The 69,744-nt window shown below is 51.3% G+C and overlaps 1 protein-coding gene across 1 annotated transcript; it reads left to right on the forward strand.

The window, feature by feature from the left end:
• Positions 1-14,213: 14,213 nt before the first annotated feature.
• LOC122690746 (proto-oncogene tyrosine-protein kinase receptor Ret-like) lies at positions 14,214-48,536 on the forward strand. Its single transcript, XM_043897668.1, is given in 20 exon segments — positions 14,214-14,364; positions 21,341-21,604; positions 23,409-23,696; positions 26,060-26,301; positions 27,591-27,786; positions 29,066-29,265; positions 31,392-31,650; positions 32,365-32,490; positions 34,010-34,120; positions 34,936-35,058; positions 36,003-36,268; positions 38,750-38,897; positions 40,318-40,425; positions 41,623-41,837; positions 41,920-42,042; positions 44,162-44,232; positions 45,503-45,640; positions 46,688-46,766; positions 46,768-46,791; positions 48,265-48,536. Coding segments are annotated over 20 exon segments (3,297 nt in total). The 5' UTR covers positions 14,214-14,228; the 3' UTR covers positions 48,445-48,536.
• The last annotated feature ends 21,208 nt before the right edge of the window (positions 48,537-69,744 follow it).

The following is a 69,744-nucleotide window of genomic DNA, read 5'->3' on the forward strand; positions in this document are numbered from 1 at the left end:
CGGTGCGTTTCTCCTCCAGCTCTGATATCCTCTCTCAGGTGAGAGCGGAGGGGATCTGATCTTTTTAAAACAGTTGCTTTTCCTTGTGAGTTTTTGCCACCCTACTTCTTAAAAATCCCCCAAGCCTGTGGTTTTTAGGGAGGCTGCCCTCGAGGGCCCGCTCAGGCTGGCCCAGCGCCACCGGCCCTGGCTCCAGTCCCACCCACTTCTTTAGAGTCCCCTGTTGCTGCCCCACAGGGGTACCTGAAGGTGCAGCCTTTGGCACCGTTTGACGGTTCGGGGCCAACATGCACCAAGCGCTTTTACCATCCTGGAGTGGAGTAGGGCTGTGTGTTGTCAGCATCAGTGCTGGGAGGATTCGAAGTGGCTTTGCAGAGGCTGGTCACTGCCCCCACCTCCAAAACTCTCAACAGATGAATGAACCCCAAGGCTGTGGAATCTGCTTCTTACCCCCTGCCCCCCGTGGCCACGAATTTTAGTTTCTCTCAAATTGTCCCTGATTTCTTTTTCTTAAATACTTATGTGTATGTACTAAATTTCCCTCTGAGAGTAGCCCCCACCACCCTTCCCCACCTTTCCCTTCAGCCTTTGGGAATACAAGAGGCAGTGAGTGGTTCCCTGCTTCTGGCCCTGGGTCCTGCACAGACGGTGGGTTCACAGGCCTGCCCAAGGTTTCATTTGTATGACTGGATCCTAAACTCAAGAGTCAGATACTTACACTAGGATGGGCCCCCAGCCCATCACAGGAAAGGCAGGGGAGAAATCCTTCCCATGCCCCGGGGAAGAATGGGGGAAGCATTGGGAGTCTGGGGTCAGGGTGCTGTGAGGCGGAAACAGACAGAAGAAGGATGAAGACTCCGCAGAAGTAAACACAGACAAGGCCTTCAGAAGATCTCTTGTAACTCTGCGTTGCAACTTTGTAGTAATGGGCGGGTGATCAGGTGAGAGGCCGAAGCCAGGGTGGACTTGGTGGCCTCAGAACCTAGAAGAGGACTTCCCATGCCTCTCCTGTGCTTAGCCAAGGTGTCCAGCTGAGGCTAGGAGGACTGGACTGGGAGCGGGGCTGCTAGCATGGACCTGTGACACTTGGTAGGAATGCAAGTGGCTTTTTCACAGCCTGGACTTAAGGAGTTGGGTGGTGGGAGAAAGGCCCTCCAATCCAGGGAAAGCAGGTCTCCTGCCCCACCCACTCTTCCAACAGGATGAGTAAGAAACTGATTGACGACACTGAGAGTGGAGAGGTGGCCCCGCGGTACTCAGGAGGAGACAGCTGGGCGTTTGGAGAGGCCTGCGGGCACACTACTCAGAGTGGCAGTTCTGGAGCTCTCTCAGTGTGGCGCTCCAGACTGCCGCAAGTGAGCCAGGGCCACTGCTCCGGGACTCACCCAGGCTGGGAGTAGCCCGGCCTCAGGGCGGCCCCTTGTGGATGCAGCCCTTCAGTGGCCGTGCCTCTTACCTGGGGTATGGGCTGGGTCTCTAGGGGATGAAAGCCCTCCCTGCTGGCCTAGACCTACCTCCCCCAGACCGGAAGCTCTCTTCTGTGCTGGATGACTGATGAGAGGCAGGGTAGGGAGGCAACCAGATGGAGCGGCAGTGGCCTGGACCCCAGTGTTGGGGAAGGAAAGCACTGCCTCAGGGCTGGCAGGGATGGGCTAGAGGGCTCAGGGGTGCTCAGACCAAGGTCATAGGACATCACCAGACCCCTAGTGTGTGCCCCTCTCCATGTGTACACACTCTCATTGTGTAAGAATTCACACGCCTTCAGAAAAAGGCGCCATCCCAGACACAGACTCCCAGAGTAGGGCAGTACTCCTCACCCACACTCTGGTATCTGTGTGAGGGCACACATGGGCACACACACACACTCTTGAATCCATGCTCACACACTCTCATGCTCACTCTTGGTGATCACCGAGACACCACTGCCCTTTCTCAAGGATATGTGATCATGAGGCCTGTGGACACACTCACACCCATGCTCGGCCCCTCACACTACACCCTTATCTGGGAAACCCAGCCCCCCTCCCTGCTACTCCCACACATTGCGACCCCTGCGTGTATACACAGGGACACCTGCTCCTCCCTATTCACACTCAGGGGGCACAGCCTGTCCACCTGGGGCATCCTGGACCCATCTAGAAGTTGTTCTCAGAAGAGTGTGTGGCGTTTTACTGCTCCAGTGCAGGTACAGATGTCCCCGTGGCATGGATGAAGAGACTGATTCCCAGCTTCCAGGGCTCTCCCTGAATGTCTCAGGCTGACTGCTCACCCAGCACCTTCTCCCTGCTCTTCCTCATGAGGCCTCGCACCTCCCATCTTCCTGGCCTGGCTTCTGGGTTCCTGTTTTGCTCAGTACCTCTGCCCACAAGGAGAGACCTGCCCCCTGTGCCTGCACGCCCCTGGGGCCTCTCACTCCCAGTACTGGCCATGACTTCCAGCCTGCTCTCCAGGCTGTGGGCCCTGCCCCTCTGCAGTTGGACCTGGGTGTGCCACTTTTGCTGGGACCAGCAGGTGCCAGCACAGCCCCTCAGCCAGGAAGACTGCTCTGCCGACCTCTTTGTTTCTCTTTCTGCCCCTTCCCTCTCTGGCCAGGGACGAGTGGTGGTGTGCTTCATCAGGCTCACCTGGGTCCCCCTAAGCCCTTCTGGCCTCTGAGAGCTGCCTGCGCTCCACACTGACTGTCCTGGGCCCTAGCAGAGTCCAGCCTTCTGAGGGAGCAAGGGGCTGGGTCAGCTGGTAGGCTCCTAAGAGTAGGGTCTGCAAGCAGAGAGCAAATGGGGAAGTTTATTGAGACCATTGCAAAATTGCCTTTATTCTGCAGAATTGCATTAAGGATGGCTAAGTAAATCAGTTTCCTTGGTGGTGTGAAGAAAATGGGATTCTTTTACCTAATGGGGTGCTAATGGCCTTTTAGCCAGGGGAGGAGAAAACAAATGAAAAATTATGGGATCTGTTAACCTGAAGTATGGGGTGCCAAGCGGAAGTGGGGGGGGGCAGGAAACTGCTGCCTTGCCTGAGGGCTTCTCCCCCTGTGACCCAAAAGAGGTGCCCTCTGCCTATTGGTCTTAACTGGATAAGGTGATGCCAGCAACAGCCACCCCAGGGGGCCCACAGCATGCTGATCCTGTGCTCAGCACCGCCTGTCTGCTACTCACTGTATCCTCCTGAAACCCTGAGGGATGTGGCCTTGTATTCCCATTTCATAGGTAAGAAAACTGAGGCTCCCACAGCCCGTGTACCTGAGCCCGTGAAGAGGACTTCATGACTCTGTGGCCCTGGTCCTCTGGTTTTCAGCAAGCCCCTCCTCTGGGCCAGCGGTGGTGGGGACCTGCAACAGGGCTCAGGAGGAGTCCGGGGATGGGTGTGGGGAAGGTGGCCCTGAGTCTGCTCACCCACTGGTCACCCTCTGGTGGGGTGCTCCAGGGGCCCGAGGGACAGCCTGGCCTGGGTCTGGGACGGAAGTGTGCTGCCATGCTCCCCAACACCTGAGTCAGGAGCCCGCAGGACTCTGGCTGATTCTCAGATGGGACTGCTACTGTAGCTGATGTCTGGGAGTCCTACAGGTCCAGGAACTGCCTCCAGGTGGGATCCTGTCATAACTGGCCCCAGGGGAGGGAGCGTGCTAGTGGTGTAGGCTGAGAGTGTGACCCTTGTACCCGCCTCTGCCTGGGGACCTAGAACCTGACAGAAGCCACTGTGCTGAGGAGTGGGGGAGGGCAGGGGCTGGGCTTCAGGGCACATGGGTATGACTGTGTCTCCTTACCTGGACTCCAGGACATTCTGGGAGAAGAAAGTGCCCACTGGGCTCCCCAGGAAAGAGGCAGAGCTGGAGAAGTGCCCCCCAACAGCGGTATTGCTTCCTTCTATCCTGAAGAAGTGGCTAGTCTCCACTCTGGAGACCCACCCCCTTCCTGTGGATGTGGGGGAGGACACTTCCTCCTGTGGGGGTTGTGTTCAGGCTCCAGTCCCTCATCTTCTCCTCTTCATTTCTTTCTCTTCTTCCTCCTGGTTTCTGCAATTGTTTTTCTGAGAGAGTGACTTAATAGTAACAATAACAGTACTGGTGAGCAGCCCACATACACGCTCCGAGGGACCACCTGCCACCCAGGCAGCTTCTCCAGGACTAGGGGTGCACCCGGGGAGAATGCAGAAGGTGACTTTGACCTCAGAGCTATCTCCATGTAGGAGAAATGGGCAGTAAAGGAAGCGCCAAGCTGTCATTTATCTCAAATGTGTGTGTGTGATATCAAATGGAAGTGCATGGCAGAAGGCAGGCTGTGGGGCCGGGTGGAAGCAGGGATGGTGGGCTGCCAGGCAGGAAAGGGGCCCTTCTGGGCTTGGGCCACAGGGTGTGAAGGCGGTGGAGGACATCCCCCTCCCTCCCTCCCTCCTGCCTTCTCACTTGCTTCCCCTGGGTCTTCAAGGGCAGAGTGCTATGCTTTATGGGTGGGCATGCTTCAGCTCCTGGAAGACTGGGGGGTTGGTGTGACTCAGAGAGATCACCCAGGGCCATGACCTGGGTAGTCTCAGAGGGGCTTGAAGGGGTATGAAGACTCAGGCCTCCAGAGCCCACATGGCTTTCCCTCCCTACCCCAGAGCAGCGGACTGGCAGCGCAGGTCCCCCTCCCTGACCCCCGTGTTCCCATGCTCAAGGGAGGCTGTGGCTCCCAAGACAGAGCTCCGCCATACCTGAGAGGACCTGAGGGTATTGTCCTCTTTGGGCTGAAGCCCTGGGAGCCCCTGTGGACGGGGCCCACTTCCTGCCTGGCTTCACCTCCCAATCCTCCCACCATCCGCCTTCCCAAGCTCTGGACCAGACGAGACCTGGGCTTCCATCAAGCTCTGGCCTCACAGCTGGGTAATTGTGGGAGCCCCTGGCACCTGTCCCTGAGGCTGGAGCCTGAAAGCCAGTGGCCCTATCAGCTGTCCACTGCAAGACCCTGGGCAAGGTAGGGTGGGGCGAGAGAGAGCAGGGAGGTAGAACTGATACCCCCTAGAAAGCGTGGTTGTGGGTGTGATGACGCCAGCAGGAGCTTGGGGAAGGCAGATCAGGCACCACCTGGGCCCTCAAGGAGAGCAGGTGGCCAGCCCTGAGCAAACACCTCTGTTTGCTTTTGCCTGGTGAGTGGCTCCACAGAGTATAGCAGCCAAGGCACCACTGTAGAAAGGTCACCTGTGCACCTGGACAGGTGTGTGCCCACCTGTTGGTCCGGCCGATGCAGGCTCTCCATGACATCAAGGATACCTAGTGGGACTGGGGGCCTCTGTGGCAGGCAGGGATCAGTTCTGGGACCCACTCAGGGAAGACACCCCTGCCCCTGCAGACCCACGTCCTGGGGGCCCCAGCCCACTGCCCCCAGATTCAGGTACTGGGACTTTACTTTATCCCCATCTTAAGCCTTCACTCTTCTGACCTGGGAGCTACTGTCTGGGTTCCACAGGGCCCTGGGCTCCAGAGAAGTATCTAAGGGGCAGGGTGGCCGGGAGAGGGAGGCAGAGCTCCAAGCTGTGCCCTGATTACCAGCTCTGACTGCCCTGTGATTGAAGAAACAATTTGGCTTCTGAAACAGTCAGAACCTCTCTGGTGAGATAATGGACATCAGAACTGGTTCTAGTCCCCCATTCCTGCCTATGGGATTGCCAGAAAACTCCAGTGGTTCTTAGTCTTAGCAAAAGGGGGAAAGAAACCATGTAAGTTCCTAAGCTTTAATTAACAAAAAAAAAAAAAAAAAAAGGAAAAGAAAAACTATAAGTTCCTAAGCTTTAACTAACAGCCTGGAAAATGCTTGGGAAGATATATGTTCTGTGTGCCAGAACCTGAGAGTGAGACAGGTGTGGGGGTGGGGGGCGATCTGGGGTGCACAGCGTGGTGGTGGGAGTCCGAGTGGAGGGAAAGAGTTTATGGAGTTTCTTTCTCAAGTTTTTCTACCCCTGAAACAGTCAAAGACACAGATACGGTGAAACAGGGAAAGACCCAGAAGCTGGGGGGCTGGTTCAGAGTGTGCTTTCTCCTTCCCTCCTCCCCTATCCTGCCTTTCCAGCATTGCCCATGGTGCATCTGATGCTCTTTTTTTTTCTTTCTGGGAAGGAGAAAGGATGGAATCAGCACTCCATTCCGCCACCTCTTGGCCATGACATGGGTGCAAGGTGACCGTGTACTCTGTGCTGTGAGCACATGCTTTGCCACTGGGTTGAGCCTCCTCATCAGATTGGCACCTGCAGGGGATCTTTACAGGAGATCACACATGTGACTCCACAGAGCCTTGAGAAGTTTCCGCTGGGACCCTCTTGAATCTTCTTCTGCAGCCACCTATCCCCTGTACCTATGTGAGCAGGAAAGACTATGAACTTGGGGGTGACAGAAACCCCCAGTCTCAACGTCTCAACACTGTTCATTTGTCTCCTGCTCCCCGCCCCCTGCCCTTGGCAGCCACTCCACACCTGACTGTGTGCACAAGAGGGGCCCAGAGCTCTGAGGAGTCGGGTTTCTAGGGCCCTGGGCTCTTTGCCCATTTCCACAGGCTGGAATCCCATCACAGGGTCCTTTTCTCTGCAAGAGAAGCCAGTGTGCAGAGGAGAGCATGGTGGTTTGGTGGGATGCACACTGGGGCACCTGTGCAGGCTCCTGGGGTCCGCTCTGGACTTGTGCCCCTGCCTCTTCCAGGGTGGTCTCTCCTGCGGAGATGGGGGGAAGAACAGGGTGGTAAACAATTAAAATTCACTTCTTTTGAGGTATGAAATTCACATAACAAAATTAGAGTGAACAGTTGAGTGGGATTTAGTACATTCACAGCATTGCATATTCATCACCCCTGTGTAGTTCCAGAACATTATTGTTAACCCCCCAAAGAAAACCCCATACCCATTAGGCAGTGCGCCTAGTCCCCCCACACTAGCCCCTGGTAACTGCCACTCTGCACCTGTCTCTATGGGCTTGTCTATTTTGGATATTTAAAATAAATTGACCTTTCATTTGTATCAGGCTCCTTTTACTTGGTTGGAGGTATATCCGTGTTGTAGCATGTATTGGTATTTCATTCCTTTTTAAGGGTGAGTAATATTACATTGCATGTATTGGGTTGGCCAGGAAGTTTGTTTGGGTTTATGAACTTTAGGGCCAATGCAACATGTATCACATTTATTTATTCATTCATCTCTTGGTGGACATTTGGGTTGTTTACATCTTTTGACTTTTGTGAATAATGCTGCTGTGGATATTTTTGTGTGAGTATCTGTTTGAATCCCTGTTTTCAGTTCTCTTAGGTGTTTATTTTGGAGTAGAATTGCTGGGTCATGTGATAATTTCAACTTTTCTGAGGAACTGCCAAGCTCTTTTCTGAGGAACTGCCAAGCTATTTTCTGATAACAACTGAAACATTTTACAATTTTACCAGCTGTGTGTGAGAGTTCTAGTTTTACCACATCCTCACCAACACATGTTAGTTTCTGTTTATATTTTTAAATTGTATCAATTTTCTTGGATACAAGCAGTGTCCTCACCTATGGTTTTGATTTGCTTTTTCTTAATTATCAGTGATGCTGAGAGTCTTTTTACTTCCTTCTTGGCCATTTGTATCTTTTTTGGGGAAGCAACTATTTTGCCCCTGTTTCAATTGGGTGGACCTTCTTTTGTTGTTGAGTTTACTTTGCTTTATCAAATTTCCACCAGGTGTTCCCACCTGCTCAGGGTGGGAAGATCTTGACTAGGGGGTTATCAGGAAGCCTTTGTGGGCCCAAGGAGGTCTCATTCAGGAGTCAGGGAGGAGGCGGCTCCTTGCCAGGCTGTCCTGTGGATGCTTCTGGGACTTTGTATGCTTCCCTTTTTCTTCCTCTTCCCACACAGTATCTGGAAGATTTTTGCTCTTTATTCGGACTCCTGGTTATTTATTGCGGGTTGGCAAGTGCTTGGTTTGGAAATGAAGGGTAAGGCTGGAAAGGAGGAAGCAGGTTGGAGACATGGTCTTCCTGACCTTCCAGAGTCAGTCAGCATCCTCTCTCCCTGCCTTCTGGGACCTTCTTGGTTTTCCAGAAGGTCCTGGCTGGGGGAGCTCTGAGCTCTGTGGTAGAACTGAGTGTAAGGGAGAACTAGTGTGTAAAGACACCACACCAGTATGAGGCAGAAACACACATCCTCCCAGCAGCCTGGGTCACCCTTGTACCAGAACTCGTCTGCTGGTGGTCAGCCCCTGCGTGATCCCTTCACAGCCCGAGGCTGGGGCCGCAGCCTGTGACCCAGCAGACACTGACCAGGACCCCAGTGCATTCCCTCTCGCCTGTCCCTCTGCCCTCCTCTTTCCTGGGACCATCCTGCATCACTGCATCTGATTTGCCTCAGTGGCAGACCTGGGTCCAGTGTCCTCTCCTTGACTTTGTGATGAAGGTCAAAAGAGCACAGGGACCATACCCAGGTTAGACTGAACTCCTCCAAAGGGAAGAATTACCCTTGGCAATTTCCACGCCCCCACCCCCCGGCAAGACTCTCAAGGGAGGTGCCAAGAGACCCCGAGACTCCAAGGCTTCCTCCTTGGGAAGCTGCCCCTAGGACTCTGGACACTGGGCTGAATGAATTCAGTTAGTCTCACTCTAAGGGTCAGAATGTTAGTCTGCTTTTATTTTTTCATTTGTTTTGTTCGTTGAATAAATGCTGCTGACGACAAGTTGTCTTTAATAAACCACAAGTTCTTTGCAAAAAAAAAAAAAAAAAGAGAGGGAGAAAAGAGGAGAAGTGGCTCTGGCTCCCACCAGTAGGTGCTTGGTCCCAGCAGCCCTTCCAGGGAGGGTCCCTGTCCCTGTTCACAGCTGGGAACAGACGCAGAGAGGCTGAGCACTGAGTGGGCCATGCAGGAAGACAGAGAAGGAGCGTGGCCTGGGCCTGGCTCTGCACTTGTCTCTCTGCTTTCACGAGTCACACTGAAATCTCTCCTTTGTATCTAGACTCACTTCTGAAGGTGAAATGTGTGTGTGTACGTGCATGCATGTGCACGTGTGCACGCACACATGCTCAGTTGTATCCTACTCTTTGCAACCACATGGACTCTAGCCCTCCAGGCTCCTCTGTCCATGGGATTCTCCAGGCAAGAATACTGGCGTGGGTTGCCATTTCCTCCTCCAGGGGATCTTCCCAACCCAGGTATCGAATAGTAGGATCTAACAGCAGCAAAGAAAAGGACCCCTCAAGGCTCAGTCCTGTGTCCAGGGGGCATGGGCACATCAGGCCCCCAGCATCCCCAGGTACCTGCACACTCAGCAGCCTTGACCATGTCTGTCCCTGTTGGACAGCGCTGGCCGAGCAAACTCCCCCCTGTTCATGCCTTCCTGGGCCTTTGCTCTGTTTCACTGAGATATGAAAGAGCAAATTTCCACGAGGAGACTTTTAAGGGCACCTGCATTTTTGAGGAGACTGAAGAAGACTATGGAGGATTATTTAGGTTGCATTTTCCACCTGGTCAGCAAGCAGGTGGATGGGTGGCCTGGAGTCCCAGGTCATGGTGCCCTGGCTTTTCCACATGTGTGTGCACAGCCGTCACCGAGCAGAGGAGCCTGGTGGCCATGTATACCTAAGAGTAGAACCCTTAAGTCCTGGCTCACTCACTCTGTACAGCCTTGGGCAAGGTAGCCTCTCTCTGCCTTGGTTTCCTTGCTCTAAGACAGGAACCAGAAGTTGTCCTTACCTCTGGCAGTTGTCGTGTCCATTAGTAGGGTGATGCACGTGAAGCATTTGGAATAGAGCCTCTCGGGAAGAATGCATTGGCTTGCCAAAAAGTTCGTTTGGGTTTTTCTGTAATATCATGCATTAAAAACTCAAACGACCTTTTTGGCCAACCCAATAAAGAAGTCTCACTCTTGCTGAGTTAAATCCAACTCTTTGCAACGCCATAGACTGTAGCCCATCAGACTCCTCTGTCCATGGGATTCTCCAGGCAAGAATACTGGAGTAGGTTGCCATTTCCTCCTCCAGGGGATCTTCCCGAGCCAAGGATCGAACCTGTGTCTCCTGCATCGCAGGCAGATTCTTTACCTGATGAACCTTCGGGGAAGCCCTTGCTGGTTAATGGTAAACCTGGGCTGGGCGAGACCGGTGCTGGGGGGAGGGGCAGAAAGGGGCAGGACCATGGCTGTTCAAGGAGGTCCAATGAGGTGACACATTTGTTGAGATCTGAGTCATAGTGCCCTGCTGGGTGAGAGGGGGACAGTTGCTGGGCAGCAGCAGCAGAGTCAAAGCCTGGGATGTCCTGGCCAGTCGCCAGGGCTGACCTGACCAGGCCGGGGCTGATACACCTGCCGTTGGCTGGGGTTACAAAGCACAGGAACCCCAGAGCCAAGGGAGCCTGGTGACCTGCAGAACAGTCATCATCAGGCCACTTGGGTGGCCAGTCTTTTTCCAGTCAGGCTTTGCCCTGGGTAAAGAAATTAATTGTAACCTAATTCGCAGTTTCCTTTGCATAGAAGCTGGAAGGAACTGCTAGTGAGGCTGGTGAGTAACTCAGTGGCAGCTGGGAAATCACATTTGGGCATGAGTGTCCATCATCTGAGCGAAGCTGTTGCAGCTGGTCCGGGTGGTTGGGGATGTGGGTGGTGGCCACGGGTGCCTGCTAGGTGCAGCCTGGCCCTCAGGCCTCTGGGAACAGAAGGTTGGGGCCTGGGCACAAGGGAGGAATTTGGGCTGCTGGCTCCATGCAGCTGGGCTGCAGATCTCGTCTGCACACCTCACTACCCCAAACTTCAGCCACACCCTGACCCCTTCCTGCCCATCAGCAGAGGACTACGTAGATGGCATGGCAGAGGAGGGGGTTGTCAGGAGACCTAGGCCTGGTTGCAGTTCCATTCTGAGAGCAAGAAGTGAATTCTCTTCCTCAGAATTGGGAAACAGACGGGGAGACTGAGGTCTACAGTAAGAGCTCGGGTAAGGTGGGCAAGTCAGAGCTTTTCACGTGTGGAGGAATGTACCTGTACGTACAGGTCTGTGGTGCCTCTGAGGCAAGGCCTGGTCCTCGGGTTTCTCCTCCTCTCTCCAGGCCACCAGCCACCCTGTCCAGGCAGGGCCCACGCAGACAGGTGTGTGGGGAGACACAGTACCCCTGCATGTGATCGCCTGCCCTGCCCACCGTGGACCACACGATGAGGCTCAGTCTGAAGGGATGATGGAGGGAAAGCCTGCAGAGCTGGGCTATGTGTGAAGTCCCTGACCAGACAGGCAGGCAGGTGCCTGGGCTCTGCACTAGACAGAATCCTCAGGAGCGTGGAGAGCCCCAGGCATCCAGGGTGTGCCAGGGTGGCTGCTCACTCCTCCTTGTGTGCCAGGCCTTTGTGCCAGCTGGCCTTTGTTGTGTGCCCAGTCCGGGCCAGGAAGGCCACTCAGCCTTGTGGCCACAGTGGCACACAGGCTGTCCACTGAGGGCTGCTGGCAGCATTTGGGAAGAGGGAATTTAAGACTGGAATTGAGGCTGCTCTCATGGTGATTAGTGTCCTCACTGGGCACCAAGTAAAGTAGCTAGCCCTGGCTTGTATTCACCACCCATGTATGCACTTAGCTGTTCAGCTTTGGGTACACCTGCACAGGCCAGAGTTTTCTTGATGATTTTGTAGAGAGGCTTCAGTTCCCAGCATGAGGACTGGGGCAAGCTGTCATATTCCCTGCAAGGAGGCACTGGCTTGTGACATCTAAGCTGAGCCCAGGACCCGTGAACAGAGGTGGCTGGCTCTCAAAGGGCCACCCAGGCCTTCCCTTCTCGCCTGCTCTGTGCCAGGCATCAGGCAAGGTTCTGGGAATGCAGCAGTGAACAGGACAGGCCCGGGCTGGCTTTGTGGGTCTTTCCAGTCCAGCTTTCTTCCCACATCTTATGTGGGTCAAACCTGGCAAAGCTGCTTCATTTGGAAGCCTCTGGATGCCTAGCAGAGTGATGATGGTGGCGATGGTTGGAGGGTGGAGTGATGGTGGGTGGTGATGGTGTAGGCATGGTCAGCAGTAGTGGTGAAGCTGGTGGGTGAAGGTGTGAGGTGATGGTTGTGGGGAGGGTGGTGATGGTGTCAGTAGTGGTTAGGGTGTGGGGATGATAATATAGTGGGGGGCTGGAGTTCAGGTGAAGTTAGTGATGGTGGTAGTGATGCTGTGTAGGTGAGGGGGGTGAAGGTGATGGTGCTTGTGGGGAGAGTGGTGATCATGGTAGTGGTAATGGTGTAGCTGGGGGTGGTGATTGTGGTTGGGTAATGGTGGTGATGGTGGTGATGGTTTTATGGCCACACACAGGAGGTACTGAGCATACCATCAGCCCCATTTATGGCCAAAGTGGGGCTGGCCTGCAGGGCCCTCTCTGCGCTCATAGGCACTGGTTCTCCTGACCTGTGCTTTTTTCCTAAAAAGCCAAAATTACATTACAATCCCTTGCAAAACCAGCCTCCATCTGGGACAAAAAATGGAGATCGTGGGGTGTGTGGAGCATCCTACAGGGTGACCCTGCCTGAGAGTGCACATGTGTGTGTGTGCATGTGTATGTCATTCTGCCTAATGTCTCCCAGTTGGCAGTGTTCCTCAGTTACCAGGCCATCATTTCCTGAGCCGTGGTCAGTGATTTTGTTCTTAGGTGTCCTCAGGGTTTCTTTGCTCAATGCCAACTCTGGCCTCACCCAGGCAGGTCGTGCACTAGAGAGTGCTGTGTGCCCCACGTGAGCCTCATGGGGTGGGGAGGGGCATCCGTGAGGCTCCATTGCACTCATCCTGCCACTGGCCACCCACCTGTGGCTCCCTGTGCCTGTCAGACCAAGCCAGGGGGTCTTGACCAAGGTGATATCACCCATCTCTCTGATACCCTGCCCCCTCTCCTATCCCAAAGTCTCACTGTTTTCCAAATGTGCCCAGCTGTTAACCTCCCGCCCACCTTCCCCCCGCCACTCTGTGCTTAAAACCATTTATGTATTAGTTTGTTCCTTCCTGGATTCCTTTGTTGTTTCACTCACTAGTTTGTTGTTTCAGACAGATTGTGACATGATCTGACTGACCCTGGCTGCTCTGGGGCAAGTGGCCTATGGGGTCAAGAGTGGTCTCAAGGAGGGACTTCCCTGGTGGTCCAGTGACTAAGACTCTGTGCTCCCAAAGCAGGGGGCCTGGCTTCAGTCCTGGTCCAGGAACTTAAATCTTGCATGCCACAACTAAGATCCAGTACAGCCAAAAAAAAAAAAAAGAGTGGGCTCAGGGAGGCTAGGTGGTCCTCTAAGCTGAACTGAGATGAGGGAGAGGATGGAGCGAGTTGGTACGGATGTCTCTGGTACTTGGGTGGAGGTCAGGGCTGGTGAACGTGGCATTCCTTGGCCCAGAGGCAGCCATTCGAGCTGTGGGACTGGCTGCCATTTGCTTAAGGACGCTCTGGAGAGAACACCTAGAAGATAAGCTGAGACGGAGGAAACCCACATGGGGGTGAGCAGGCTGGCTCATCAGAATGAAATAGGAAAGCACCAAACACAGGAGGTCCTGAAGCAACCAGAGAGAAGAGAGAACCAAGAAGGGAATCATCAGAATTGAGTACAGACCTCTCAGAAGCAGGACAGCAGAATCACGCTTTTGAAGGACAGAATAACTGTCCTGTAGAAGTCTCAGGGCTTCCCAAGTGGGCTTCCCAGTTGGCACAGTTGATAAAGGGTCTGCTTGCCAATGCAGGAGATGCAGATTCAATCCCTGGGTCGGGAAAATCCCCTGGAGGAGAAAATGGCAACTCCCTCCAGATATTCTTGCCTGGAAAATTCCATGGACAGAGGAGCCTGGCAGGCTACAGTCCATGGGGTCACAAAAGAGTTGGACATGACTGAACACTCACACACACAGAATTCTCTGCCCAGCAGAAGTGCCTTTCAAGAATAAGGTAAAAGTGTTTTAAAAAGAGGGGCAAGGGAAACAAAGACCCAGATTCATGTTTCTGTGAGTGTATGAGGTGGAAGGGGCGTGTGGGAGGGGCAGCACTGTTGCTAAACGTCCAGTTAAGTTGGCCACAGGTTCATGAGTGTTTGTTGCAGAACACTATTTTGACATAAATGTTCTGCAAAATATACTGCTTGTACATGTCAAATATTCAACTAGAATAAAGAGAAAATGTGAACAGGATATGAGAGGAGGGGCATGGGGTGGACGAGGAGAGGATAATGGTGCCAAAAGTTGCTGTCTGGGCGGTGGGGCTAGGGGGACCCTCCACAGGGACAGCTGGCCCTCAGGGAGAGGGGCAGTCCCTGGGGAGGAGTCCATGAGGTCTGCTTCCTGTTCCTGCAGAAGTGATGGCATTAGGAAACCACCGTCTGTTAAGGAGATTGTGCTGGGCCATAATAAAGCTGTCATCTGCAGGATCTGGTGCTCGTCACAGGCAGGAGCAGGGCTGCCCGGTGAGTGGATTCTGCGGGAAGGTACTGCCTTGCACACACATGTGGGCACTATTGTCACCCCACTCAGTTCTTAGATCAGACCATCTTGCCATGTGTTTTTTTCTTGAGAGCCCCAAATTCTGGCTTTTACATTGCAGTCCTAGGACATTGGTTGTCTGGGGCCTTGTGTGGGATGACCACGGTGACTGCCACTCACTCTAGTCAAGGGTGCCCAGTTAGGAAGCACCTGCCTGGATCTGGGTTGGTATGGTCAGACTGGCAGCACATCCTCAGTCGAGGGTAGCAAGGAGGTCAAAGGAACCTCAGGGGAGTTGTGCATGGCCTCTCATGGCCAGGGCTGACCAGGGGGCACTGGTGAGGTGAGCCTGCAGTTAGGACTGGGTAGGCTCGGTATGTCTCACTAAATGAGCAAGAAGATGGGGGAGGTGGGGGTGGGTCTGCAACAGTGTGAGAGAATGTGCATGTGACATGCTAAGTGTAAGAGAGATGTGTGTATCAGTCTGGGTCCAATCCAGAGACACCCACACAGCGACTGGACCAGAGGAGGTTAACATAAGAGTTGATCGGCAGTGATGAGTGTAAGAGAGCTGTGGGCCACCCTGAGGCAGAGGGCAGGAGCTTGGGGAAGGGGCTCCCTCCCCAGAGTGGGGTCACAGCTCACTGCATATTGAGAAGTTGGCTGGGTTGCAGGGGCCAGGACTGGTCTGCAGCCTCGGGGGCCAGCGGGAGGTGACCCTCCAGTACACGGGGGAGCTGAGGCTGGTGCACAAAGGCTGGTGATGGGTGCATCTGGGGGCTATGGGAGGTGATCGCGGGGCAAGGGCGTGGGCTACATTGGCGCCAAGGGGCTGCGTGCATTTGGCATGGACTGAGGCAGAGCATGCAGGATGTCCCCACAATGTGCTGCAGAAGTGAGGGATGACAACCAGAAACCCTCGTCCACCTGTGTGGTTCTCCACCGCACAGGAGGGCACTCACAGCTTCTGTGTGGGTCTGAGAATGTGTACGAGTATGACCAGTGTTCATGTGTGAGTGTTCACACAGGGCTGAGCTTGTGGACAGTTGAATGAGTGAAAGTGAAGTAGAGACTTGGGCCTGCTTCTCTCTGCATACAAATGTGAGTAAATGACACATCCAGCCAGGTGTGGAGCATTGAAGACTGCCTTTCCAGGATACAAAAAGGCTGGTGACTGCGTGTGCCGAATGAGACCATCCATGCCTGGTGGCTCTGCTTGTAAAGATGCTGGAGGAGGCCCTCCTTGGAACAGGACAGCCCGCTGTCCCCACTGAGTGTTAGTTGCACATCTTCTCCTGCAGGGGTGGGGCAGGGTGGGAGCATATGGGGCCTTGGGCCCACATGCCTGTCTCTGTTTCCATCTGCTGCATACCTGTGCATACACATTCATGCATATACACACACATGCCATGAAGGGGGCCTGGGGTCTCTGCAAATGCGAGCAGCAGCCAGGACCTTTGGCAGGTATGTCATGAGCAGTGTGGGACCCATCCCCACTCCTGTGAGAGCAAAGCCCAGCTCCTCACCCTCTGGTGTGATGCCAGGGCAACTTGAGGGGCCAGAACCCCACGTGGTGCTGGCAATATCTGTCGAGGCAGAAACGTGGGACTAGGTGTTGGGGGAGGACCCTGTCACCCAGCAGCATTCGGGGTGGAAGGTGTGGGTGGGGCAGGTTTTACAAGTCCTGCTGTGTCGACCTGCCCCAAGTTCCAGGGGAGACTCTCATCAGAGGTTGGTCAAAAAGCCCTTCCTGGCAAAACGGTGCCAGCAGGGAGGGGTGGTCAGCTGGCAAGGCCTGGGGCTTCCTGGTGGGGCCAGCATCTGCCTTGCTCCTGAGTCCCATCGCCGCTTTGTTAGTCATCGTCCAAACCCCAAGATGCCCACCCTCCAGCTGTTTGACCATGGGAAGTCTTCTCACCTCCCAGCCTCCGTGTTCTTACCTATTTAATGGGGCAGTGAAGAGGTTTGCCCAGTGATTATAAATCGGAAGTGTGAACTTCATACCGCGTGTACCTGTGCAAAGGTGAGGCCTATACCAGCTCCTCCTCTCCCCAGCCTGCCCTACTCTTGTTCACAGTCAGAGAAAGTGAGGCCCAGAGGAGGCTAGAACTTTACAGAGGCTGCACAGCCCCAGGAAACTGGACACCTCTGATGGCCCTTTCCGGGCTCTTCTCCTTCACCCTCTGGGGTTGGCCCCATCATCTGTAGGGCCCACCATAGAATGCAGATTGTTCTAGAATTATGAATTATTTTAGGACAATGACAGGAGAGCATTAAACCAAGTATGGGGAACTGTGGTCTCCCCAGGCTACACCCCCCTGAGGCCAGCCCTGCACCCACACCCTCGTTCCCTACCTTGGACCATGTGTTTTTCCATCTAAACGTGTCTGTGACAAGGAGGAGCATTAAGGCGGCCATGCCCTGAGTAGGGACCACCTGGGAAGCATTTTAAGTGCATTTAAGACTGTTTCTGCTCACAATCATCGCCCAACCCACAAATCACTTTTGGCAGCAACAGACCAGGCCCCACATGGATCCTGTAGGACCTGGCTCGGAGATGAGAGCAGGCAGTGCTCTCATCCTGCACGTGAAGTCTGTGTGGTGGTGACTGGACCAGCTCGGAGGTGGGGGCTCCCTGGAGCTCAAGGCACCTCCCAGCCCCTGGACCATTGAATGTACATGTGCTCAAGGGGGCCCCAGGGGAGGAGCCCTATTCTGGATCTGCTCCTCACTACCTGGTAGGTGGAGTGAGCATCTCGCCCCCGCTTAGAAGACCGATCTGCAAGCCCTACCCCCCATGGGTGGCTCCCAGGGCTGCCAGTTCTTGCACAGCTGACCGAGGCCACAGGGATTATATCCTGAGAGAATAAGAAGGCAAAAGTCGCGATATTCTGCTGATGTGGGTGCAGGCGTCCCACACCATCCTTGACAGTACTCCGGAGACCAGAATGCAGACCTCACTTCTCCACGGAGAGCTCTGGCACACCAAGGAGAGCTGGTGGCCAGGCAGGCTGGCAGACACAGGCTGCCCTTGGCTGTGTGCCATCTGGGGGACCCACCCACACCCACCCTGGGCTTTCCCCCTCCCCACCAACTGAGTCTCCTGCAGCTCTGGGGTTGGGGCCCTGAAGGCAGCATCTCAGATCGCTAGTGGTTGGCGCTCACCTTTCTGCCAGGATGAGAAGGAGGCTGGCAGCACAGAGCCCCCTTCCCATCCAGCATGGTGTCACAAGCCTGGACTGCCACCAGGTCACCACCCTGTCAAGCCACTGGGAAATCTCTCATTCTCTTTGTGGCCAGAAAGTCAACCTTCCCGAAAGATGGTGCACCCTCCGGGGCTGCTTTCTACTGCAGGCCAGTGTCCCTGACTTGCGGTCACTGCCCAGGACTTGGGGTGGGGGTGGAGGGTGGGCACAGTAACCGTGGGTTCTGGACCATGTGACATGGGGTTGAGCAGGCCGGTGAGGGCTATGCTGCTGGAAAGACAGCCCTCCAAATCCCAATCCCCTGGCTGGCTGCACATGTGCCCTCGAGCATACAAACAACTTTCTTTCTGTCCTGCCCAGGTGTCTGTTTGCAAAGCAGTGATCCCATCAGCAGCTCCATCTGGGGCTGCGAAGAAAATGCAGGGTCACCATGTGCCACGGGGCCTGGCCTCGTGCTGTGTGAGTCCACCTGGCCGTGCTCACCCCACTCTGCACCTTTGAGAGGCGGGGTGGGTGAATGCGGTGGGCCAGGTCCTCTGGAGAAGGTGGCAGTGGAGGGAAAAGCAAGCCACTCCTCTTGCTGTCCGCAGGGCTGTGAGCATCAGCTTCTGCGCTCCTTCCCCAGCCCCCCACAGCCCACCCCAGAGCTCCCCCTAGACTCTTTGACTTGCAACCTTCATGGAGTGTTGGAGGGAAAGGAAGCTGGGCTGCTGCTTATGAATCAGGCACTTGTTTTGGGGCAGCAGGGCTGTGTCTGGTGTTGACCCCCACTTTGAATCTGCCTTCCCAGACCCGGCCTTACTGGGGCAGGACAGGGGGCCACCGTGGGCTCGGAGCCCTTCTGATTTCTGTGAGGAGTGCAGACCCAGGTTTATTACTCTGCCAGGCAGTGCAGTGGGGCTTCAGTGCACTACAGGTGGGGAGCAGCTGCCCCTTCCCTCTCGTTGGCTGAGGAAACACCACAGGAACCCTCCTGCCTTTGTCACAAGAGCAGTATGAGCAGTGCTGTAGGGTCCTCTTTGGGACCCCGAACTGTGTACTTCTCAGGAAGCGTGAGCCAGTGGAGTGCATCCTAGCTGTGCAGGAGGATCTGTCAGCTGTGGCCTGTCACTCTGCCCAGCTTGTAAAAGGCCTGCTCCGAGCTAGTGCCATTGGCTGCCTTTTCACAGAAGCATCAAGGCCAGTCTTGAGGCCATTTGGGGCTGACACAGTTCTCTGAGCTGCCACCCATCCCTGCTAGGGTTGGCTACTAAATCCCGAAGAAATGAACACTCTGAGTGTATCTGAGAGGCAGTCCATGTCCTCGTGGCCAGTTGGGAGGCTGTGGGACAGGAGGGTGGCATCCAGCCATGTGTGGGTGGCTCCTGTCGTGGTCTCTACCAGTGAGACCCCCGGCAAGGGAAGTCAGGTCTCAGTGCTCCCTCCCCAGAGTTCCCCAGAGTGACTTCTTCCTAGGGCTCCTGGAGCTGCCACCCCCTTGGATGGCAGGCAGCATGATGCTCTGGGTGGATCCCTTCCCCCAAGAGGTGGCAGGGCAGGAAGGCCACACGCAGAGCCTGACTTGGGCACAGGGCCAGCTCCTTGGAGTTCAGCTGCCCTTCCCAGTACCTCACCTGCAGAGACCCAGTGATTCTGGGTCCCACTCCAGGGACAGCACTCCTAGGGAGCAGTTTTCCGAAGGTCTAATAAGTCAGCTCCGTACCTGCAGCCCCCTCCTTCCATCTCTGTCTTTAGTGCCGGGTGTGCAGTAGCCTTTGACTACTGGCCAGAGCATCTCTCCCCTCCATCCTCTCTGCCTTACTTACCTTTGTCCTTAGCCCCATTTGTCTTTTCCCTCCTTCCCTCTCTCTCCCTCTGTTTCTCTTCCTGTTCCCTCCCTCTCCTGCTGGCTCCGTGGTCCAGCCTGTTTGGCAGGGCAGCACCCACACTGGGTGGGTGGGACCCAATCAATGCACACTTCAAGTTGGCATTCCCAGCCGGGTTGCCTTTGAAGTCATCCTTGGGAAGCCTGGCACAGTGCTGGCAACCTTCCAGTTTTCTTCTGTTTCACCACTTTGGGATCCAAAAGGTCTTCACCAGTTCTCCTCACCTGACTCTAGTTGGCTCTTGATTGTTTCCCACACACAAGTGTGTCTTCAAGGACCCAGGCAGCCCCAGGGTATCTTCCACTGGTGTGGAGTGGACCAACCACTCATCTTGGTGGCTGCAAGAGAAGCAGAATGTAGGTGGAAACAAATTGATTGAAAAGAGAAATCGCTCACACACAAGTACAATGTTTCTCATGTTTGCTTTGTGTGTTAGTATTTTTTATGCTTTGTAGAGAATATTGGCAGGTTTTCAGTTTTTTTTTAAAGCATCACCTGCCCATTTATCCATCTTTTTAAAATTTCTTACTATTTAAAAATAACTGTTTATGATGCAAAATGTTGAACATACACCAAGTCAAGAGAGTAGTAGGATGAGTGCCCCATTGGTTCACCCAGCGTGGCCATGGTCAGCATCCCTCTTCCTCATGGCATTTACAGCTCTACCCACAGCCTCTCAGTGATAAATTTAGGCCACAATTACATACGTTGAAATGCACAAATCTTGGCTGTATGTTGTTGACAAATGGATGTCCCTGTGTGACCCACACCCCATCAAGATATGAAACATGTATGTTTCCCAGAATATGCCCCCTGCTTTTCCAGTCTATTACCTCCCCTACCCCCAGCTGGTACCCAGTTTGATTTCTGTCACCTAAAATCAGTCTGGAATGGTGCCATGTGATTCTTTTGTGCTGCTTCTTCCACTTAGCAGGATGTCTATGAGATGTGTCCAGGCTGTCGTGTGTATCAATAGTTTGTGCCCCATCCTAACTGCATAGGGTTCCATGGTGTGATGGACTGAGGTTTGTTATCTGATAACCTGCTGGAACACATCTGGGTTCTTCCCAGTTCTTGGCTCTGTGAATAACCCCAGCATTTGTGAACAAGTCACTAGACGGACATATGTTTTCATTTTTCTCAGATAAATGGAGTGGAATTTTTCGGTACTATGGTAGGAGCATGTTTGACTTTAGATGAAGATTTTGTTACTTACAGGGGCTTCCCAGGTGGAACTAGTGGTAAAGAACCCACCTGCCAATGCAGGAGGTGTAAGTGATGCAGGTTCAATCCTTGAGTCGGTAAGATCTCTTAGAGGAGGGCATGGCAACCCACTCCAGTATTCTTGTCTGGAGGATTCCAAGGACAGAGGAGACTGGAGGGCTATAGTGCATAGGGTTACAAAGAGTTGGACACGACTGAAGTGACTTAGCATGCACGAATGTTGTTACTTATAAAGTGCTCTAGTTCATCTTTGGGGACCCCTGCCTGCTCTGCTTGTCTGGCAGCGTCTTGTACACTTCAAAACTCTGGCTCCAGGTGATTTGCTCAGAAGCTTGGGTGAAAGCCGAGTGGTTTACGTGCTTATCTATCTCAGGTAATCGAGGATGATATTGCAACTGTTTATGCTTCCTCACTTCCTCCTTTTTCTGTTTTAAAGCAGTGTATTTGCAGCTAGTGTTTAGCTATACAGATAACTGTGTGTTGATGTTCTTAGGAATACAGATGAGAAAGACCTAAGTTTTCTTTTTTGGCCCACAAGGAAGCTATTACTAAAATGTGAAGTTAGGCCGCTGGGAAAGGTGATCTGCCTGGGAGGGCTGCTGGGCTCTGCACCGTGGTCGTCCCTCAGTCCCTCCTTCCCTCACGTGTTTCCCTGCCTCCCACAGCCCCGCTGGGACTCTACTTCTCCAGGGACGCTTACTGGGAGAAGCTATACGTGGACCAGCCGGCCGGCACGCCCCTGCTCTATGTCCATGCCCTGCAGGACGTGCCAGAGGAGATGCCCAGCTTCCGCCTGGGCTAGCACCTCTACAGCGCCTACCACACGCGGCTGCACGAGAATGACTGGGTCCGCATCCAGGAGGACACGGGGCTTCTCTACCTTAACCAGAGCCTGGACCACAGCTCCTGGGAGAAGCTCAACATCCGCAGTAAGGGGGCGGCCCTGACCCCGCCCCCACATGCCTCATTACCCACCCCGCCCTGCCCTCACCTGGTCCTTCCTTAGAGCCCATCACACAGCTCCTACGACTCCTGCTGTGTAAGAGTGGAGCAAGTGAGATGGGGCTGGCCTGTCCTCTTTGTCCAGCCCGTGAGGGAGCCAGGATGAGCTTGAGGACCACTGATGACCCTCAGGCCTCCTGAGGCTGTTGGGATTTTGGAGAACTTATGTGGAGGACTTGAGGGGCTCTCTCCATGCTGGCTCCAAATGTCTTCCAGTTGGATTAACAGAGATGTGGGGTTGTGAGAGAAGGGTTAAGAAAGGCTAGAGACATCCCAAGATCTTGATTTAGTGGATGATCTGGAACTTGGTGGAGAAGCAGCTGTTTGCACAGAAAGCCCACCTTACCATCAGCAGCAGGCTGCTCTTGGCACCTGGTGAGGACTGGGGCCTGGTGCCGGGGAGGAAAGTGGAGCAGGAGGAAGGCCTGGACGGCTTCTCAGAGCAGGGGTCCAAGCTGGAGTGAAGGCCATGTGTGACCCTGGTACTGGGAGGAGGTTGTTTGTGGAGCAGAGTTCTGCCTTGTGGCACCAAATGGTGATCACAACCCCACCTCTTGCTCTATAGACATGGCCTCCCTGGGCCCTCACGCCAGCTCTGAGCTCCTGTGAGTGCTGAGAGGCAGACACTCTGCTGTGAACAGTACTGCCAGAGTGAAATTTGCCAAGGGTCTGAGTTTCATAGGAGGCCTGTTCTGTTCGTGATTGGAGAGCAGCCTCATGCACCTGCCAGCTCTAGTCAGGAGAGAAATCACAGTAATTAGAACAGAGAAAGTTTATACGGAGAATTATTAACCACAGCAGGGGACTGGAGCAACAGAGGACAGGCTAGTAAGAAGCAGAGAACTGATGAATATGGGAGGAGTAGATGTAGCAGGGGGACACTTACCTAGAGCTAAGATAGAAGGCCCAGGAAGAGCCCCCGCCCCAGCTGAGATCCAGATGGGTTGGACGGGGGTTGCTATGGTGCCTCCATGATGGAATTTGCCAGAAATCCCCTCTCTAGGTGCTGGGGAAGTCTGTGTCTCTGCAGGGGTGGCATGGAATTCCCTGGGGGTCCCGTGGTTAGGACTCTGAGCTTTCATTGTTGAGGTCTTGGGTTCAGTCCCTGGTCAGGGAACTAAGATCCCACAAGCAGCAACACTGGCAAAAATAGAATAGAATAAGTGTTTTATTTATTTTTAATTGAGGGATAATTACAGTATTGTGTTGGCTTCTGCCATACATCACAATGAATCAGCCATAGGTATACATATGTCCCCTCCCTCTTGAACCTCTCTCCCCCCTCCCACCCAATTCCACCCCTGTAGTGTTTTTAAAAGTGAGAAAAGAAAGAAAGTGGTTGGGGTAGTGGGTGAGGGAGGGAAGGGAGGTCACCTGAGGTGCCAAGAGCCTGCCTTGGGGAAGCACTCCATCTTAGACCCAGGGTTCAGCGCACCTCTCTGAGGAAGGGTATTTGAACTGAGATTTGGAATAATCAGAGAGATGGACCTGTGAGGCACCCCCCAGGATGAGGGAGCAGAGCCATAGGGCCCTGAGGCTGCCAGATCCCAAGTCCAGGGCCGTAGGGGGCAAGCAGGAGGTAGGGGGCAGGGCGGGGTTCCCAGCAGAGCCCTGCTAGCCTTGGTGAGGACTAGGCTTTGCACCAGCCCGGAGCTCCTGCCCTCTCCCCATTCAGATCCCAGCTGGGCAGGTGTGGCTGACACCCTGGCGGGGCCTGACTTGTCTCTGCAGAGGGCGGCTTCCCGCTGCTTACCATCTACCTGCGGGTCTTCCTGTCACCCACATCCCTACGTGAGGGCGAGTGCCAGTGGCCAGGCTGTGCCCGAGTGTACTTCTCCATCATCAATGCCTCCTTCCCAGCTTGCGGCGCCCTCAAGCCCCGGGAGCTCTGCTTCCCTGAGTCAGGCCTGTCCTTCCGCATCCGGGAGAACAGGCCCCCTGGCACCTTCCACCAGTTCTGCCTGCTGCCCGTGCAGTTCCTCTGCCCCAACGTCAGTGTGGCCTACAGGCTCCTGGGAGGTGAGTGCCAGCCGCATGGAGCCTTCCTCGATGCCTGCCGAGTGCCAGGCATGGCCCTGCAGTTCCTCTACATGAGCCGTCCAAGTTGACTACACCACCCCATCATCCATTCATTCAGAGGTCCACGTGTATCTCATGTATGCTGGCCACAGGCCAGGCATGGTTCTAGGGACCAGGGATGAAACAGTGAACAAGTTCAGGCCCAAATCCTGCCTGTCTGGACCTTCAATGCCTGGGGCAGGTGGAGACCACACAGGCGCTAAGGACGTTGGGTGGCCTCTGAAGGGACCAGGTGGGAGGTAATGCTGAGAAGGCACGGACTGGTGGAGACCACTGTCCTAAATCAGGTGTCTGGAGCAAGGTAAAGGAGGGTGCCCAGCAAGCAGGGCGAGCTCATTCAAAAGTGCGGAGGGGGAGGTGCGGCTGGAGGGGAGGGCAGAGGCTGCTGAGGGCAGAAAAATGCAAGGGAGGGGGCAGGACTTCCTGATGAGGGGACTAGGGAGCCATAGAAGGTGTTTTCAGGAGTGGGGGGAGGGTGTCATTGACAGGATATAACTTACTTTAAAAGGTTAGTCGGGCTGATGTGTTCGAAATGATTTGGGGCGAGTGGTTTGGAGGAAGCAGGAAAACTATGAAGAGGCAGGAGACATCCTTGAGTGAGAGGATGAGGACTGGGGTTGAGGGTGAAAGCCTTTAGGCCACAAGAAGCAGGCAGATTCTGGGCATGTTTTTGCAGGAAGATCCAGCAAGATTTTCTGGGGAGTTGAATGTGGGGTGTTGAGAGATTCACAAGGGGACCAAGCATGGTTCCAGGATTCCGCCTGAGCCACTGTAAGGACAGTGGACCTTGTCACAAGATAGTCCTACCACACGATGGCCCTGGGGAAGCCACATGGATATGGGGTAGGGGAAGGGCACTGGATCCGAGTGGAGATGAGAGAAGGCAACTGAGCCGCTGTGTGTGAGGTGCCATTGGACAGTTTAAAGGGGACTTAAAGGGGACACTTTTATGCTGGATGGCTGGTAAGTGAAGCCTGGATTCCCCCCAGGTTGATGGCACCCACACATGGTCATAACGTTAAAGGAGCACTCAGTAGTGTAAGGAAAGTAGTCACTCACACTTCCACATCCCTTCATTTATCCTGCCACAGGGATGGATGTCTTTGTACAAAATTGTCCCCAAAGCATATGGTTTAGTGTGCTGCCTTTTTCGCTTAAAAAGAAAAGCCATTTTTGTAACCATAAGCAATACAGGGAAATGTGTAGTTCACATGTAATATGTGGCTCTGATGTGATTTTCCACCAAGTGGAGTTGACAGCCCTCCTGAGGTTGGCTATGGGGTGGTCACTGTTGACCTTCAAGCGTTCAGCTTTTCCCCCTTTCTGGGTCCTTTCTGGAGGATGAATTCGAGGACAGGCTTGGGTTGAAGAGTATATTGTTATTACTGGTCCTCCCCTCACCAGGTTGCAGTTAGTCATTGAACTTACAGCAGTGTCTGGCGATGAACACACACAGCATCTCATCTTCTGGGGCTTCCCTGGTGGCTCAGCTGATAGAAAATCTACCTGCAGTGTGGGAGACCTGGGTTCAATCCCTGGGTTGGGAAGACCCCCTTGGAAAAGGGAACGGCTACCCACTCCAATATTCTGGCCTACAGAATTCCATGAACTGTATAGTCCATGGGGTCGCAGAGTCAGACATGACTGAGCAACTCTCACTTCACTTCATCTTCTGGCGAGGAAGCTGAAGAACAGAGACAGAACCATCAGCCTCAGGCCACGCAGCCTGCAGGTGTATAGGGCAGGGATCCAAACCAGGCAGTCAGAAATATTTGTGTGTTAACATGAAATTACACCAGATGTCCCCAATGTTGGTTTTCAAGTGGTGGAATTGTGGCTTTTTTCTCACATTCTCTAAAATGAGCATGTCTTGCTTCCACAGTTAAGAAAATTCCTGACAGTTTTTCAGATACCAGCAAACGCTAGGAGCTGGATCTCTGGGCCTGCAGCGTGACTGGTGCCAGCCCTCGCCACAGAGGAGGCAGGCAGGGTGTGTGAAGGGGTGTGCCCTCCTAGGTGATTGGGTTGAGGACCTGAGGCAGACCTCCTGGTCCCTGCTCTTCCCTATCAGCACCAGTGCAGGCTGCAGGCACAGTGATGCTCAGAGCATAATCTCCACTGCAAACTGTGCTTGGAGGCTGTGCTCCACTGTGGAAGCTGAAGAGGGGCCATGGCCCAGGCCCAGCATGCACCCCAGCTCTGTCTCCTCTTGCACACTGCTCCCTGTGGGGCCCTGAGGAAGGCAGCTCACCCTCCCCTCAGCTCAGGGTCATCCTGGGGTTGCTGGTCTGTTTGGTGCTCAGGTGAGAGTCTGCCTTTCCGCTGCGATCTGGACAGCCTGGAGGTGAGCACGCGCTGGACCCTGGACCGTGAGCAGCGGGAGAAGTATGAGCTGGTGGCCGCGTGCACGGTTCGCATGGGCATGCGCGAGGAGGAGGTGATGGTGCCCTTCCCTGTGACCGTGTACGACGAGGACGACTCTGCGCCCACCTTCTTCGGGGGCGTCGACAGTGCCAGCGCGGTGGTGGAGTTCAAGCGGAAGGAGGTGCCTATGCGTTTGTCTGGTGCTTCTCTAGTGTCTGTCATCTCTTTGTTGTGCATCTGGGTCTCTCCATTCGTCATTTGTTCCTCGGTCTATTCAGCTGTCCATCTAGCCATCCAGACATGTGGCTGACCATCACTGTGGTTATTCGTCTTTCATTTGTCCATCAGTCTGTCTGTTGGGGTTTTGTTGGTTTCCAGGACAGCTGAGGAGGAGAGAGGACCAGCCCCGCTGGCCCCGAGCTGACCTCTGCCCTGGGAAGCGGGTGAGGGGAGGGGTTGGGGTGCCGGTGGGGTTGAGGGTAAGGGTGCCCAGCCTCTGACTCAACCATCAGGGCTCGCATCAGAGGGGCACAACTGTGGTACTGCAGAGGCGGGGCACACTGCCCCAAGGAGACGGAGAGGACATCTGCCAGGAGGGTGTTCCCTTCTTCGGGCTGTCAGCCCCTCAAGGGAGGGCCAGTGAGTTCAGGGAGGGTACCCCGGAGTGGAGGAAGACAGGCCAGTGGATCCGGCAGGGGTGTCCCTGCGCCGCCCCTCCCATCGGGGCCCCGCCTTCCTCTTGCCTGTGCAGGCGGAGCGTGACTGCCACCTGCTGGGCCCTGGGCTGTCCTGCAGCCGGCAGGCTGGCGGGAGCAAGGGGAGGGTCGGGGTCGGATATGCTGTGGTTGCCTGCTTCTCTGGACACCCAGGGAGCAGGTTTGGTGGATGGATGGGCAAGAGGAAAGCACATGGAGTAGGGAAGTGTCCCATGAGCCTGGCGGGGCAGCTCCATGGTAACACTGTGGAGCTTGGCCAGGAGTGAGAGCAGAGATGACATGTGGCTTTACTCAGAACCCCCCTCATGACCCCATCTAGCCTGGGGTACAGAAGAAGCTGTAGGAGAGCATTCTGGTGGACACTGTGCTTAGGTCCCAGCTCTGTCATCTGTCACTGCATGACATTGAGCTAACTTCTCCACTGTGCGGGGCCCAGCTTCCTGGAAGGAGAGTGGGGGTGCCCACTCTGCACTGTGGGGACCTGAATGAGGTCTTCCACAGAGCACCAGGGCATCTGTTCTAACCCATAATCATGGGAAGTCTGGAGATGCCATTGCACCTGTTGCAGAGGTGAGGTGCAGTGGCCCAGGAAGGGTGACAAGCAGGCTGGCTGGGGGCCCCTTGCAGCTTGAACCCTGGTCAGGCTGTCCCTGGAGCCAGCTCTGACCGCACACACCTGATCCACCTGCAGGGCACATGCCCTCCTATGGGCTCTGGCTTTCGGGGCCCTGACTGGCCCCCATATTCTTTGCAGGGCACAGTGGTAGCCACGTTACGTGTCTTCGATGCAGACGTGGTGCCAGCCTCTGGGGAGCTCCTGAGACGGTACACGAACACGCTGCTCTCTGGGGATGCCAAGGCCCTCCGGACCTTCCGAGTGGAGCACATGCCCAATGAGACCTTGGCCCAGGCCAACGGCAGCTTTGTGCGGGCAACCGTGCATGACTACAGTAAGAGGGGACCAGTGTGGCCTGACAGGGCCCCCTGGGGAACTGGCGACCTGCTTTCCTTGGGCAGGGCAGCACCCTGCACAAGTAGACACCTGTCCTGGCCCTCTCAGCCCCAGGTGGCCACCCCTTCCAACCCTCTTCCCAGCCTTTGTCTCTGCTGGGCTCACCTTGGCCACCTTGGTGGGTGTTTACAGGCTGTCCTTTCTCGCTGAACTGCCCCAAGGCCAAGGCTGACCCTGGCAGGACCCCCACCACACTACCCTGTGCTGACCACGCCAGGGCTCACCGCAACCTCCTAGGTGCCCAAGTGCCCAGGGATCCTTAACCACCCCCCCCCAGCAACTCTCCACTAACAGGAGTTGATGTCCAGTAGCAGCTCTGTGCCCTCAAATTGGAGGGTTCTGGGATGACTGTCCTGTCTGACTTCTGAAATGTGCCCACCCTCAGGGCTAAGCACCACGTGCCCCCAGGGCTCACCTGCAGGATTGGGTGTCCTCATCAGTTGCCAAACCTCCCCACCTCCCTCGCCTGCTCTCCTGCCTATGTTTTGTAGGATCACCTTTCAAATATGCCACTTGTGCTTGGATCCTTGTTTGGAGGCCTGCTTCTGGGGAACCCAGGATCACTGGTGCCTTTACCCCTTTCTGCCTGACCTAATCCTATTTCCTGTCTTCTTCCTCACCAAGCTCTGATGACCTCTATTCTGTGCAAGGGAAAATGTCATCCTTGCCCCTGCACACTCACTCTGTATGCCATGTGCACCCAGAGATCCTCGCCTCCTTTGTACTCCACTAAATGGGGATCTTAGCCTTGGCACACGGTGACTGCTCAGGAGTGTGGAAGCTCCTGGGTGCTTGAGGCCTGTGGAATCTGAGGGTCCATAGGAGGCTGGTACTGTTGCGAGAAGTTCTCAGGGGCCAGGACGGTCTTTCTGGGACCTTGCTGGTGGTGGTGGTGGGTCTTTACCTGTGTGTCCTTGCCCTGACATGCATCTTTCTTATACACATGCACACACACACACACCTCACTGAGGTTACCTCCCAGCTGAGGAGGGTCTTCTGGGCTCAGCTCAGCACAGTGACTCACATTTAAAATATTTCAACCTTAGTGCCTACAGCCAGGTCTGTTGTCTGTGTACCGTGTGGGTAGAAGTACCTGTTGTCACACGTATGCCCATGTGTCCAGGGAATGCTTTGCAGGGGAGATGTGCAGCATCGTGGGGCAGTGGTCTCCACCCTGGGCAGGGCCCCTACCTATCATCACATGCCTCCACCTGCAGGGCTGGTTCTCAACCAGAGCCTCCCCATCTCGGAGAGCTGGGCTGTGCAGCTGGCCGTGCTGGTCAACGACTCAGACTTCCAGGGCCTGGGGGAGGGTGTCGTCCTCCTCCACTTCAATGTGTCCGTGCTGCCCATCAGCCTGAGCCTGCCCAGTGCCTACTCCTTCTCCGTGAGCCGGCGGGCCCACCGCTTTGCCCAGGTGAGCTCCTGGCCTCTTGCCAGCCTGGGGAGGGGAATGGAGGAGCAGGGACTCCCAGGATGGGGTCACATGGGGGACACCACCTCCCTGAGCACACAGAGTGGCCCTGGGGAGCAACAGGCACAAAGCCAAGGAGGCTAAGGCCGTGGGAGAAAGGAGTGGGGCTGGTGGGCTTTGTGGGCCCCTCTTTGCCCTCTCCCTTCTCAGCATGTTTACATTTTTTACTAATGAAAGAGCAGTGCCAGTTAAATCTATGCTGACTTGGAAAGACATTCCTGGTGAATGAAGTGGGAAAAGTAGTTTGCAGAAGTATTGGTCTTAGGTGGCTCCATATGTTCAAAACCAAGTCTTCATTGCCAGAAATTTCCAAGTGTGCAAACATAGGCATTAGTGGAGACCTCTGCAAGGAAAGACAGGAAGTGCTTCTATTTCCTACTTTCCTGCAAGTCTGTTTGCTAGAGCTTATTTTGCATTTGTCATCAGAAAATAGTGATTAGAAGTAGAAAAAAAGGGAAGTGGTAAGAATTCATCAAAAGGATATAAGGGATAGATAAGAGTGATCTCTTTTCCTCATATCAGCCAGTGTTTAACGTTTTGGTGCAATTCTTTCTAGAATGTTTCTCTGAAGCACTTTTTAAAGTTTACTTGCAGTTATGGCAGGCATGACTTAACATACTGCATTCTCCTAATGGCATAGCTGTGGCCATGTGCCCTTTAGAATATCCCATTTAGGGTCATCTCCTAATTAGGACAGTGGCTTTGCCAGTTTCTGTGGTTGGTTCCCATGCCACCTCCGCTCCTGGCAGCCACTTAGGACCCAGCACAAGAAGAGCCACATCCTTGGACGTGGCCAGGCCACCCCACTTGCCACCCCCGCCAGGCCTTTCCTGGAAGCAGAGGGCAAGGCTGGTGAGAGGTGACGAAGCAGGGGGCCCTGAGGGGTGTCCAGGGGGGCTGAGGCAGGCATAGGCATTGCCAGGGGTGTGTCAGCAGAGCCAGGCAGTGGGGAGGGTGATGAGGGCTGAGTGGGAGTGGGGTCTGAGAGGGCGGGCCCTGCCAGCCTCTGCAACACCGCCCACCCCTGATGACTAAGTCTTTCCCTGTGCCTGGACTCACGAGGGTGCAGAGACCCGAGTCTTGGCCCAGCCTTACACACACTGCTGTCTCTCACCAGCCCCCCCTTAGTATTCATGATTATAAATTGAAGGTGGTGATCTCAGGCAATTTTGAGGATCACAGGAGAAAGTGGAAGTGAACCTGCTCTGTACAAGGAAGTGCTCGGAGCCTAGGAGGTGGTTTTGTTGTGGTATGAGGAGTGGGCTTGGTGGAGCCTGGCTCTGCCCTGGGCCTGAGCAAGGCTGAGCAAGGGCCTGGCCTGTGGCTGCAAGCAGGGGGCCCTGTGCCATCACTGCCGCCAGGCCCGCAGCCCTCGACCTTGACTGGTCAGAGCTTCTGATCTCAAGCCCCAGCAGCCCTAACTCCACCTTGGGTGGTGAGGGAGGGAAAAGGAGAGTTCAGGCCCCAGTGACCACTGTGGCCATGAGGCATCCCTGGAGAAGTATCCCTTCTCTCCCAGGGGTTCCGGCCCAAGTCTCGGAGGAGGCTCCAGGACCTGGGTGGGACAGCAACCCTGCTGTGTGAATTATGGCCCGGGTGCTGTGCTCTGGCTGACCAGGCAGGTGACCCAGGCAGGACACTGAGGATGGACCCTAGTGGTGCCCAGAGCACGACGGCCCCTGCCCAGAGGGGAGGGAGGTGTGTGGGAGGCATCCAGGCTGCCTCTGTGCCCAAATGAGGGAGCAAGTGAGGGGTGAGCCGGGCAAGCCAGCAAGCGCCTCCCTGGAGGGCCAGTCCCTAAACCAAAGCCCGGCACCCTGTGTTCTTTTCACCTCCGGCTCCCAGGAGCAGGGATGAAGGGTGGTGTCATGGTCTGCGCAGGGCCAGGCCAGGCCAGGCAGGCAGATGGGTCTGCAGATTCCAGGGGCATGGAGGATGGGGAGATTGGGGGCCACCATCTCTGGGCTGAGTGGGAAACTGTCCTGGGACTCAGCTGGCATGGAGCCCCTCCAGCCACTGTCCCAGGTGGTCTACTCACCTGGCTAAGGGTTCCGTGATCCCATGCCTAGATTGGGAAAGTCTGCGTGGAAAACTGCCAGGAGTTCAGCGGCATCCAAGTGCAGTACAGGCTGCAGCCCTCCAGCGCCAACTGCAGCGCCCTGGGGATGGTCACCTCAGCTGAGGACACCTCGGGGACCCTGTTCGTGAATGACACGGAGGCCTTGCAGCGGCCCGAGTGTTCCCAGCTCCAGTACACAGTGGTGGCCACCGAGAAACCAACCCACCAGCAAGCCCAGGCCCTGCTGCTCGTTACCGTGGAAGGGATGTGTGAGTGCCCGGCTGCGGGAAGGGTCAGGGTGGATGGGGCGTGGCAGAGCCTCGGGCTGTTCCTGCAGAAGGGTGCCGTCCTATACCCCGTCACTGACCAGTGGGCTTTCTTGAGCCTCCTTCTCTGTAAGATGAGAAAACAGCGCACAGCTGCACTGGAAGGATGATGGGGGAGGTATGACACAGTTTAGTCCAGTGTGACAGCATTGTGGGTGGCCGCTGCTGCCCATCGCCTCTGTCAGCAGGACCTACCTGTGCACTTGTTTTAGGGCTGCCAGGTACAATATAGGACCCAGGTTGAGTGTGAATTTCAGGTAAACAACAAGCAATTATTGTGGTGTAAGTACATCTCGTGCAGCCTTTGCAGTGAATTAGAAGACAAACTCCCCTATGTCCCTGTGATATTAGGGCCATATTTACACAAAGCAGGTATTCACTGTTCTCTGAAGTTCAAGTTTAATTGGGTGTCCTGCGTGTCCCTGGATGAGTCTGGCCACCTCCCATCCCCACTCCATACTCAGCCCCTTAGCTGCCCCTGCTGTGTGACTATGATGCCACCCCTCCCCCAGCAGCCCCCTCACTACCCTGCGCCCCCAGAGTTTAGTGACTGCCTCCTCTCTGGGCTCAACTCGGGACAGCTCCAGCCAGTGCTGCCTGCACCCATGGGTGCCCATGGCAGGCTGGCCCCCCATGACTGCTTTCTGCCACCCCTAGACATGCCTGAAGAGCCTGGCTGCCCCCTGTCCTGCGTGGTCAGCAAGAGGCAGCCCGAATGTGAGGAATGCGGTGGCCTGGGCTCTCTGACAGGCAGGTGCGAGTGGAGACAGGGAGATGGCAAAGGTAGGCCCTGGGCAGAGCCAGGCGGTGGGGAGTGTGATGGGGGCTGAGGGGGAGTAGGGTCTGTGCATGCAGGCCCTGCCAGCCTCTGTGACACCCCCCACCCCTGCCCATCTAGTCCTCCCCTGCGCTTGGTCCCTGCCGTGGCTCCTGATGCCAGGAGAGGGTGGTCACGAGCGCAGGGAACAGAGAACCTTCCAACTGTTTATCACCGATGGGATCACAGGTGCCTGAGACTGAGCTCGCTCTGGACTTGAGAAGGTCGGGGCCAAAGTTGAGATGTGTGTGTTTTCTTTTTACTTTATTCTAAAATTCTGAATTTCTGTATTGGTGCCTAAACCAGATGGTAATTAACATGTATATATCCATTTCTCTACCCATATACACATAAATACATGTGCAGTTGTGAATGTGAAATTGAAAGTGTTAGTCGCTCACTCGTGTCTGACTCTTTGGGACTCTGTGGACTGTAGCCCACCAGGCTCCTCTGTCCATGGAATTCTCTGACAAGAATACTGGAGTGGTAGCCATTTCCTTCTCCAGGGACTGTCCCAAGCCAGAGATCAAACTCAGGTCTCCAGCATTACAGGCAGACGCTTTACTATCTGAGCCACTATATTCACCCAATGCCTTCTCTTTTTTTTTAACTTTTTATGTTATATTGGAGCATAGTTGATGAACAATGTTGTGTCAGTTTCCAGTGTACAGCATAGTGATTCAGGTATACATATACGTGTATATATTCTTTTTCGAATCCTTTTTCCGTTGAGGTTTTTATAGCATATTGAGCAGAGTTCCATGTGCTATACAGTAGGTTCTGGTTGGTTATTTTAAATATAGTGTGTATACATGTGTATCCCAAACTCCCTGACTATCCCTTCTCCCCACTCTTCCCCCATTCACCCAATGCTTTTAAACACATAGTTCACAGACACTTTTCGAAGATCTCTTGGTAATATTACTGTGCATCCAAGAAGTGGAGGAATTAAGGTAGACTACACTGTTGACATGTCATTTATGGTTGGCTTTACTTCATGAAAACACAAACCTTAAAATAATTCAAAATATCCAAAGTGGTCTTCAGAGAGGCTCTACCCAGGAGTTCCCAGCCCAGGGGACATGGACCCAAATAGGAGGGACCTGAGCAGCCTTGGGTGTGGACAGTAACTGGCTGCCAGCTGGGCCCACCAATCTGAGGGTCCCACCCACAGTGCAGCCTAGAGAGGGTCCCAGCCTCATCTGGTCTCTTCTGGCCTCTCTGATGTGAGCCTGGCACAGCTCTGGGACTGCCTGGCTCCTCTGGCCCCCACCATCCTGGCTGCCCTGTACCTCAGGGATGCCCTGCTGGTAGGGCTCTGTGTGTGATTCTTCTCTGCTCAGATCTCAGTTTGCTCTTCCTTGCAGGGGATGGGGTGGGGTACAGGGTTGACCTGGAAGGCCCTGGGGTATGACCCTCCTGGCTCTGCAGTCTGAACAGGGCAGCTGCTCCCTTGTGGTCATAACTGCCCACTCTGTGTTGTAGGGATAACCAGGAACTTCTCCACCTGCTCCCCCAGCATCAGGACCTGCCCCGATGGACACTGTGATGCCGTGGAGAGCAGAGACCCCAACATCTGCCCCAAGGACTGCCTCCGTAAGCAGCCCGATGAGCCTGCACCGTGACTCTGAGCGAGCAGGAGCCTGATTGGGTGGGGGGAGTAACAAGCTAAAGGGGCTTGGACTCTCACCTGCATTTCAGCCAGACCAGCCAAGCTTCTGGGTTTTGCGTGCTGAGCCCTTTCCTAACATTTTTTTTTAATAAAGGCGCTCCTCCCCCCAAATTAGAGCTTGCTGGCTTGACCCACACCCTTCCAGTGTTGCTCTAGCCAACTCATGGGGCACGACTCCCTGTCCCCCGTTTTGCTGACTGCCAGCTGCCCCCTCTGCCCCTTTTCTGCTTCTGAAAAGTAACCAAGTGTGGACCTTGACCTGGGCCCAGGGCAGCCTGTGGGTTCCTCCTCTCACCTGCTGCAGCCAGGGAGCTGGTTTGGGGGCTCATCATGCTGCAACTGGGGCTTCCCAGATGGCGCTAGTGGTAAAGAAACCCACCTGCCAATGTAGGAGATGCGCAGGTTTGATCTCTGGATTGGGAAGATCCCCTGAAGAAGGGCCTGGTGACCCACTCCAGTATTTTTGCCTGGAGAATCTCATGGACAGAGGAGCTTGGTGGGCTACAGTCCACAGTGTTGCAAAGAGTCGACCTGACTGAAGCGACTTAGCACACATGCATGCATGCTGAGGCTCTTGCCTGGGGTGACCTAGACTTCTGATCTCACTGTGCTCCCTGGGCGTGAGAGTGCTGACATCAGGTGGGGAGGGGCCTCTCATGATCCTGTCTGGTGGTCCTGGCTGGCCAGGTCCCCCTGGAGGCTGAGAGTGGGCTGCTGAGTGGGTGGTGTCTGTCCTCAGGGGGCGGCAGCATCATTGGTGGGCACGAACCTGGGGAGCGCCGGGGGATTAAAGCTGGCTTCGGTATCTGCAACTGCTTCCCTGAGAAGAAGAAGTGCTTCTGCGAGCCGGAGGATAGCCAAGGTGCATTGGGGGTGGGGGGGTGGGGGGCACAGCTGGCCGGGATCCCCACACCTCCCTGAGCCTCCAGGGAGCAAGGGAGAAGATTGCAGGAAGGAAGAGAAACCTAGGAGATCTTCCTCCTTCCCTGGGGTCTTGGTTCCCCCATGTGTGCAGACAAGGAGCTGGCTCAAGGCTACTAAGACTGCCTTGTGGCCCGAAGTTCCTTTTTTTTTTTTTTTGGCAAGGCTTATGGGATCTTAGGTGCCCAACCAGGGATTGAATCTTGGCCACAGCCGTGAAAGCTCCTTGTCCTAACTGCTGGACCACCAAAGAATTCCCTGGCCTCAAGTTCTATAATAAAGATTGGGCTGGAAAACTAGTTATTCCACCAAATAGCTCAGCATCTCCTCAGACTGTGCCTGTGTAGAGCCTTTCCTGGGCCTGTGGCATTGGCCAGCTGGGTCCCCCCTCCCAGCACCCTCCAGGTGCTTCTTCTAGAACAGGGGGGCCCCACTGAACACATGGGGAGCTTTTCTGGCATTTGGGTGGTCATTGCATGGCCCAGATCCTGGGCCACTTGTCTTTCCTCTCCACTATATATTGAACATGAAGAAAATACAGAAGATATTAGGAATGCAGGAGAAGAACTTCTCCCACCCCCCGGGCCCCTGGGCCTCTGGCTTCAGTGCAACGTTCCAGGGTGGGGGAGGTGCAGGGGTGCACAACCTCTGGTGTGTGACCTCAGGCAGGATGTTTATAAATGCTCATTCCTTCCAGAAAAGGGCAATAATAGTCTCTTGTAGCAAAAACATACAGAACAGTACCTGCCATGGGTCAGGAGTGTTGGCAGGCAGCTCACAGTCGGTCACAGCAGCCACTTCCTGGCTGTCACAGGTGTGGCTCTGTTGGGTATTGGGGGTCCCCCTTGTGGGGTGTCTACTCTCACAGCCCCTACTCGCCCGCAGACACCCTGCGTGATGACCTCTGCTGCACAGTGATCACGGCAGCTGTGGTCTTCTCCATCGTATCTGTGCTGCTGTCTGTGCTGCTGTCCACCTTCTGCATCCACCGCTACCGCAAGAATGCCCACAAGCCGCCCATTGCCTCGGCTGAGATGACCTTCTGTCGACCCGCCCAAGCTTTTCCGGTCAGCTACTCCTCATCTGGTGCCTGCCGGCCCTCTCTGGACTCCATGGAGAACCAGGTCTCAGTGGACACCTTCAAGTTCCCGGTGAGGTTCTCCATGTGGCAGCAGGGCCAGGGAGGCAGCCCTTCCAGGTAGCCATGTGGGTAGCCTCTGGTCTAGGGCAGCTGGGGAAGGAGGGGGGGACAGAAGGGGCAGGGCCCTTGGGGTTGTTGCATCCTTGCCTGCCAGGAGGACCTCGTGAGCTTCCAGCTGTCTTCTAACCTCCACCGAGATGTCTTTCAGGGAGGGCAGAAGGCAGGGGTGGGGCAGAGAGCGTGAATCAGTGTGGAAAAGGATGGGTGTGGATTTAAATGACTGAGATCTGGGCCATTAGGCTCCAAGGAGAGGGCAGGCCATGCTGTACCCACCTAAGATATCTCCTACGGAGGCCCCAAGTGCTGGAGGATGCAGCCTTGGGGGAGGCCCTGAGGAGGAGTGTGTGGGTTTTATTCTCAGAAGGTAGGACCACCCTAGGGCTGGAGGCTGATGTTCTGCCTTCATTTCCACGGGTCGCTCTGCTGGGGAGTCTGTTGGGTAGGAGCCCCATGATGAAACACTGTCCCCATCCAGGCGAGAGAGACTGGCAGGTGGGGGGCCTGGCCGCAGCCAGGAGGGGATTCTGTCTGTGGCTTGGAGAGTGGGGTTGCTGAGAGGCCTCTCAGGCACCATCAGGGGAGCCTGGCCCCAGGACTCTGTGACTGGCCTGCCAAGAGGGGAGAATCAGCCCAAGCCTCCTCCTCCATGACATGGTCTGGGCCTGCAGTTAGTGTGGGAGGCTCAGACACCACCTCCTGCCCGGCCAGGCTGCTCCTCCGCCTGTCTGCCCTCCAGTGTTTTTGCTGAGGAGACTGAAATACTATGGGGACTGGGGGCTGGAGACCTCCCACCTGCTGAGTGTTTGGAACCAGCAAAGTCAGGAAGGAGGCCTCTGTGGCCACCACATCTGGGAATGGCCCTCGTGGCCCAGGGACGAGCCATTTGATTCCCTTATATGCCCTGACGGTTTGTGCTGAGACACACAATGAGAGAGGTTCTTCTGTGGGGGGGGGGGGGCCACGGACCACTTTCAGCCTCTAGCCCAGAGTGCAGAGAAGCCAGAGCTGGGCCGGAGGCCCAGGACCACACTGACCAGCTCTGAGGTCTTAGACACATTATTCGACCCTTTGGCCTTAGTTCTGTCTTACATAAAGTGGGGAGGACACTTTGGGGTTTTAGCACTTTTAAAGAGAAACAAATGAGAGATATCCCCTCTTAGCCCAGTCTTTATGTGCAGTCAGCTGTTATCCAGTGCAGTGTGGACACCAGGGTGGTGGTGACTCTGTTGTCACCTTTGAGCCTGACTATGGATTCTTGGTAGAGGAGGAAATGGCAACCCACTCCAGTATTCTTGACTGGAGAATCTCATGGACAGAGGAGCCTGGCTACAGTCCATGGGAGTCAGACACGACTGCCTCTTTTGCAACTTAAAGAACAAACAACATGGGTTATTGGGGAAGCTGAGACACCAGGACACCTGGGGAGCTGGCTGGAAGGCGCCCCTGGCCGTGGTGCTTAGAGGAGCCTGCCTCTGCTCCCAGACGTAAGAACACAGGGTTCTGGTCCCTGGGGGGGGGGGCAGTGGGTCACCAGTGTGTGTCTGTGGGTTAGGCGAGCCTGCCAGGCACATCATAAGCAGCCCCTGGAGCCATGCCCACACCCAGCCACAGCAAGACTTGGGGACCTGGGCATCCAGTGCTGACGGGAAGGCAGGTTCCAGACAGGCTTCAGCATCCCCAGAGTTCAGGTCTTCGAGCCAGTCTTGGGGTCTGGGAAGACCCCACCCCAGAGGGGTCTTCAGTGGGCATGGTGTGTTGGGAAGGCCGGTGTGTGCAAGTTCTGGCCAGTGGCTGGGCTGTGGGAGGAGCAGACTCTTCCACACATTGTCAGGGAGGGATGGGGGGGTACCTGAGGGGCACAGTGGTAACTTTCTAGAGGCTGCCACACCAGGAAGGTGTTCTTGACACCCCATCCTGTAGCTGGGAGTGCAGGGCTGGTAGGCAACTGGGGCCACAGCTGCCACTTGAGTTCTCTTGGAAGTCCTGGAGCCTGGGCCACTGTCAGTGCCTGGTGTCCAAAACAGAGGTGGTGCCATGAGGCTTGGGCCTGAGTCCCAGGGAAGAGGCTGTGGTCCCCCTGTGAGCACCTGTGGGTGCTGAGTAAACCCTGACTCTCTCACTGGAGATACCAGGCCCTGGGCCTGAGGTGGCCCAGGGCATCTATAGTAGATGGAGGCCAGTGAGGGTATGAGCATACGGAGTCCAGCCAGTCTGTGGCAACACCTGCCTTCCTGTGGGGGGACGCATCTTGTCATGGCACCTCAGGGCCTGACTGTGGGGTCTTGCCCTTGGACATGGTGACTGTCACCTGTCACTTCAGGTGACAGTCGGCCGTCTGCACATGGAGCTTGTCCGCCGGCTCTTGCCTTCTTCCTTTCTTCTTACCTTCGCCATCTCTCTTCCCTCTCTTTTTCCTTCAAACCCAATGTAGGAGGATCCCAAGTGGGAATTCCCACGGAAGAACTTGGTGCTTGGAAAAACTCTGGGAGAAGGTGAATTTGGAAAAGTGGTCAAGGCCACAGCCTTTCGGCTGAAAGGCAAAGCAGGGTACACGACTGTGGCTGTGAAGATGCTGAAAGGTACGTGCCCAGGCAGTACACAGGGGGCTCTGCCACTCACACCTGCGGGGGCCCCAGTGGGTGGATGAAGCCCTTATGACAGCCAGGACTCTGGCAATCAGCCTGCTGCCTCCTGAAGAACCAATACGCCTCCCCTGCTCTTCTTGAGTGGCTGCAGTCTAGGGACCTCCACCATGGATGATGTGGGCTGGTGTGGTCCCTGGAGAAGCAGGGTAAGACATTCCTCCCTTGAAAGCTTTCAGAGCCATGTTGCTTGTGTATCAATGTTGGGTAAAGATCCGAGTTTAAATTAAAAGCCCTTAAGTTCAAAACCGACAGCTCTCCCCACCTCAGTCTGCCCCATTAATTTCTTTCGCCAAGCGTCCACTGAGGTCCTGGTGAAGAGACCACCTGTAAGGACTGGCCCCTGTCCCCCAGGTCCCTGCCTTTCCCAGTCCCCATCCCCCCCAGCCCTTAGTGGGCCAGCACTGCCCCAGTCTTAGCACATGCTGGGTATCCTCACTGCTGCTTCTCAGCAGGGACTGGGTAGACAGTCCTCTGCCATGGCTGAGTTCTGCCTCAGCTTGACCAACTGAGGGCCCAGTGGCCATGTGATGGGCACATTTTAGGCTGATGCACTCTGATGTTCAGCAGTCGGGGAGCCATGCAGTGCCGGGTACTTTTGTGTACTTACCCAGGCCCTCAGACTGGGGTTGCCCCTTGTCTATGAGACCCCAGGCCCTAAGAGGGCACAGTGAGACTGGCCCTGGGTCACTCATGTGTGGTCCAAAGGGTTCCAATGCCCCATCTTGCAGCTGTCTTCTCATTTCCAGACAAGTCTACAGCCAGAGGCAGTGGCACAACTGGGCAGTGGGATGTGGGGCCATGACCCAGGAGGACAGTTGGCCAGGAGACCTCCACACCCAAGCTCCTGAGCACAACTATCTCTGCCCTTGGAAAACACACACTCAGCATGGCAAGACGACTTCTGTGAAGTCTCATGGCCTTCACCTTTCTCCAGGGCCTCACCCCCCTTTGCCAAGTGCTTGGTTGGCAGGTGTTTGGGGACACCAGGGAGTCCCTTTACCTCCCCAGAAGGGTTAATGAAGGGTTAACGCCACTGTCTTTGAGAGATGGTGATTGCAGGGAAATAATGCCATTTGCATGCATAGCCCAGCCCAGAAGGCTTTCCATGGAAAGACTCTGCTCACATGGAAGTGCGCTCCTCTGGTTCTTACTCCCTGTAGGCAATTGAGGCCGCTGTTGACCCTCCCATGGGCTGAGAGTAGCTCCAAGCAGTGAGGTCCTGGCAGGCCTCAGTCTGAACCTGAGTAGGATGTCTGGGAAGGAGACAAGTCTGTGTAGACCCCTCGTTTGCGCCTGTGACCCAGCATGGTGGTAGCAGGGACTTTGTGACCTGCTTTGTTTCTGTGCATTTCAGAGAATGCCTCCCCAAGCGAGCTGTGGGACCTGCTATCAGAGTTCAACCTCCTGAAGCAGGTCAACCACCCGCAAGTCATCAAGCTGTACGGGGCCTGCAGCCAGGATGGTAAGACCAGCCGGGGACTAGCAGCTGCTGGGCACAAGCCAGGGGCTCTGGGCTGCTCCATTCTGCATTCTCCCTCATCCCCATCCTTTTCTTCTCTGGCACCTGTCCTCTCTCTTCCTGGAAGCATGGTTTCTCTGGCTCTTGCCTGAAACTTGTGTGTCAGTGGACCATGAGGGCTGCCACAGGAGTGTTCCCTGGGGTCTCTGGCGACATCCTGGTTGTCAGCACCCTGCCCCAGGCTGAGCCCTTAAGACAGGGAAGTCCAGAGATGAGCAGTGTCTCCTGGGCACCTACTAGATATGCCATAACCTCCAGGTGATCTCAACCCCACCCCAGCCTGGGGTGGCAAAGGCAATGGCAGATCATTTTTCACATAAGAGCATTTTGCTCTATTAGTCTTCCAAAACTGCTTTGCCACCCTGGGGGCCTCCCACTTTGTGTGTGTGTGTGTGTGTGTGTGTGTGTGTGTGTGCATGTGCGCGTGGGTGCATGTGTATTTCGGGTGTGAGGGAGATGGGAGGCCGACAGGGAGAGAGCAGCAGGGGCACCAGTAGCACTCAGGGCCGGGCCTCGGGGAGGACTGTGGCCTGAGAGCAGGCAGGGCAGGGAGAGGGTGGCCAGGGGCAGTCCAGAACCTCTGCCTCCATCAGCTGTCCCCAGGCCATACTGTGGCAAGACCAGGGGTACAGAAAGTTCCTGACATCCGAGCAGCAGTGGTTATCTCCCAGGGCAGCTTCAAATGCAGTGACTGCTTGCCCTGGACACCCAGGAAAGAGGTTGTGGTCAACTGTCCAGGCAGCTGGCTTTGGAATCCAAAGCCCCTGCAAGATGGAGGAGCTTCCCAAGTGGCACTAGTGATAAAGAACCTGCCTGCCAATGCAGGAGATGTAAAAGACTTGGGTTCAATCCCTGAGTCAGGAAGATCCCTTGGAGGGGGACATGACAACCTACTCCACTCTTCTTGCCTGGAAAATCCCATGGACAGAGGAGCTTGGCAGGCTACAGTCTATAGGGTCACAAAGAGTCAGACATGACTGAAGTAACATAGTGCTGCAAGGTGGAGAGCAGAGTGATGGGAGAGTGAGCTGAGGCTTGAGTCCTCAGGCTGCTGGAAGCGATTGCCCCGTGCTGGCCCAACTTCTGCCTGCCCAGGGTCACCTAAGCAGCCAGCCCACGTACCTACTGCTCTGCCCCTAGGGCCACTGCTCCTCATCGTGGAGTATGCCAAGTACGGCTCCCTGCGGGGCTTCCTCCGAGAGAGCCGCAAGGCGGGACCTGGCTACGTGGGCAGCGGGGGCAGCCGCAACTCCAGTTACCTGGACAACCTGGAGGAGCAGGCCCTGACCATGGGCGACCTTGTCTCCTTTGCCTGGCAGATCTCACAAGGGATCCAGTACCTGGCTGAGATGAAGGTGCGTGCCGCCCCAGCCCCGCGCCCCCTCCGCCAGCGATTGGCCCGGGGTTCAGGGGTCCCTGCTGTTGTCTTTTCCACAGCTTGTCCATCGGGACTTGGCAGCCAGAAACATCCTGGTAGCCGAGGGCCACAGGATGAAAATCTCAGATTTTGGTCTGTCCCGAGATGTTTATGAAGAGGATTCCTACGTGAAGAGGAGCAAGGTACCAGGCTCTGGGGTGTGATGGCCTGAGGGCAGAGGGCATGGTCAGGGAGCCCACAGGGTGGGGACAGATTTTGATCTGAGGAAGATAAAGCGGGTTTTTAGAGTGCAAACTTCCAGTCCTCATCCCCGAACTCTTTCCTAGTCCTGGGTCCCCAGAGACCCAGAGCAGGACTCAGTCTTGAGCCTGTTCCTTCTCTTCCTCACAGCCACACGTGCTGTTTTGGAGCTCCCTGCTGGGAGTGGGGTTCCTGCAGCTTCTCTCACTTTTCATCACTATCACTTCTAAAGGTCACCCACCACTGCAGAAATAACAATCTTCTTGTCTGCAGTTGCTCCTCTCACTGCTGCAGAGTGAAGGTCACTGTTTTACTTTCTGTGTAACTTTAGTCCTTTGCTTGGGGAAAAGAAATGAATTAAACCCAAGCTTGCTAGTCATTCTTTACAGAAAGGATTGAACCACTTTACAGCAGGGTATGCTCCTGGTCCAAGGGCCTAGGAACGGCTGACTAAGTGAGTTTGGAAGGCAATCAGGAGGATCCTGGAGACAAAGTCCAGAGTTACAGTGTAGAGATTTGGGAAGCTTTTTCCAAGTCACTAAAACAGGTGGTTCGGGGACCTTCTTGGGAAACCTGGTTCCCTGGTATGGTCCCCTTCCCTGTGACATTGGTCTTGACTTTCTTGGTGCTGCTATCCTCCCAACCCCTTTCTAGTAGCCTCCCTGTGACAGACTAGACAGGGAAGATCACAGGCCCCCTCAAGACACACAGCTAAGCTGGCATTCAGAACAGATGCTGCTCAAAAAGAAAAACACAGAAAGCCACGACATACACTTCAGCTTTGCTCTGAGGGGCGAGTGAAGCCCAGGTGCTCCTGGGGCTGTGAGGATGACATTTGATTTCTTGTGGGGTTTCTGTTGTGACAGCACATCTTAGAAGTGCTGAAGGGGAAGTGGAGAGGGGTACTCCCTACCCCGTGGAGGGGGCTGGATGGAACTTCCTGTTGATGCACTGGTCCTCGGGAAGGCCCTGTGTCACCCAGCAAGGAAGCACAAGGTGCCCAAGCTCGGCCCCTGAGAGCACAGCCTGCAGGTTGCATTGTTAGAAACACACACCCTCGAAGCAGTCACACTTCATGTAGGGTATGAATCCTAAATAGTACTTTAAAAAAAAAAAAAGAAGTACAATAAATGCATTAAAATCCAAAGCAAATGCCTTTTTTTTAATTGATTGTGCCTTGATGCTGACCTGTTTGTTGTTGTTTAATCGATCAGTCGTGTCTGACTCTTTGCGACCCATGGACTGTAGCCCAGCAGGATCCTCTGTCTATGGAATTCCCCAGGCAAGAATACTGGAGTGGGTTGCCATTTCCTCCTCCAGGGTATCTTCCTGACCCATGGATCAAACCCGCATCTCCTGCACTGCAGGTGGATTCTTTACCACTGAGCCACCAGGAAAGCCCGCTGATCTATTTGTACCAAAAAGCTATTTCTTAAGTTGCATTAGAAAGGATTTGTTAGGTTGAACTCCAGCCTCTCCATGGTGGAGGACAGTCTTTTAGAGGATGCTAAAAGGGCCCTGGGATAAAATAAGGGAAAAATCAGACTCAAGACACTCACATTGATTTCTTCGCTCAGAGCTTCTTAGAAAGGCCTTTAGTGTGTTCATTTGTGTCAGAAATTCCCAAGATGGAAACACTGGATGTTGGCTTCCCAGACCCCTTCACCCTCAGAAATCAGGGGAGATCTTGATGGAAGTGCTTCCAGCCTACCCACTGGGCAGCACCCAGGGTGCAGTGCCCCTGATCTCCCGAGAAGTGACCACAGTGGGGCCTGGCTTGCACTTAGCATCAATTCCTTGGGATGTGGTGCATGACCAGCACACCTTGTATAGCTGTGGGCAGGCCGACTGACTCCCTCGGGGGTCTCAGCCAAGCCTAGGAAGGCGGGGCTAGGACTCCAGCCCCTGTGAGGCTGGGCTGCTGGCCTCTACCCAGGAACACACTGGAGTCATTACTCAGTGTTCCCTAAGAGCTGAAAGAGCCTGAGATGTGTCCCCCACACACACCAGTTCCTAGGATCTCAGAGCAACGTTAATGCCTTTCTTTCACTCCTTCCTTAGGGTCGGATCCCAGTCAAGTGGATGGCCATTGAGTCCCTCTTTGATCATATCTACACCACCCAGAGTGATGTGTGAGTCTGGGTGTTGCCTTCCTGGGGTGGAGGTTACATGTATGCACCTGTCTGGGCAGCTCTGCTGGGGAACAGAGTTGCCCTGAGTCCCTGTCAGCTCATTCCAGCCGTCCAGAGTGACCTCCCCAAACTGGGGGGCTGTGGATGGGGAAGCTTTGTGTACTCACACAGCAAATGGCAAAGGCCCAGGCAGTAGTTCTGAGTGCCACGGTGGAATGCATGAGGATGTGAGCCATAGCTGCAGCCCCCTTGCCTCCCCCACCTCCCCTGCCCTCTCTTTGGACATCTCAGTGACACACAGTCCCAGCTGAACAGTTCCCTCTCTGTGAGCCTGAGTGTGAGCGGGCTTCAAGCAGGTCCCTGGAGACTGGTCCCCACCCAGAGACAGGTTTAGGGTGGAGTGACCTTGAATGGGTTTCCGGTACCCAAACTGCTCCAAGACCAAAACTCAAGTCTTCCAAGTCCAACTGCATTCTCAATTGTTTTGAAAACCACAACAGACTTGTTTCCAAATGTTCTGCTGTAAACAGCCTTGCATGTTTTAAATAAAGTAGGCTGTGAAAAGGCAATTCTTAAACAGTTTTAACAGCTGTGTTCTGATTACCAAGTGGACTGTAAAACAACTGGAAATGCAGGGGAAAGCATAATGAGACTAAAAGTCAATGGGGCCCCACCATCCCAAAATAACTACGGCCAGCACTCACAGGCCTTGCCTAGAGTTGTCCGTGGCATGCAGGCATTCTTTATTACTGTAAACGGGCTTGTGTGATAATGCTGTTTTGTGATGATTTTGTCCCCACTTGACAGTAAATTTTCCCTCACAGTTGATATTTTCCCATTGCAGTGTTTTTTCCTTTTAACATCTTATGAAAATTTCCAGGCACACAGAAAAGGTGAAGGGGTTTTGCAGAGTGCCCTGGTGCCCTGTGGCCTCAGTTTGACCTGCTTTTCACTGTGCTCATTTGCATTCCCTGTGCCGTCTCTGATGCTACAGAGCTTCACCTCAGGGGTCAGCCACCTGCCCTTTTTGGATATGGGGGCTGAGCTTGGGCAGCAGCTTGCCAGGGGGTTGGGGCAGGGCAGGCAGACACCTGGTCCCGCCTCCATTCCACTTCCATCTGTCTGGTCAGCCTAGGCTGAAACTGTGGGCACTTGGACCACTCTCTGTACAGGGAACTCGGGTCCTGTTGCTGCCCAGGGGGAGGATATCTGGGGCGCTGAGGATGCCACAGACTCAGTGCAGTCGCTCATTGGCCCTCTGGTTCTGCAGGTGGTCCTTTGGTGTCCTGCTGTGGGAGATTGTGACCCTGGGCGGCAACCCCTACCCTGGGATTCCTCCAGAGCGGCTCTTCAACCTTCTGAAGACAGACTATCGGATGGAGAGGCCAGACAACTGCAGCGAGGAGATGTGAGCATGCTTTCTCTGGTCCAGCCTCCCCAGCCACTGACACTCCAGGTTTTGGAGGGGTGGGGTCATGCACACTCATCCTTTCCCACTGCTGGGCAGCCCTGGGTGCCAGCCCTAGGGGAGCTGGGCAGCTGGAAGCAACGGGCTAAGACAAAGGCACAGATGACAGAGAACCACCCTTGGGCATGATGGCAGATGCTGGGGACCCAGATTCCACTGGGGGCTGGGTGGGCCTCCTGGGGGGACTTACAAGCTGAGGGGGAGCAGGACCCCAGGAGAGGTGGTGGAAGGATGAGGGAGCAGCTTCAGTCTAAGGCTAGAGACCTGTCCCAGGATGCTTGGGGAGGGGCAGGTAATTCAGAATGGCCCCAGGGGTACATACAGGGGAGCGCCCAAGTGGAGACACCAAGGCAGACAAAGAGCAGGCAGATGGCACCTGGACTTCAGCTTGAGGGCACCAGAATCTTCTCATCAAATGGTGGTTCCATCAGATGATCCTTGGAGAACAGGTTGAGAACACATGAGAAGGGGGTCATCCATAGTTAGACACACACTGGTCCATTCATTCTACAAAGTCTGTCATGCACCTGCCATGTGCCTGGCTCAGGGCTGTGGGAGTGCAAGGGTGAGTAGGTGCTGCCTCCCTGGGCACCCTAGACTGGCAGGCACAGGCCCAGCACTCACCCACAAGGTGGCCCCTGCAGCCCTGCCAGAGCCCCAGGGGAGGGAGGGAGGGAGGTGCAAGACAGAGTGTGCTTGGCAGGTTTTTGTGTTCATACACAGTTCATCCTTCATAAGAGTTTTAAGGACTGGCATTTCTGCGTTAGCTGCCATAACAAGCATGGCTGGACCACAGCGCCAGACACTGTGAGCCCCTGCTGACCCATCATACCCTGGCCCAACTCAGAGAAGGATGTCAGTGACACAGGAACAGCTTTGGGATTTTGGACCAGAGCCTCTGGGGCCCAGGTGCACTGTACTGGGTGTGGTGGTTGTGACTGGGCAATCCTTGCTGGATTGTCACCACCCACCTGTTTGTCTCACCAGGTACAGTCTAATGCTGCAGTGCTGGAAGCGGGAACCAGACAAGAGGCCAGTGTTTGCCGACATCAGCAAAGACCTAGATATCTAAGATGATGGTTAAGAGCAGAGTGAGTACCCGGAGCCAATCCCTGGTGCCACTTCCCTCACCCCAGTTCATGGAATTCCCAATACAAAGGCAGAGTGCGGCTGTGCAGAGTGAGATGGTCATGTCGTCTCCTGGTAGGGGGCAGGGCAGACTGGGGGCAGGGGGCGGGGCGGGCACGAACCTTTATCCTTAATCCAGGCCTCTTGGACTTCTTGAAATTAGGGAGAAACCAGGATTTTTACCTTGACACTTAGGAAGAGCCCTCCACAGACAGGGGTGGGAAGAAGATATGCCAAAGCCAAACAAAATTATTTTCAATAATGGAACTTGAGGAAGTAAAGTTGGAATGAATGTGTCCTAAATTCAGATTCTATGAAGGGTCTGGCTAGGGGTGGGAAGTGAAGGGAGCAGTGGAAACTGTGACAAATAGTAACCTACCAGCTGGCTCTGAAGGACCTGTTACCATAGACAATGTAACCTGTAGGAATAAGAGTGCCAGCATGCCAGGGCTTTTTAAGGGATGTTTATGTTTCCCAGTTTTTATAGCAATTTCCAAAAGCTCAGTGTGGGCCAAACAACATATCTGTGTGCCTCCAGTTTACAACTCTAGGTGATAGAGGAAATCAACACAGTTTTCACTAATATTGATTGGGCAATGGGCTGCCTCCTGTATTCTGCCTTAGATGCTGGGGATGCAAGTAAAGAAAATAGACACAGACCTTGCTTGCCCTCTGGTGGTTTCATCCTTAAATTGACACAGTTACTGAAAGTTGTCATTTCTCCAAACATGGAAGGCAAGATGCATGGACTGGGCCCCTTGGAATAAAACCCAACCTTGGTGTATCGTTTGGGCACATCCTATGATTTGCCCTAAACAGAGGTAATAGCTGATGCCTACAAACAGCTTTCCTAGAACAGTGCTGAGAACCAGCCAGAAACACACTGGAAGCATTCTTGACACCTTTAACCAGGGCAGTGGAAGTAGCCGGTCCTCACAAATCATCCTGCTTGGGAGCTGAAGCCTCTAGCAGCATCTTATGCAAAACCCACACCGATGACTCAGATTTCTTGGTCCTGACTTGATATTGGAGATGGCAGGAGTGCCTGGAGGGAAGCCAGAAAGTGTGGAGCAGATGGGGAATGTGTCTTGGCCTTCCCACATGAGTCACGGGACTGCAATCCCAGAGCCTCAGGTTTTATAAACAGGCCTGTTCTCCAGTGCTGGGCCTGGTGCCCCTAGCGCTGCAGAGAGAGGACCAGAACAATGAGGGAACACATTTCTGCCTCCAAGAGGTGATTTTCTGTGATGAGGACCAGAGGCTGGGGGAACTCATGCTGACAGACCTGGCCAGGGGCTCAGATCTGGCGAGAGGTTGATAGGTGCGGGGTGGGACTCGGCTGGGGCTTCTGCTATCAGGCAGGGCGGGGGTGGGGAGGGGTGGGCATGTCCAGCAATGACCTGCTCCAGGAGTGACCAGGTCTCTCTCCCTTCCAGGACTACTTGGACCTGGCCGTGTCCACCCCATCCGACTCACTGTTGTATGATGATGGCCTGTCAGAGGAGGAGACACCCCTGGGGGACTGTAATAATGTTCCCCTCCCTCGCACCCTCCCCTCCACATGGATTGAAAACAAACTCTATGGTAGAATTTCACATGCATTTACTAGATTCTAGCCACGTTGTTCCTGCTCTCTGCACTGTCCTTACTCTCTGTAATGCTTTTTAAGAGTGTTTCTGGTTTGAATGAAACCAAAGTCTGCTCTGAACCTTTTTGTTTGTAAATGTCTGACTTTGCATCCATTTACATTTAGGCATTTTTTTTAAAACTATGTTTTTTTTAAAGGATGTGAAAATATGTGTGATGATCACATTGCCCAGCAGCTTAAGATGATAGAGGAGAGGGCGGGGCAGAACTCTCAGGGGATTTTTTTTTTTTTGGCTCCTCGCATTTTTCACACCTTTTCATGCTCCTCGCATTTTTCACACCTTTTCATGCTCCTCGTCTTTTTTTTTTTTTTTTGCTCCTCGTATTTTTCTCCCCTTTTCCTGCTCCTGGGATTTTTCACACTTTTCTTGCTCCTCGTATTTTCACACTTTTGATGCTCCTGTTATTTTTCACACTTTTCTGCTCCTCGTATTTTTCTGTTTTTTTTTTTTTTTTTTGCTCTTCGTATTTTTCTCCCCTTTTCCTGCTCCTGGGATTTTTCACACTTTTCTTGCTCCTCGTATTTCCACACTTTTGATCCTCCTCTTATTTTCCCCCCTTGTCTGCTCCTCGTATTTTTCTTTTTTTTTGCTCCTCGTATTCTTCTCCCCTTTTTCTTCTCCTCGTGTTTTTCCCGCTTTTCTTGCTCCTCGTATTTCCACACTTTTGATCCTCCTCTTATTTTCCCCCCTTGTCTGCTCCTCGTATTTTTCTTTTTCTTTTTTTTTTTTCGCTCCTCGTATTCTTCTCCCTTTTTTCTTCGCCTCGGGTTTTTCAAACCTTTCTTGTTCCTCGTATTTCCACACTTTTGATCCTCCTCTTATTTTTCCCCCTTTTCTGCTCCTCGTATTTTTCTTTTTTTTTTTTTTTCGCTCCTCGTATTGTTCTCCCCTTTTTCTTCTCCTCGTGTTTTTCCCACTTTTCCTGCTCCTCGTATTTCCACACTTTTGATCCACCTCTTATTTTCCCCCCTTTTCTGCTCCTCGTATTTTTCTTTTTTTTTTTGCTCCTCGTATTGTTCTCCCCTTTTTCTTCTCCTCGTGTTTTTCCCACTTTTCTTGCTCCTCGTATTTCCACACTTTTGATCCTCCTCTTATTTTCCCCCCTTGTCTGCTCCTCGTATTTTTCTTTTTCTTTTTGCTCCTCGTATTGTTCTCCCCTTTTTCTTCTCCTCGTGTTTTTCCCACTTTTCGTGCTCCTCGTATTTCCACACTTTTGATCCTCCTCTTATTTTTCCCCCTTGTCTGCTCCTCGAATTTTTCTTTTCTTTTTTTTTTTGCTCCTCGTATTGTTCTCCCCTTTTTCTTCTCCTCGTGTTTTTCCCACTTTTCTTGCTCCTCATATTTCCACACTTTTGATCCTCCTCTTATTTTCCCCCCTTTTCTGCTCCTCGTATTTTCTTTTTTTTTTTTTTTGCTCCTCGTATTGTTCTCCCCTTTTGCGTCTCCTCGTGTTTTTCCCACTTTTCTTGCTCCTCGTATTTCCACACTTTTGATCCTCCTCTTATTTTTCCCCCTTGTCTGCTCCTTGACTTTTTCTTTTCTTTTTTTTTTTGCTCCTCGTATTGTTCTCCCATTTTTCTTCTCCTCGTGTTTTTCCCACTTTTCTTGCTCCTCGTATCTCCACACTTTTGATCCTCCTCTTATTTTCCCCCATTGTCTGCTCCTCGTATTTTTCTTTTTTTTTTTTGCTCCTCGTATTGTTCTCCCCTTTTTCTTCTCCTCGTGTTTTTCCCACTTTTCTTGCTCCTCGTATTTCCACACTTTTGATCCTCCTCTTATTTTCCCCCCTTGTCTGCTCCTCGTATTTGTCTTTTATTTTTATTTTTTTGCTCCTCGTATTGTTCTCCACTTTTTCTTCTCCTCGTGTTTTTCACACTTTTCTTGCTCCTCGTATCTCCACACTTTTGATCCTCCTCTTACTTTCCCCCCTTGTCTGCTCCTCAAATTTTTCTTTTCTTTTTTTTTTTGCTCCTCGTATTGTTCTCCACTTTTTCTTCTCCTCGTGTTTTTCACACTTTTCTTGCTCCTCGTATTTCCACACTTTTGATCCTCCTCTTATTTTTCCCCCTTGTCTGCTCCACGTATTTTTTTTTTCTTTTTTTTTTTTGCTCCTCGGATTGTTCTCCCCTTTTTCTTCGCCTCGGGTTTTTCACACTTCTCTTACTCCACGTAGTGGCATACTGTTGATCCTCCTCTGATTTTCGCCCCTTGTGTTCTCCTCGTTTTTGTATTTTGCTTTTTTTTTCTTGCTCCTCGTATTCTTCTCCCCTGTTTCTTCGCCTCGGGTTTTTCACACTTCTCTTGCTCCTCGTAGTGGCATACTGTTGATCCTCCTCTGATTTTCGCCCCTTGTGTTCTCCTCGTTTTTGTATTTTGCTTTTTTTTTCTTGCTCCTCCTATTCTTCTCCCCTGTTTCTTCGCCTCGGGTTTTTCACACTTCTCTTACTCCACCTAGTGCCACACTTTTGATCCTCCTCTGATTTTCGCCCCTTGTGTTCTCCTCGTTTTTGTATTTTGCTTTTTTTTTCTTGCTCCTCGTATTCTTCTCCCCTGTTTCTTCGCATCAGCATTTTCACACTTCTCTTACTCCACGTAGTGGCATACTGTTGATCCTCCTCTGATTTTCGCCCCTTGTGTTCTCCTCGTTTTTGTATTTTGCTTTTTTTTTCTTGCTCCTCGTATTCTTCTCCCCTGTTTCTTCGCATCAGCATTTTCACACTTCTCTTACTCCACGTAGTGGCATACTGTTGATCCTCCTCTGATTTTCGCCCCTTGTGTTCTCCTCGTTTTTGTATTTTGCTTTTTTTTTCTTGCTCCTCGTATTCTTCTCCCCTGTTTCTTCGCCTCGGTTTTTTCACACTTCTCTTACTCCACGTAGTGGCATACTGTTGATCCTCCTCTGATTTTCGCCCCTTGTGTTTTCCTCGTTTTTGTATTTTGCTTTTTTTTTCTTGCTCCTCGTATTCTTCTCCCCTGTTTCTTCGCCTCGGGTTTTTCACACTTCTCTTACTCCACGTAGTGGCATACTGTTGATCCTCCTCTGATTTTCGCCCCTTGTGTTCTCCTCGTTTTTGTATTTTGCTTTTTTTTTCTTGCTCCTCGTATTCTTCTCCCCTGTTTCTTCGCCTCGGGTTTTTCACACTTCTCTTACTCCACGTAGTGGCATACTGTTGATCCTCCTCTGATTTTCGCCCCTTGTGTTCTCCTCGTTTTTGTATTTTGCTTTTTTTTTCTTGCTCCTCGTATTCTTCTCCCCTGTTTCTTCGCCTCGGGTTTTTCACACTTCTCTTACTCCACGTAGTGGCATACTGTTGATCCTCCTCTGATTTTCGCCCCTTGTGTTCTCCTCGTTTTTGTATTTTGCTTTTTTTTTCTTGCTCCTCGTATTCTTCTCCCCTGTTTCTTCGCCTCGGGTTTTTCACACTTCTCTTACTCCACGTAGTGGCATACTGTTGATCCTCCTCTGATTTTCGCCCCTTGTGTTCTCCCCGTTTTTGTATTTTGCTTTTTTTTTCTTGCTCCTCGTATTCTTCTCCCCTGTTTCTTCGCCTCGGGTTTTTCACACTTCTCTTACTCCACGTAGTGCCACACTTTTGATCCTCCTCTGATTTTCGCCCCGTGTGTTCTCCTCGTTTTTGTATTTTGCTTTTTTTTTCTTGCTCCTCGTATTCTTCTCCCCTGTTTCTTCGCCTCGGGTTTTTCACACTTCTCTTACTCCACGTAGTGGCATACTGTTGATCCTCCTCTGATTTTCGCCCCTTGTGTTCTCCTCGTTTTTGTATTTTGCTTTTTTTTTCTTGCTCCTCGTATTCTTCTCCCCTGTTTCTTCGCATCAGCATTTTCACACTTCTCTTACTCCACGTAGTGGCATACTGTTGATCCTCCTCTGATTTTCGCCCCTTGTGTTCTCCTCGTTTTTGTATTTTGCTTTTTTTTTCTTGCTCCTCGTATTCTTCTCCCCTGTTTCTTCGCCTCGGGTTTTTCACACTTCTCTTACTCCACGTAGTGCCACACTTTTGATCCTCCTCTGATTTTCGCCCCTTGTGTTTTCCTCGTTTTTGTATTTTGCTTTTTTTTTCTTGCTCCTCGTATTCTTCTCCCCTGTTTCTTCGCCTCGGGTTTTTCACACTTCTCTTACTCCACGTAGTGGCATACTGTTGATCCTCCTCTGATTTTCGCCCCTTGTGTTCTCCTCCTTTTTGTATTTTGCTTTCTTTTTCTTGCTCCTCGTATTCTTCTCCCCTGTTTCTTCGCCTCGGGTTTTTCACACTTCTCTTACTCCACGTAGTGGCATACTGTTGATCCTCCTCTGATTTTCGCCCCTTGTGTTCTCCTCGTTTTTGTATTTTGCTTTTTTTTTCTTGCTCCTCGTATTCTTCTCCCCTGTTTCTTCGCCTCGGGTTTTTCACACTTCTCTTACTCCACGTAGTGCCACACTTTTGATCCTCCTCTGATTTTCGCCCCGTGTGTTCTCCTCGTTTTTGTATTTTGCTTTTTTTTTCTTGCTCCTCGTATTCTTCTCCCCTGTTTCTTCGCCTCGCGTTTTTCACACTTCTCTTACTCCACGTAGTGGCATACTGTTGATCCTCCTCTGATTTTCGCCCCTTGTGTTCTCCTCGTTTTTGTATTTTGCTTTTTTTTTCTTGCTCCTCGTATTCTTCTCCCCTGTTTCTTCGCCTCGGGTTTTTCACACTTCTCTTACTCCACGTAGTGGCATACTGTTGATCCTCCTCTGATTTTCGCCCCGTGTGTTCTCCTCGTTTTTGTATTTTGCTTTTTTTTTCTTGCTCCTCGTATTCTTCTCCCCTGTTTCTTCGCCTCGGGTTTTTCACACTTCTCTTACTCCACGTAGTGGCATACTTTTGATCCTCCTCTGATTTTCGCCCCTTGTGTTCTCCTCGTTTTTGTATTTTGCTTTTTTTTTCTTGCTCCTCGTATTCTTCTCCCCTGTTTCTTCGCCTCGGGTTTTTCACACTTCTCTTACTCCACGTAGTGGCATACTGTTGATCCTCCTCTGATTTTCGCCCCTTGTGTTCTCCTCGTTTTTGTATTTTGCTTTTTTTTTCTTGCTCCTCGTATTCTTCTCCCCTGTTTCTTCGCATCAGCATTTTCACACTTCTCTTACTCCACGTAGTGGCATACAGTTGATCCTCCTCTGATTTTCGCCCCTTGTGTTCTCCTCGTTTTTGTATTTTGCTTTTTTTTTCTTGCTCCTCGTATTCTTCTCCCCTGTTTCTTCGCCTCGGGTTTTTCACACTTCTCTTACTCCACGTAGTGCCACACTTTTGATCCTCCTCTGATTTTCGCCCCGTGTGTTCTCCTCGTTTTTGTATTTTGCTTTTTTTTTCTTGCTCCTCGTATTCTTCTCCCCTGTTTCTTCGCCTCGGGTTTTTCACACTTCTCTTACTCCACGTAGTGGCATACTGTTGATCCTCCTCTGATTTTCGCCCCTTGTGTTCTCCTCGTTTTTGTATTTTGCTTTTTTTTTCTTGCTCCTCGTATTCTTCTCCCCTGTTTCTTCGCATCAGCATTTTCACACTTCTCTTACTCCACGTAGTGGCATACTGTTGATCCTCCTCTGATTTTCGCCCCGTGTGTTCTCCTCGTTTTTGTATTTTGCTTTTTTTTTCTTGCTCCTCGTATTCTTCTCCCCTGTTTCTTCGCCTCGGGTTTTTCACACTTCTCTTACTCCACGTAGTGGCATTCTGTTGATCCTCCTCTGATTTTCGCCCCTTGTGTTCTCCTCGTTTTTGTATTTTGCTTTTTTTTTCTTGCTCCTCGTATTCTTCTCCCCTGTTTCTTCGCATCAGCATTTTCACACTTCTCTTACTCCACGTAGTGGCATACAGTTGATCCTCCTCTGATTTTCGCCCCTTGTGTTCTCCTCGTTTTTGTATTTTGCTTTTTTTTTCTTGCTCCTCGTATTCTTCTCCCCTGTTTCTTCGCCTCGGGTTTTTCACACTTCTCTTACTCCACGTAGTGCCACACTTTTGATCCTCCTCTGATTTTCGCCCCTTGTGTTTTCCTCGTTTTTGTATTTTGCTTTTTTTTTCTTGCTCCTCGTATTCTTCTCCCCTGTTTCTTCGCCTCGGGTTTTTCACACTTCTCTTACTCCACGTAGTGGCATACTGTTGATCCTCCTCTGATTTTCGCCCCTTGTGTTCTCCTCGTTTTTGTATTTTGCTTTTTTTTTCTTGCTCCTCGTATTCTTCTCCCCTGTTTCTTCGCCTCGGGTTTTTCACACTTCTCTTACTCCACGTAGTGGCATACTGTTGATCCTCCTCTGATTTTCGCCCCGTGTGTTCTCCTCGTTTTTGTATTTTGCTTTTTTTTTCTTGCTCCTCGTATTCTTCTCCCCTGTTTCTTCGCCTCGGGTTTTTCACACTTCTCTTACTCCACGTAGTGGCATACTGTTGATCCTCCTCTGATTTTCGCCCCTTGTGTTCTCCTCGTTTTTGTATTTTGCTTTTTTTTTCTTGCTCCTCGTATTCTTCTCCCCTGTTTCTTTGCCTCGGGTTTTTCACACTTCTCTTACTCCACGTAGTGGCATACTGTTGATCCTCCTCTGATTTTCGCCCCTTGTGTTCTCCTCGTTTTTGTATTTTGCTTTTTTTTTCTTGCTCCTCGTATTCTTCTCCCCTGTTTCTTCGCCTCGGGTTTTTCACACTTCTCTTACTCCACGTAGTGGCATACTGTTGATCCTCCTCTGATTTTCGCCCCGTGTGTTCTCCTCGTTTTTGTATTTTGCTTTTTTTTTCTTGCTCCTCGTATTCTTCTCCCCTGTTTCTTCGCCTCGGGTTTTTCACACTTCTCTTACTCCACGTAGTGGCATACTGTTGATCCTCCTCTGATTTTCGCCCCTTGTGTTCTCCTCGTTTTTGTATTTTGCTTTTTTTTTCTTGCTCCTCGTATTCTTCTACCCTGTTTCTTCGCCTCGGGTTTTTCACACTTCTCTTACTCCACGTAGTGGCATACTGTTGATCCTCCTCTGATTTTCGCCCCTTGTGTTCTCCTCGTTTTTGTATTTTGCTTTTTTTTTCTTGCTCCTCGTATTCTTCTCCCCTGTTTCTTCGCCTCGGGTTTTTCACACTTCTCTTACTCCACGTAGTGGCATACTGTTGATCCTCCTCTGATTTTCGCCCCTTGTGTTCTCCTCGTTTTTGTATTTTGCTTTTTTTTTCTTGCTCCTCGTATTCTTCTCCCCTGTTTCTTCGCCTCGGGTTTTTCACACTTCTCTTACTCCACGTAGTGGCATACTGTTGATCCTCCTCTGATTTTCGCCCCTTGTGTTCTCCTCGTTTTTGTATTTTGCTTTTTTTTTCTTGCTCCTCGTATTCTTCTCCCCTGTTTCTTCGCCTCGGGTTTTTCACACTTCTCTTACTCCACGTAGTGCCACACTTTTGATCCTCCTCTGATTTTCGCCCCTTGTGTTCTCCTCGTTTTTGTATTTTGCTTTTTTTTTCTTGCTCCTCGTATTCTTCTCCCCTGTTTCTTCGCCTCGGGTTTTTCACACTTCTCTTACTCCACGTAGTGGCATACTGTTGATCCTCCTCTGATTTTCGCCCCTTGTGTTCTCCTCGTTTTTGTATTTTGCTTTTTTTTTCTTGCTCCTCGTATTCTTCTCCCCTGTTTCTTCGCCTCGGGTTTTTCACACTTCTCTTACTCCACGTAGTGGCATACTGTTGATCCTCCTCTGATTTTCGCCCCTTGTGTTCTCCTCGTTTTTGTATTTTGCTTTTTTTTTCTTGCTCCTCGTATTCTTCTCCCCTGTTTCTTCGCATCAGCATTTTCACACTTCTCTTACTCCACGTAGTGGCATACTGTTGATCCTCCTCTGATTTTCGCCCCTTGTGTTCTCCTCATTTTTGTATTTTGCTTTTTTTTTCTTGCTCCTCGTATTCTTCTCCCCTGTTTCTTCGCCTCGGGTTTTTCACACTTCTCTTACTCCACGTAGTGGCATACTGTTGATCCTCCTCTGATTTTCGCCCCTTGTGTTCTCCTCGTTTTTGTATTTTGCTTTTTTTTTCTTGCTCCTCGTATTCTTCTCCCCTGTTTCTTCGCCTCGGGTTTTTCACACTTCTCTTACTCCACGTAGTGGCATACTGTTGATCCTCCTCTGATTTTCGCCCCGTGTGTTCTCCTCGTTTTTGTATTTTGCTTTTTTTTTCTTGCTCCTCGTATTCTTCTCCCCTGTTTCTTCGCCTCGGGTTTTTCACACTTCTCTTACTCCACGTAGTGGCATACTGTTGATCCTCCTCTGATTTTCGCCCCTTGTGTTCTCCTCGTTTTTGTATTTTGCTTTTTTTTTCTTGCTCCTCGTATTCTTCTCCCCTGTTTCTTCGCATCAGCATTTTCACACTTCTCTTACTCCACGTAGTGGCATACTGTTGATCCTCCTCTGATTTTCGCCCCTTGTGTTCTCCTCGTTTTTGTATTTTGCTTTTTTTTTCTTGCTCCTCGTATTCTTCTCCCCTGTTTCTTCGCCTCGGGTTTTTCACACTTCTCTTACTCCACGTAGTGCCACACTTTTGATCCTCCTCTGATTTTCGCCCCTTGTGTTTTCCTCGTTTTTGTATTTTGCTTTTTTTTTCTTGCTCCTCGTATTCTTCTCCCCTGTTTCTTCGCCTCGGGTTTTTCACACTTCTCTTACTCCACGTAGTGGCATACTGTTGATCCTCCTCTGATTTTCGCCCCTTGTGTTCTCCTCGTTTTTGTATTTTGCTTTTTTTTTCTTGCTCCTCGTATTCTTCTCCCGTTTCTTCGCATCAGCATTTTCAGACTTCTCTTACTCCACATAGTGGCATACTGTTGATCCTCCTCTGATTTTCGCCCCTTGTGTTCTCCTCGTTTTTGTATTTTGCTTTTTTTTTCTTGCTCCTCGTATTCTTCTCCCCTGTTTCTTCGCCTCGGGTTTTTCACACTTCTCTTACTCCACGTAGTGGCATACTGTTGATCCTCCTCTGATTTTCGCCCCTTGTGTTCTCCTCGTTTTTGTATTTTGCTTTTTTTTTCTTGCTCCTCGTATTCTTCTCCCCTGTTTCTTCGCCTCGGGTTTTTCACACTTCTCTTACTCCACGTAGTGGCATACTGTTGATCCTCCTCTGATTTTCGCCCCTTGTGTTCTCCTCGTTTTTGTATTTTGCTTTTTTTTTCTTGCTCCTCGTATTCTTCTCCCCTGTTTCTTCGCCTCGGGTTTTTCACACTTCTCTTACTCCACGTAGTGCCACACTTTTGATCCTCCTCTGATTTTCGCCCCGTGTGTTCTCCTCGTTTTTGTATTTTGCTTTTTTTTTCTTGCTCCTCGTATTCTTCTCCCCTGTTTCTTCGCCTCGGGTTTTTCACACTTCTCTTACTCCACGTAGTGGCATACTGTTGATCCTCCTCTGATTTTCGCCCCTTGTGTTCTCCTCGTTTTTGTATTTTGCTTTTTTTTTCTTGCTCCTCGTATTCTTCTCCCCTGTTTCTTCGCATCAGCATTTTCACACTTCTCTTACTCCACGTAGTGGCATACTGTTGATCCTCCTCTGATTTTCGCCCCTTGTGTTCTCCTCGTTTTTGTATTTTGCTTTTTTTTTCTTGCTCCTCGTATTCTTCTCCCCTGTTTCTTCGCCTCGGGTTTTTCACACTTCTCTTACTCCACGTAGTGGCATACTGTTGATCCTCCTCTGATTTTCGCGCCTTGTGTTCTCCTCGTTTTTGTATTTTGCTTTTTTTTTCTTGCTCCTCGTATTCTTCTCCCCTGTTTCTTCGCATCAGCATTTTCACACTTCTCTTACTCCACGTAGTGGCATACAGTTGATCCTCCTCTGATTTTCGCCCCTTGTGTTCTCCTCGTTTTTGTATTTTGCTTTTTTTTTCTTGCTCCTCGTATTCTTCTCCCCTGTTTCTTCGCCTCGGGTTTTTCACACTTCTCTTACTCCACGTAGTGCCACACTTTTGATCCTCCTCTGATTTTCGCCCCTTGTGTTTTCCTCGTTTTTGTATTTTGCTTTTTTTTTCTTGCTCCTCGTATTCTTCTCCCCTGTTTCTTCGCCTCGGGTTTTTCACACTTCTCTTACTCCACGTAGTGGCATACTGTTGATCCTCCTCTGATTTTCGCCCCTTGTGTTCTCCTCGTTTTTGTATTTTGCTTTTTTTTTCTTGCTCCTCGTATTCTTCTCCCCTGTTTCTTCGCCTCGGGTTTTTCACACTTCTCTTACTCCACGTAGTGGCATACTGTTGATCCTCCTCTGATTTTCGCCCCGTGTGTTCTCCTCGTTTTTGTATTTTGCTTTTTTTTTCTTGCTCCTCGTATTCTTCTCCCCTGTTTCTTCGCCTCGGGTTTTTCACACTTCTCTTACTCCACGTAGTGGCATACTGTTGATCCTCCTCTGATTTTCGCCCCTTGTGTTCTCCTCGTTTTTGTATTTTGCTTTTTTTTTCTTGCTCCTCGTATTCTTCTCCCCTGTTTCTTCGCCTCGGGTTTTTCACACTTCTCTTACTCCACGTAGTGGCATACTGTTGATCCTCCTCTGATTTTCGCCCCTTGTGTTCTCCTCGTTTTTGTATTTTGCTTTTTTTTTCTTGCTCCTCGTATTCTTCTCCCCTGTTTCTTCGCCTCGGGTTTTTCACACTTCTCTTACTCCACGTAGTGGCATACTGTTGATCCTCCTCTGATTTTCGCCCCGTGTGTTCTCCTCGTTTTTGTATTTTGCTTTTTTTTTCTTGCTCCTCGTATTCTTCTCCCCTGTTTCTTCGCCTCGGGTTTTTCACACTTCTCTTACTCCACGTAGTGGCATACTGTTGATCCTCCTCTGATTTTCGCCCCTTGTGTTCTCCTCGTTTTTGTATTTTGCTTTTTTTTTCTTGCTCCTCGTATTCTTCTACCCTGTTTCTTCGCCTCGGGTTTTTCACACTTCTCTTACTCCACGTAGTGGCATACTGTTGATCCTCCTCTGATTTTCGCCCCTTGTGTTCTCCTCGTTTTTGTATTTTGCTTTTTTTTTCTTGCTCCTCGTATTCTTCTCCCCTGTTTCTTCGCCTCGGGTTTTTCACACTTCTCTTACTCCACGTAGTGGCATACTGTTGATCCTCCTCTGATTTTCGCCCCTTGTGTTCTCCTCGTTTTTGTATTTTGCTTTTTTTTTCTTGCTCCTCGTATTCTTCTCCCCTGTTTCTTCGCCTCGGGTTTTTCACACTTCTCTTACTCCACGTAGTGGCATACTGTTGATCCTCCTCTGATTTTCGCCCCTTGTGTTCTCCTCGTTTTTGTATTTTGCTTTTTTTTTCTTGCTCCTCGTATTCTTCTCCCCTGTTTCTTCGCCTCGGGTTTTTCACACTTCTCTTACTCCACGTAGTGCCACACTTTTGATCCTCCTCTGATTTTCGCCCCTTGTGTTCTCCTCGTTTTTGTATTTTGCTTTTTTTTTCTTGCTCCTCGTATTCTTCTCCCCTGTTTCTTCGCCTCGGGTTTTTCACACTTCTCTTACTCCACGTAGTGGCATACTGTTGATCCTCCTCTGATTTTCGCCCCTTGTGTTCTCCTCGTTTTTGTATTTTGCTTTTTTTTTCTTGCTCCTCGTATTCTTCTCCCCTGTTTCTTCGCCTCGGGTTTTTCACACTTCTCTTACTCCACGTAGTGGCATACTGTTGATCCTCCTCTGATTTTCGCCCCTTGTGTTCTCCTCGTTTTTGTATTTTGCTTTTTTTTTTCTTGCTCCTCGTATTCTTCTCCCCTGTTTCTTCGCATCAGCATTTTCACACTTCTCTTACTCCACGTAGTGGCATACTGTTGATCCTCCTCTGATTTTCGCCCCTTGTGTTCTCCTCGTTTTTGTATTTTGCTTTTTTTTTCTTGCTCCTCGTATTCTTCTCCCCTGTTTCTTCGCCTCGGGTTTTTCACACTTCTCTTACTCCACGTAGTGGCATACTGTTGATCCTCCTCTGATTTTCGCCCCTTGTGTTCTCCTCGTTTTTGTATTTTGCTTTTTTTTTCTTGCTCCTCGTATTCTTCTCCCCTGTTTCTTCGCCTCGGGTTTTTCACACTTCTCTTACTCCACGTAGTGGCATAATGTTGATCCTCCTCTGATTTTCGCCCCGTGTGTTCTCCTCGTTTTTGTATTTTGCTTTTTTTTTCTTGCTCCTCGTATTCTTCTCCCCTGTTTCTTCGCCTCGGGTTTTTCACACTTCTCTTACTCCACGTAGTGGCATACTGTTGATCCTCCTCTGATTTTCGCCCCTTGTGTTCTCCTCGTTTTTGTATTTTGCTTTTTTTTTCTTGCTCCTCGTATTCTTCTCCCCTGTTTCTTCGCATCAGCATTTTCACACTTCTCTTACTCCACGTAGTGGCATACTGTTGATCCTCCTCTGATTTTCGCCCCTTGTGTTCTCCTCGTTTTTGTATTTTGCTTTTTTTTTCTTGCTCCTCGTATTCTTCTCCCCTGTTTCTTCGCCTCGGGTTTTTCACACTTCTCTTACTCCACGTAGTGCCACACTTTTGATCCTCCTCTGATTTTCGCCCCTTGTGTTTTCCTCGTTTTTGTATTTTGCTTTTTTTTTCTTGCTCCTCGTATTCTTCTCCCCTGTTTCTTCGCCTCGGGTTTTTCACACTTCTCTTACTCCACGTAGTGGCATACTGTTGATCCTCCTCTGATTTTCGCCCCTTGTGTTCTCCTCGTTTTTGTATTTTGCTTTTTTTTTCTTGCTCCTCGTATTCTTCTCCCGTTTCTTCGCATCAGCATTTTCAGACTTCTCTTACTCCACGTAGTGGCATACTGTTGATCCTCCTCTGATTTTCGCCCCTTGTGTTCTCCTCGTTTTTGTATTTTGCTTTTTTTTTCTTGCTCCTCGTATTCTTCTCCCCTGTTTCTTCGCCTCGGGTTTTTCACACTTCTCTTACTCCACGTAGTGGCATACTGTTGATCCTCCTCTGATTTTCGCCCCTTGTGTTCTCCTCGTTTTTGTATTTTGCTTTTTTTTTCTTGCTCCTCGTATTCTTCTCCCCTGTTTCTTCGCCTCGGGTTTTTCACACTTCTCTTACTCCACGTAGTGGCATACTGTTGATCCTCCTCTGATTTTCGCCCCTTGTGTTCTCCTCGTTTTTGTATTTTGCTTTTTTTTTCTTGCTCCTCGTATTCTTCTCCCCTGTTTCTTCGCCTCGGGTTTTTCACACTTCTCTTACTCCACGTAGTGCCAGACTTTTGATCCTCCTCTGATTTTCGCCCCGTGTGTTCTCCTCGTTTTTGTATTTTGCTTTTTTTTTCTTGCTCCTCGTAATCTTCTCCCCTGTTTCTTCGCCTCGGGTTTTTCACACTTCTCTTACTCCACGTAGTGGCATACTGTTGATCCTCCTCTGATTTTCGCCCCTTGTGTTCTCCTCGTTTTTGTATTTTGCTTTTTTTTTCTTGCTCCTCGTATTCTTCTCCCCTGTTTCTTCGCATCAGCATTTTCACACTTCTCTTACTCCACGTAGTGGCATACTGTTGATCCTCCTCTGATTTTCGCCCCTTGTGTTCTCCTCGTTTTTGTATTTTGCTTTTTTTTTCTTGCTCCTCGTATTCTTCTACCCTGTTTCTTCGCCTCGGGTTTTTCACACTTCTCTTACTCCACGTAGTGCCACACTTTTGATCCTCCTCTGATTTTCGCCCCTTGTGTTTTCCTCGTTTTTGTATTTTGCTTTTTTTTTCTTGCTCCTCGTATTCTTCTCCCCTGTTTCTTCGCCTCGGGTTTTTCACACTTCTCTTACTCCACGTAGTGGCATACTGTTGATCCTCCTCTGATTTTCGCCCCTTGTGTTCTCCTCGTTTTTGTATTTTGCTTTTTTTTTCTTGCTCCTCGTATTCTTCTCCCCTGTTTCTTCGCCTCGGGTTTTTCACACTTCTCTTACTCCACGTAGTGGCATACTGTTGATCCTCCTCTGATTTTCGCCCCGTGTGTTCTCCTCGTTTTTGTATTTTGCTTTTTTTTTCTTGCTCCTCGTATTCTTCTCCCCTGTTTCTTCGCCTCGGGTTTTTCACACTTCTCTTACTCCACGTAGTGGCATACTGTTGATCCTCCTCTGATTTTCGCCCCTTGTGTTCTCCTCGTTTTTGTATTTTGCTTTTTTTTTCTTGCTCCTCGTATTCTTCTCCCCTGTTTCTTCGCCTCGGGTTTTTCACACTTCTCTTACTCCACGTAGTGGCATACTGTTGATCCTCCTCTGATTTTCGCCCCTTGTGTTCTCCTCGTTTTTGTATTTTGCTTTTTTTTTCTTGCTCCTCGTATTCTTCTCCCCTGTTTCTTCGCCTCGGGTTTTTCACACTTCTCTTACTCCACGTAGTGGCATACTGTTGATCCTCCTCTGATTTTCGCCCCTTGTGTTCTCCTCGTTTTTGTATTTTGCTTTTTTTTTCTTGCTCCTCGTATTCTTCTCCCCTGTTTCTTCGCCTCGGGTTTTTCACACTTCTCTTACTCCACGTAGTGGCATACTGTTGATCCTCCTCTGATTTTCGCCCCTTGTGTTCTCCTCGTTTTTGTATTTTGCTTTTTTTTTCTTGCTCCTCGTATTCTTCTCCCCTGTTTCTTCGCCTCGGGATTTTCACACTTCTCTTACTCCACGTAGTGGCATACTGTTGATCCTCCTCTGATTTTCGCCCCTTGTGTTCTCCTCGTTTTTGTATTTTGCTTTTTTTTTCTTTCTCCTCGTATTCTTCTCCCCTGTTTCTTCGCCTCGGGTTTTTCACACTTCTCTTACTCCACGTAGTGGCATACTGTTGATCCTCCTCTGATTTTCGCCCCTTGTGTTTTCCTCGTTTTTGTATTTTGCTTTTTTTTTCTTGCTCCTCGTATTCTTCTCCCCTGTTTCTTCGCCTCGGGTTTTTCACACTTCTCTTGCTCCACGTAGTGGCATACTGTTGATCCTCCTCTGATTTTCGCCCCTTGTGTTCTCCTCGTTTTTGTATTTTGCTTTTTTTTTCTTGCTCCTCGTATTCTTCTCCCCTGTTTCTTCGCATCAGCATTTTCACACTTCTCTTACTCCACATAGTGGCATACTGTTGATCCTCCTCTGATTTTCGCCCCTTGTGTTCTCCTCGTTTTTGTATTTTGCTTTTTTTTTCTTGCTCCTCGTATTCTTCTCCCCTGTTTCTTCGCCTCGGGTTTTTCACACTTCTCTTACTCCACGTAGTGCCACACTTTTGATCCTCCTCTGATTTTCGCCCCTTGTGTTCTCCTCGTTTTTGTATTTTGCTTTTTTTTTCTTGCTCCTCGTATTCTTCTCCCCTGTTTCTTCGCATCAGCATTTTCACACTTCTCTTACTCCACGTAGTGGCATACTGTTGATCCTCCTCTGATTTTCGCCCCTTGTGTTCTCCTCGTTTTTGTATTTTGCTTTTTTTTTCTTGCTCCTCGTATTCTTCTCCCCTGTTTCTTCGCCTCGGGTTTTTCACACTTCTCTTACTCCACGTAGTGGCATACTGTTGATCCTCCTCTGATTTTCGCCCCTTGTGTTCTCCTCGTTTTTGTATTTTGCTTTTTTTTTCTTGCTCCTCGTATTCTTCTCCCCTGTTTCTTCGCCTCGGGTTTTTCACACTTCTCTTACTCCACGTAGTGGCATACTGTTGATCCTCCTCTGATTTTCGCCCCTTGTGTTCTCCTCGTTTTTGTATTTTGCTTTTTTTTTCTTGCTCCTCGTATTCTTCTCCCCTGTTTCTTCGCCTCGGGTTTTTCACACTTCTCTTACTCCACGTAGTGGCATACTGTTGATCCTCCTCTGATTTTCGCCCCTTGTGTTCTCCTCGTTTTTGTATTTTGCTTTTTTTTTCTTGTTCCTCGTATTCTTCTCCCCTGTTTCTTCGCCTCGGGTTTTTCACACTTCTCTTACTCCACGTAGTGGCATACTGTTGATCCTCCTCTGATTTTCGCCCCTTGTGTTCTCCTCGTTTTTGTATTTTGCTTTTTTTTTCTTGCTCCTCGTATTCTTCTCCCCTGTTTCTTCGCCTCGGGTTTTTCACACTTCTCTTACTCCACGTAGTGGCATACTGTTGATCCTCCTCTGATTTTCGCCCCTTGTGTTCTCCTCGTTTTTGTATTTTGCTTTTTTTTTCTTGCTCCTCGTATTCTTCTCCCCTGTTTCTTCGCCTCGGGTTTTTCACACTTCTCTTACTCCACGTAGTGGCATACTGTTGATCCTCCTCTGATTTTCGCCCCTTGTGTTCTCCTCGTTTTTGTATTTTGCTTTTTTTTTCTTGCTCCTCGTATTCTTCTCCCCTGTTTCTTCGCCTCGGGTTTTTCACACTTCTCTTACTCCACGTAGTGCCACACTTTTGATCCTCCTCTGATTTTCGCCCCTTGTGTTCTCCTCGTTTTTGTATTTTGCTTTTTTTTTCTTGCTCCTCGTATTCTTCTCCCCTGTTTCTTCGCCTCGGGTTTTTCACACTTCTCTTACTCCACGTAGTGGCATACTGTTGATCCTCCTCTGATTTTCGCCCCTTGTGTTCTCCTCGTTTTTGTATTTTGCTTTTTTTTTCTTGCTCCTCGTATTCTTCTCCCCTGTTTCTTCGCCTCGGGTTTTTCACACTTCTCTTACTCCACGTAGTGGCATACTGTTGATCCTCCTCTGATTTTCGCCCCTTGTGTTCTCCTCGTTTTTGTATTTTGCTTTTTTTTTCTTGCTCCTCGTATTCTTCTCCCCTGTTTCTTCGCATCAGCATTTTCACACTTCTCTTACTCCACGTAGTGGCATACTGTTGATCCTCCTCTGATTTTCGCGCCTTGTGTTCTCCTCGTTTTTGTATTTTGCTTTTTTTTTCTTGCTCCTCGTATTCTTCTCCCCTGTTTCTTCGCCTCGGGTTTTTCACACTTCTCTTACTCCACGTAGTGGCATACTGTTGATCCTCCTCTGATTTTCGCCCCTTGTGTTCTCCTCGTTTTTGTATTTTGCTTTTTTTTTCTTGCTCCTCGTATTCTTCTCCCCTGTTTCTTCGCCTCGGGTTTTTCACACTTCTCTTACTCCACGTAGTGCCAGACTTTTGATCCTCCTCTGATTTTCGCCCCGTGTGTTCTCCTCGTTTTTGTATTTTGCTTTTTTTTTCTTGCTCCTCGTATTCTTCTCCCCTGTTTCTTCGCCTCGGGTTTTTCACACTTCTCTTACTCCACGTAGTGGCATACTGTTGATCCTCCTCTGATTTTCGCCCCTTGTGTTCTCCTCGTTTTTGTATTTTGCTTTTTTTTTCTTGCTCCTCGTATTCTTCTCCCCTGTTTCTTCGCATCAGCATTTTCACACTTCTCTTACTCCACGTAGTGGCATACTGTTGATCCTCCTCTGATTTTCGCCCCTTGTGTTCTCCTCGTTTTTGTATTTTGCTTTTTTTTTCTTGCTCCTCGTATTCTTCTCCCCTGTTTCTTCGCCTCGGGTTTTTCACACTTCTCTTACTCCACGTAGTGGCATAATGTTGATCCTCCTCTGATTTTCGCCCCGTGTGTTCTCCTCGTTTTTGTATTTTGCTTTTTTTTTCTTGCTCCTCGTAATCTTCTCCCCTGTTTCTTCGCCTCGGGTTTTTCACACTTCTCTTACTCCACGTAGTGGCATACTGTTGATCCTCCTCTGATTTTCGCCCCGTGTGTTCTCCTCGTTTTTGTATTTTGCTTTTTTTTTCTTGCTCCTCGTATTCTTCTCCCCTGTTTCTTCGCATCAGCATTTTCACACTTCTCTTACTCCACGTAGTGGCATACTGTTGATCCTCCTCTGATTTTCGCCCCTTGTGTTCTCCTCGTTTTTGTATTTTGCTTTTTTTTTCTTGCTCCTCGTATTCTTCTCCCCTGTTTCTTCGCCTCGGGTTTTTCACACTTCTCTTACTCCACGTAGTGCCACACTTTTGATCCTCCTCTGATTTTCGCCCCTTGTGTTTTCCTCGTTTTTGTATTTTGCTTTTTTTTTCTTGCTCCTCGTATTCTTCTCCCCTGTTTCTTCGCCTCGGGTTTTTCACACTTCTCTTACTCCACGTAGTGGCATACTGTTGATCCTCCTCTGATTTTCGCCCCTTGTGTTCTCCTCGTTTTTGTATTTTGCTTTTTTTTTCTTGCTCCTCGTATTCTTCTCCCGTTTCTTCGCATCAGCATTTTCAGACTTCTCTTACTCCACGTAGTGGCATACTGTTGATCCTCCTCTGATTTTCGCCCCTTGTGTTCTCCTCGTTTTTGTATTTTGCTTTTTTTTTCTTGCTCCTCGTATTCTTCTCCCCTGTTTCTTCGCCTCGGGTTTTTCCCACTTCTCTTACTCCACGTAGTGGCATACTGTTGATCCTCCTCTGATTTTCGCCCCTTGTGTTCTCCTCGTTTTTGTATTTTGCTTTTTTTTTCTTGCTCCTCGTATTCTTCTCCCCTGTTTCTTCGCCTCGGGTTTTTCACACTTCTCTTACTCCACGTAGTGGCATACTGTTGATCCTCCTCTGATTTTCGCCCCTTGTGTTCTCCTCGTTTTTGTATTTTGCTTTTTTTTTCTTGCTCCTCGTATTCTTCTCCCCTGTTTCTTCGCCTCGGGTTTTTCACACTTCTCTTACTCCACGTAGTGCCACACTTTTGATCCTCCTCTGATTTTCGCCCCTTGTGTTTTCCTCGTTTTTGTATTTTGCTTTTTTTTTCTTGCTCCTCGTATTCTTCTCCCCTGTTTCTTCGCCTCGGGTTTTTCACACTTCTCTTACTCCACGTAGTGGCATACTGTTGATCCTCCTCTGATTTTCGCCCCTTGTGTTCTCCTCGTTTTTGTATTTTGCTTTTTTTTTCTTGCTCCTCGTATTCTTCTCCCCTGTTTCTTCGCATCAGCATTTTCACACTTCTCTTACTCCACGTAGTGGCATACTGTTGATCCTCCTCTGATTTTCGCCCCTTGTGTTCTCCTCGTTTTTGTATTTTGCTTTTTTTTTCTTGCTCCTCGTATTCTTCTCCCCTGTTTCTTCGCCTCGGGTTTTTCACACTTCTCTTACTCCACGTAGTGCCACACTTTTGATCCTCCTCTGATTTTCGCCCCTTGTGTTTTCCTCGTTTTTGTATTTTGCTTTTTTTTTCTTGCTCCTCGTATTCTTCTCCCCTGTTTCTTCGCCTCGGGTTTTTCACACTTCTCTTACTCCACGTAGTGGCATACTGTTGATCCTCCTCTGATTTTCGCCCCTTGTGTTCTCCTCGTTTTTGTATTTTGCTTTTTTTTTCTTGCTCCTCGTATTCTTCTCCCCTGTTTCTTCGCCTCGGGTTTTTCACACTTCTCTTACTCCACGTAGTGGCATACTGTTGATCCTCCTCTGATTTTCGCCCCTTGTGTTCTCCTCGTTTTTGTATTTTGCTTTTTTTTTCTTGCTCCTCGTATTCTTCTCCCCTGTTTCTTCGCCTCGGGTTTTTCACACTTCTCTTACTCCACGTAGTGGCATACTGTTGATCCTCCTCTGATTTTCGCCCCTTGTGTTCTCCTCGTTTTTGTATTTTGCTTTTTTTTTCTTGCTCCTCGTATTCTTCTCCCCTGTTTCTTCGCCTCGGGTTTTTCACACTTCTCTTACTCCACGTAGTGGCATACTGTTGATCCTCCTCTGGTTTTCGCCCCTTGTGTTCTCCTCGTTTTTGTATTTTGCTTTTTTTTTCTTGCTCCTCGTATTCTTCTCCCCTGTTTCTTCGCCTCGGGTTTTTCACACTTCTCTTACTCCACGTAGTGGCATACTGTTGATCCTCCTCTGATTTTCGCCCCTTGTGTTCTCCTCGTTTTTGTATTTTGCTTTTTTTTTCTTGCTCCTCGTATTCTTCTCCCCTGTTTCTTCGCCTCGGGTTTTTCACACTTCTCTTACTCCACGTAGTGGCATACTGTTGATCCTCCTCTGATTTTCGCCCCTTGTGTTCTCCTCGTTTTTGTATTTTGCTTTTTTTTTCTTGCTCCTCGTATTCTTCTCCCCTGTTTCTTCGCCTCGGGATTTTCACACTTCTCTTACTCCACGTAGTGGCATACTGTTGATCCTCCTCTGATTTTCGCCCCTTGTGTTCTCCTCGTTTTTGTATTTTGCTTTTTTTTTCTTGCTCCTCGTATTCTTCTCCCCTGTTTCTTCGCCTCGGGTTTTTCACACTTCTCTTACTCCACGTAGTGGCATACTGTTGATCCTCCTCTGATTTTCGCCCCTTGTGTTTTCCTCGTTTTTGTATTTTGCTTTTTTTTTCTTGCTCCTCGTATTCTTCTCCCCTGTTTCTTCGCCTCGGGTTTTTCACACTTCTCTTGCTCCACGTAGTGGCATACTGTTGATCCTCCTCTGATTTTCGCCCCTTGTGTTCTCCTCGTTTTTGTATTTTGCTTTTTTTTTCTTGCTCCTCGTATTCTTCTCCCCTGTTTCTTCGCATCAGCATTTTCACACTTCTCTTACTCCACGTAGTGGCATACTGTTGATCCTCCTCTGATTTTCGCCCCTTGTGTTCTCCTCGTTTTTGTATTTTGCTTTTTTTTTCTTGCTCCTCGTATTCTTCTCCCCTGTTTCTTCGCCTCGGGTTTTTCACACTTCTCTTACTCCACGTAGTGCCACACTTTTGATCCTCCTCTGATTTTCGCCCCTTGTGTTCTCCTCGTTTTTGTATTTTGCTTTTTTTTTCTTGCTCCTCGTATTCTTCTCCCCTGTTTCTTCGCATCAGCATTTTCACACTTCTCTTACTCCACGTAGTGGCATACTGTTGATCCTCCTCTGATTTTCGCCCCGTGTGTTCTCCTCGTTTTTGTATTTTGCTTTTTTTTTCTTGCTCCTCGTATTCTTCTCCCCTGTTTCTTCGCCTCGGGTTTTTCACACTTCTCTTACTCCACGTAGTGGCATACTGTTGATCCTCCTCTGATTTTCGCCCCTTGTGTTCTCCTCGTTTTTGTATTTTGCTTTTTTTTTCTTGCTCCTCGTATTCTTCTCCCCTGTTTCTTCGCCTCGGGTTTTTCACACTTCTCTTACTCCACGTAGTGGCATACTGTTGATCCTCCTCTGATTTTCGCCCCTTGTGTTCTCCTCGTTTTTGTATTTTGCTTTTTTTTTCTTGCTCCTCGTATTCTTCTCCCCTGTTTCTTCGCCTCGGGTTTTTCACACTTCTCTTACTCCACGTAGTGGCATACTGTTGATCCTCCTCTGATTTTCGCCCCTTGTGTTCTCCTCGTTTTTGTATTTTGCTTTTTTTTTCTTGCTCCTCGTATTCTTCTCCCCTGTTTCTTCGCCTCGGGTTTTTCACACTTCTCTTACTCCACGTAGTGGCATACTGTTGATCCTCCTCTGATTTTCGCCCCTTGTGTTCTCCTCGTTTTTGTATTTTGCT

Source organism: Cervus elaphus, chromosome X (genome assembly GCF_910594005.1).
Source record: "Cervus elaphus chromosome X, mCerEla1.1, whole genome shotgun sequence".
Taxonomy (NCBI): domain Eukaryota; kingdom Metazoa; phylum Chordata; class Mammalia; order Artiodactyla; family Cervidae; genus Cervus; species Cervus elaphus.